At 36.2% G+C, this 71,462-nt stretch overlaps 5 protein-coding genes across 5 annotated transcripts in view; 1 reads left to right on the top strand and 4 right to left on the bottom strand.

The window, feature by feature from the left end:
- Window positions 1–24,166: 24,166 nt before the first annotated feature.
- On the bottom strand, window positions 24,167–28,953 carry LOC148275348 (ribosome biogenesis factor Nop53-like). Its single transcript, XM_088235815.1, has 2 exons — window positions 28,775–28,953; window positions 24,167–24,653 (listed from the first exon to the last, which is right to left on the bottom strand). The coding sequence occupies exons 1-2, from the start codon at window positions 28,912–28,914 to the stop codon at window positions 24,434–24,436; spliced, it is 360 nt and encodes a 119-aa protein (XP_088091941.1). The 5' UTR covers window positions 28,915–28,953; the 3' UTR covers window positions 24,167–24,433.
- A 2,419-nt stretch (window positions 28,954–31,372) lies between these two features.
- On the top strand, window positions 31,373–55,206 carry LOC148275346 (transmembrane emp24 domain-containing protein 5-like). The gene is made up of 5 exons (XM_088235813.1): window positions 31,373–31,506; window positions 47,451–47,591; window positions 49,523–49,699; window positions 52,627–52,893; window positions 53,183–55,206. Exons 1-5 carry the CDS (start codon window positions 31,501–31,503, stop codon window positions 53,261–53,263), a joined length of 672 nt encoding a protein of 223 aa, XP_088091939.1. The 5' UTR covers window positions 31,373–31,500; the 3' UTR covers window positions 53,264–55,206.
- On the bottom strand, window positions 37,630–42,426 carry LOC148275347 (uncharacterized). Its single transcript, XM_088235814.1, has 3 exons — window positions 42,314–42,426; window positions 39,854–40,044; window positions 37,630–38,576 (listed from the first exon to the last, which is right to left on the bottom strand). The coding sequence occupies exons 1-3, from the start codon at window positions 42,424–42,426 to the stop codon at window positions 37,663–37,665; spliced, it is 1,218 nt and encodes a 405-aa protein (XP_088091940.1). The 3' UTR covers window positions 37,630–37,662.
- A 2,736-nt stretch (window positions 55,207–57,942) lies between the features above and the next one.
- LOC148275345 (uncharacterized) lies at window positions 57,943–59,273 on the bottom strand. The gene is made up of 2 exons (XM_088235816.1): window positions 58,752–59,273; window positions 57,943–58,710 (listed from the first exon to the last, which is right to left on the bottom strand). Exons 1-2 carry the CDS (start codon window positions 59,271–59,273, stop codon window positions 57,943–57,945), a joined length of 1,290 nt encoding a protein of 429 aa, XP_088091942.1.
- Window positions 59,274–70,942: 11,669 nt separating this feature from the next.
- LOC148275344 (uncharacterized) overlaps window positions 70,943–71,462 on the bottom strand; it is a 23,910-nt gene continuing 23,390 nt past the window's right edge. The window contains exon 15 of the mRNA XM_088235817.1: window positions 70,943–71,462. This exon is cut by the window's right edge and continues 289 nt beyond it. The gene's annotated coding sequence lies outside the window, so the exon portion shown is untranslated.

The following is a 71,462-nucleotide window of genomic DNA, read 5'->3' as shown; positions in this document are numbered from 1 at the left end:
TGTTTAAATTTGTAAAATAACATCGTGTTATGGTGATTAAATAAGGAAATGAAACTCCTGTTTAGGTGATTAAGAGAGAAAAAAACATCGTCTTTCGGTGATTGAGGAGGAAAAAAAACATCATCTTTCGATGATTAAATGCGGTAAAAAGAGGTCATCATTGGGTGTTTAAATTTGTAAAATAACATCGTTTTATGGTGACCAAATAAGTAAATGCAACTCGTGTTTTGGTTATTAAAAGAGTCAGTAAGCATCGTCCTTTGGTGAATAAATGCGTAAATAATAACCGTCTAAAGGTGATTAAATGCGTACATAAACATCGTCTTTTCGTGATTAAAGTTGTAAATAAAAACCGTCTTTCGTTGAGTTAATGCGTAAATAAACAACGTCTTTCGGTAGGTAAATGCGTAAATAAACACTGTCGTAAGGAGATTAAATGCGTAAATAAACACCGACTTTTGGTGATTAAAGTCGAAATTAAACACCGTCTTTCCGTAAATTAATGCATAAACAAACACCGTCTTTTGGTCAATTAACTCGTAAAAAAACGTCCTCTAAAGGCGATTAAATTTGTAAAATAAAATCGTGTTATGGTGATTAAATAAGGAAATGAAACGCCTGTTTAGGTGATTAAAAGAGAAAAAAACATCGTCTTTCGGTGATTTAGACAGAAAAAAAACCTCATCTTTCGATGATTAAATGCGGTAAAAAAAGGTCATCATTAGGTGTTTAAATTTGTAAAATAACATCGTGTTATGGTGACTAAATAAGGAAATGCAACTCGTGTTTTGGTTATTAAAAGAGTCAATGAGCATCGTCCTTTGGTAAATAAATGCGTAAATAATAATAACCGCCCTAAGGTGATTTAATGCGTCACTAAACACCGTGTTTTGGTGATTAAAGTCGAAATAAAACACCGTCTTTCCGTTAATTAATGCATAAACAAACACCGTCTTTTGGCCAATAAACACGTAAAAAAAAACGTCCTCTAAAGGCGATTAAATTTGTAAAACAACATCGTGTTATGGTGATTAAATAAGGAAATGAAACGCCTGTTTAGGTGATTAAGAGAGAAAAAAACATCGTCTTTCGGTGATTTAGACAGAAAAAAAACCTCATCTTTTGATGATTAAATGCGGTAAAAAAGGGTCATCATTAGGTGTTTAAATTTGTAAAATAACATCGTGTTATGGTGACTAAATAAGGAAATGCAACTCGTGTTTTGGTTATTAAAGAGTCAATGAACATCGTCCTTTGGTAAATAAATGCGTAAATAATAATAACCGTCTTAAGGTGATTTAATGCGTCAATAAACACCGTGTTTTGGTGATTAAAGTCGAAATAAAACACCGTCTTTCCGTTAATTAATGCATAAACAAACACCGTCTTTTGGCCAATAAACACGTAAAAAAAAACGTCCTCTAAAGGCGATTAAATTTGTAAAACAACATCGTGTTATGGTGATTAAATAAGGAAATGAAACTCCTGTTTCGGTGATTAAGAGAGAAAAAAACATCGTCTTTTGGTGATTTAGACAGAAAAAAAACATCATCTTTCGATGATTAAATGCGGTAAAAAAAGGTCATCATTAGGTGTTTAAATTTGTAAAATAACATCGTGTTATGGTGATTAAATAAGGAAATGAAACTCCTGTTTAGGTGATTAAGAGAGAAAAAAACATCGTCTTTCGGTGATTGAGGAGGAAAAAAAACATCATCTTTCGATGATTAAATGCGGTAAAAAGAGGTCATCATTGGGTGTTTAAATTTGTAAAATAACATCGTTTTATGGTGACCAAATAAGTAAATGCAACTCGTGTTTTGGTTATTAAAAGAGTCAGTAAGCATCGTCCTTTGGTGAATAAATGCGTAAATAATAACCGTCTAAAGGTGATTAAATGCGTACATAAACATCGTCTTTTCGTGATTAAAGTTGTAAATAAAAACCGTCTTTCGTTGAGTTAATGCGTAAATAAACAACGTCTTTCGGTAGGTAAATGCGTAAATAAACACTGTCGTAAGGAGATTAAATGCGTAAATAAACACCGACTTTTGGTGATTAAAGTCGAAATTAAACACCGTCTTTCCGTAAATTAATGCATAAACAAACACCGTCTTTTGGTCAATTAACTCGTAAAAAAACGTCCTCTAAAGGCGATTAAATTTGTAAAATAAAATCGTGTTATGGTGATTAAATAAGGAAATGAAACGCCTGTTTAGGTGATTAAAAGAGAAAAAAACATCGTCTTTCGGTGATTTAGACAGAAAAAAAACCTCATCTTTCGATGATTAAATGCGGTAAAAAAAGGTCATCATTAGGTGTTTAAATTTGTAAAATAACATCGTGTTATGGTGACTAAATAAGGAAATGCAACTCGTGTTTTGGTTATTAAAAGAGTCAATGAGCATCGTCCTTTGGTAAATAAATGCGTAAATAATAATAACCGCCCTAAGGTGATTTAATGCGTCACTAAACACCGTGTTTTGGTGATTAAAGTCGAAATAAAACACCGTCTTTCCGTTAATTAATGCATAAACAAACACCGTCTTTTGGCCAATAAACACGTAAAAAAAAACGTCCTCTAAAGGCGATTAAATTTGTAAAACAACATCGTGTTATGGTGATTAAATAAGGAAATGAAACGCCTGTTTAGGTGATTAAGAGAGAAAAAAACATCGTCTTTCGGTGATTTAGACAGAAAAAAAACCTCATCTTTTGATGATTAAATGCGGTAAAAAAGGGTCATCATTAGGTGTTTAAATTTGTAAAATAACATCGTGTTATGGTGACTAAATAAGGAAATGCAACTCGTGTTTTGGTTATTAAAAGAGTCAATGAACATCGTCCTTTGGTAAATAAATGCGTAAATAATAATAACCGTCTTAAGGTGATTTAATGCGTCAATAAACACCGTGTTTTGGTGATTAAAGTCGAAATAAAACACCGTCTTTCCGTTAATTAATGCATAAACAAACACCGTCTTTTGGTCAATAAACTCGTAAAAAAACGTCCTCTAAAGGCGATTAAATTTGTAAAACAACATCGTGTTATGGTGATTAAATAAGGAAATGAAACTCCTGTTTAGGTGATTAAGAGAGAAAAAAACATCGTCTTTCGGTGATTAAGAAGGAAAAAAAACATCATCTTTCGATGATTAAATGCGGTAAAAAAAGGTCATCATTAGGTGTTTAAATTTGTAAAATAACATCGTGTTATGGTGACTAAATAAGGAAATGCAACTCGTGTTTTGGTTATTAAAAGAGTCAGTTAGCATCGTCCTTTGGTGAATAAATGCGTAAATAATAACCGTCTTAAGGTGATTAAATGCGTAAATAAACAGCGTCTATTATTAAATAAATAGGTAAATAATCACCGTCTTCAGGTGATTAAAGTCGTAAAAAAACATCGTCTTTTGGTGATTAAAGTTGTAAATAAAACCGTCTTTCGGTAAACTAATGCATAAACAAACACCGTCTTTTGGTGAATAAACTCGTTAAAAAACGTCGTCTTAGGGCGATTAAATTTGTAAAATTACATCGTGTTATGGTGACAAATTCAGTAAATGCAACTCGTGTTTCGGTTATTAAAAGAGTCAGTTAGCATCGTCCTTTGGTAAATAAATGCGTAAATAATAATAACCGCCCTAAGGTGATTTAATGCGTCACTAAACACCGTGTTTTGGTGATTAAAGTCGAAATAAAACACCGTCTTTCCGTTAATTAATGCATAAACAAACACCGTCTTTTGGCCAATAAACACGTAAAAAAAAACGTCCTCTAAAGGCGATTAAATTTGTAAAACAACATCGTGTTATGGTGATTAAATAAGGAAATGAAACGCCTGTTTAGGTGATTAAGAGAGAAAAAAACATCGTCTTTCGGTGATTTAGACAGAAAAAAAACATCATCTTTCGATGATTAAATGCGGTAAAAAAAGGTCATCATTAGGTGTTTAAATTTGTAAAATAACATCGTGTTATGGTGATTAAATGAGGAAATGAAACTCCTGTTTTGGTGATTAAGAGAGAAAAAAACATCGTCTTTCGGTGATTTAATGTGTTAAGAAAACGCCGTCTTTGGGTGATTAAATATGTAAAATAACATCGTGTTATGGTGACCAAATAAGTAAATGCAACTCGTGTTTTGGTTTTTAAAAGAGTCATTAAGCATCGTCCTTTGGTGAAAAATGCGTAAATAATAACCGTCTTAAGGTGATTAAATGCGTAAATAAACATCGTCTTTTGGTGATTAAAGTTGTAAATAAAAACCGTATTTCGGTGAGTTAATGCGTAAATAAACAACGTCTTTCGGTAGGTTTATGCGTAAATAAACACTGTCGTAGGGAGATTAAATGCGTAATAAAACACCGTCTTTCGGTTAATTAATGCATTATCAAACACCGTTTTTTGGTGAATAAACTCGTAGAAAAACGTCGTCTTAGGGCGATTAAATTTGTAAAATAACATCGTGTTATGGTGATTAAATAAGGAAATTAAACTCCTAATTAGGTGATGAAGAGAGAAAAAAACATCGTCTTTCGGTGATTTAATGTGTTAAAAAAACGTCGTCTTTGGGTGATTAAATATGTAAAATAACATCGTGTTATGGTGACCAAATAAGTAAATGCAACTCGTGTTTTGGTTATTAAAAGAGTCATTAAGCATCGTCCTTTGGTGAAAAATGCGTAAATAATAACCGTCTTAAGATGATTTAATGCGTAAATAAACATCGACTTTTGGTGATTTAAGTTGTAAATAAAAACCGACTTTCGGTAAGTTAATGCGTAAATAAACAAAGTCTTTCGGTCGGTAAATGCGTTAATAAACACTGTAGTAGGGAGATTAAATGCGTAAATAAACACCGACTTTTGGTGATTAAAGTCGTAATAAAACACCGTCTTTCGGTAAATTAATGCATTATCAAACACCGCTTTTTGGTGAAAAACTCGTAAAAAAACGTCGTCTTAGGGCGATTAAATTCGTGAAATAATATCGTGTTATGGTGATAAAATAAGGAAATGAAACTCCTGTTTTGGTGATTAAGAGAGTATAAAACATCGCCTTTCGGTGATTTAGACATAAAAAAACATCGTTTTTCGGTGATTAAATGCGGTAAAAAGGTCATTATAAGGTGTTTAAATATGTAAAATAACATCGTGTTATGGTGATTAAATAAGGATATAAAATCTCCTGTTTTAGTGATTAAGAGAGAAAAAAACATCGTCTTTCGGTGATTTAATGTGTTAAAAAAACGTCATCTTTGGGTGATTAAATATGTAAAATACCATCGTGTTATGGTGACCAAATAAGTAATTGCAACTCGTGTTTTGGTTATTAAAGGAGTCAGTTAGCATCGTCCTTTGGTGAATAAATGCGTAAATAATAACCGTCTTCAGGTGATTAAATGCGTAAATAAACAGCGTCTATTATTAAATAAATAGGTAAATAATCACCGTCTTCAGGTGATTAAAGTCGTAAAAAAACATCGTCTTTTGGTGATTAAAGTTGTAAATAAAAACCGTCTTTCGGTAAACTAATGCATAAACAAACACCGTCTTTTGGTGAATAAACTCGTTAAAAAACGTCGTCTTAGGGCGATTAAATTTGTAAAATTACATCGTGTTATGGTGACAAATTCAGTAAATGCAACTCGTGTTTCGGTTATTAAAAGAGTCAGTTAGCATCGTCCTTTGGTGAATAAATGCGTAAATAATAACCGTCTTAAGGTGATTTAATGCGTCAATAAACACCGTGTTTTGGTGATTAAAGTCGAAATAAAACACCGTCTTTCCGTAAATTAATGCATAAACAAACACCGTCTTTTGGTCAATAAAATCGTAAAAAAACGTCCTCTAAAGGCGATTAAATTTGTAAAAAACAATGTGTTATGGTGATTAAATAAGGAAATGAAACTAATGTTGAGGTGATTAAGAGAGAAAAAAACATCGTCTTTCGGTGATTTAGACAGAAAAAAAACATCATCTTTCGATGATTAAATGCGGTAAAAAAAGGTCATCATTAGGTGTTTAAATTTGTAAAATAACATCGTGTTATGGTGATTAAATGAGGAAATGAAACTCCTGTTTTGGTGATTAAGAGAGAAAAAAACATCGTCTTTCGGTGATTTAATGTGTTAAGAAAACGCCGTCTTTGGGTGATTAAATATGTAAAATAACATCGTGTTATGGTGACCAAATAAGTAAATGCAACTCGTGTTTTGGTTTTTAAAAGAGTCATTAAGCATCGTCCTTTGGTGAAAAATGCGTAAATAATAACCGTCTTAAGGTGATTAAATGCGTAAATAAACATCGTCTTTTGGTGATTAAAGTTGTAAATAAAAACCGTATTTCGGTGAGTTAATGCGTAAATAAACAACGTCTTTCGGTAGGTTTATGCGTAAATAAACACTGTCGTAGGGAGATTAAACGCGTAATAAAACACCGTCTTTCGGTTAATTAATGCATTATCAAACACCGTTTTTTGGTGAATAAACTCGTAGAAAAACGTCGTCTTAGGGCGATTAAATTTGTAAAATAACATCGTGTTATGGTGATTAAATAAGGAAATTAAACTCCTAATTAGGTGATGAAGAGAGAAAAAAACATCGTCTTTCGGTGATTTAATGTGTTTAAAAAACGTCATCTTTGGGTGATTAAATATGTAAAATACCATCGTGTTATGGTGACCAAATAAGTAATTGCAACTCGTGTTTTGGTTATTAAAGGAGTCAGTTAGCATCGTCCTTTGGTGAATAAATGCGTAAATAATAACCGTCTTCAGGTGATAAAGTCGTTACTAAAATAACGTCTTTCGGTGTGTCAATGCGTAAACAAACACCGTATTTTGGTGAATAAACTCGTAAAAAACAACGTTTTTGAGCGATTAAATTTGTAAAATAACATCGTGTTATGGTGACCAAATAAGTAAATGCAACTCGTGTTTTGGTGATTAAAAGAGAAAATAAACATCATCTTTCGGTGATTTAGACTGAAAAAAAGCATCTTCTTTTGGTGATTAAATGCGGTAAAAAAAAGTCTTTATTAGGTGTTAAAATATGTAAAATAACATCGTGTCATGGTGATTAAAAAAGTGAATGCAACTCGTGTTTTGATATTTAAAAGAGAAAATAAACAACGTCTTATGGTGAATAAAAAGGTAAATAATCGCCGTCTTAAGGCGATTAAAGTCGGAAATAAACACCGTATTTTGGTGAATTAATGCGTAAACAAACACCGTCTTTTGGGGAATAAACCCGTAAAAAGCGTCGTCGTTGAGCGATTAAATTTGTAAAGTAACATCTTCTTATGGTGTCCAAACAAGTTAATGCAACTTGTGTTTTGGTGATATAAAGAGAAAATAAACAGCGTCTTTTGGTGAATAAATAGAAAAATAAACATCGTGTTATGTTGACCAAATTAATAAATGCAACTCGTGTTTTGGTTATTAAAAGATACAGTAAGCATCGTCCTTTGGTGAATAAATGCGTAAATAAAAACCGTCTTAAGTTGATTAAATGCGTTAATAAACACCGTCTTTTGGTGATTAACGTCGTAAATAAACACCGTCTTTCAATGAGTAAATGCGTAAACAAACACCGTATTTTGGTGATAAAAGTCGTAACAAAACGTCGTCTTTGAGCGATTAAATTTGTAAAAAAACATCGTGTTATGGTGACCAAATAAGTAAATGCACTTCGTGTTTCGGTTATTAAAAGAGTCAGTTAGCATCGTCCTTTGGTGAATAAATGCGTAAATAATAACCGTCTTAAGGTGATTAAATGCGTAAATAAACACCGTCTATTATTAAATAAATAGGTAAAAAATCACCGTCTTCAGGTGATTAAAGTCGTAAATAAACACCGTCTTTCTTAAATAAGGAATTGAAACTCCTGTTTCGGTGATTAAGAGAGAAAAAAACATCGTCTTTTGGTGATTTAGACAGAAAAAAAACATCATCTTTCGATGATTAAATGCGGTAAAAAAAGGTCATCATTAGGTGTTTAAATTTGTAAAATAACATCGTGTTATGGTGATTAAATAAGGAAATGAAACTCCTGTTTAGGTGATTAAGAGAGAAAAAAACATCGTCTTTCGGTGATTGAGGAGGAAAAAAAACATCATCTTTCGATGATTAAATGCGGTAAAAAGAGGTCATCATTGGGTGTTTAAATTTGTAAAATAACATCATTTTATGGTGACCAAATAAGTAAATGCAACTCGTGTTTTGGTTATTAAAAGAGTCAGTAAGCATCGTCCTTTGGTGAATAAATGCGTAAATAATAACCGTCTAAAGGTGATTAAATGCGTACATAAACATCGTCTTTTCGTGATTAAAGTTGTAAATAAAGACCGTCTTTCGTTGAGTTAATGCGTAAATAAACAACGTCTTTCGGTAGGTAAATGCGTAAATAAACACTGTCGTAAGGAGATTAAATGCGTAAATAAACACCGACTTTTGGTGATTAAAGTCGAAATTAAACACCGTCTTTCCGTAAATTAATGCATAAACAAACACCGTCTTTTGGTCAATTAACTCGTAAAAAAACGTCCTCTAAAGGCGATTAAATTTGTAAAATAAAATCGTGTTATGGTGATTAAATAAGGAAATGAAACGCCTGTTTAGGTGATTAAGAGAGAAAAAAACATCGTCTTTCGGTGATTTAGACAGAAAAAAAACCTCATCTTTCGATGATTAAATGCGGTAAAAAAAGGTCATCATTAGGTGTTTAAATTTGTAAAATAACATCGTGTTATGGTGACTAAATAAGGAAATGCAACTCGTGTTTTGGTTATTAAAAGAGTCAATGAGCATCGTCCTTTGGTAAATAAATGCGTAAATAATAATAACCGCCCTAAGGTGATTTAATGCGTCACTAAACACCGTGTTTTGGTGATTAAAGTCGAAATAAAACACCGTCTTTCCGTTAATTAATGCATAAACAAACACCGTCTTTTGGCCAATAAACACGTAAAAAAAAACGTCCTCTAAAGGCGATTAAATTTGTAAAACAACATCGTGTTATGGTGATTAAATAAGGAAATGAAACGCCTGTTTAGGTGATTAAGAGAGAAAAAAACATCGTCTTTCGGTGATTTAGACAGAAAAAAAACCTCATCTTTTGATGATTAAATGCGGTAAAAAAGGGTCATCATTAGGTGTTTAAATTTGTAAAATAACATCGTGTTATGGTGACTAAATAAGGAAATGCAACTCGTGTTTTGGTTATTAAAAGAGTCAATGAGCATCGTCCTTTGGTAAATAAATGCGTAAATAATAATAACCGTCTTAAGGTGATTTAATGCGTCAATAAACACCGTGTTTTGGTGATTAAAGTCGAAATAAAACACCGTCTTTCCGTTAATTAATGCATAAACAAACACCGTCTTTTGGTCAATAAACTCGTAAAAAAACGTCCTCTAAAGGCGATTAAATTTGTAAAACAACATCGTGTTATGGTGATTAAATAAGGAAATGAAACTCCTGTTTAGGTGATTAAGAGAGAAAAAAACATCGTCTTTCGGTGATTTAGACAGAATAAAAACATCATCTTTCGATGATTAAATGCAGTAAAAGAAGGTCATCATTAGGTGTTTAAATTTGAAAAATAACATCGTGTTATGGTGATTAAATAAGGAAATGAAACTATTGTTTTGGTGATTAAGAGAGAAAAAAACATCATCTTTCGGTGATTTAATGTGTCAAAAAACGTCGTCTTTGGGTGATTTAATGTGTAAAATAACATCGTTTTATGGTGACCAAATAAGTAAATGCAACTCGTGTTTTGGTTATTAAAAGAGTCAGTAAGCATCGTCCTTTGGTGAATAAATGCGTAAATAATAACCGTCTAAAGGTGATTAAATGCGTACATAAACATCGTCTTTTCGTGATTAAAGTTGTAAATAAAAACCGTCTTTCGTTGAGTTAATGCGTAAATAAACAACGTCTTTCGGTAGGTAAATGCGTAAATAAACACTGTCGTAAGGAGATTAAATGCGTATATAAACACCGACTTTTGGTGATTAAAGTCGAAATTAAACACCATCTTTCCGTAAATTAATGCATAAACAAACACCGTCTTTTGGTCAATTAACTCGTAAAAAAACGTCCTCTAAAGGCGATTAAATTTGTAAAATAACATCGTGTTATGGTGATGAAATAAGGAAATGAAACTCCTGTTAAGGTGATTAAGACAGAAAAAAACATCGTCTTTCGGTGATTTAATGTGTAAATAATAATAACCGTCTTAAGGTGATTTAATGCGTCAATAAACACCGTGTTTTGGTGATTAAAGTCGAAATAAAACACCGTCTTTCCGTTAATTAATGCATAAACAAACACCGTCTTTTGGTCAATAAACTCGTAAAAAAACGTCCTCTCAAGGCGATTAAATTTGTAAAATAACATCGTGTTATGGTGATTAAATAAGGAAATGAAACGCCTGTTTAGGTGATTAAGAGAGAAAAAAACATCGTCTTTCGGTGATTTAGACAGAAAAAAAACATAATCTTTCGATGATTAAATGCGGTAAAAAAAGGTCATCATTAGGTGTTTAAATTTGTAAAATAACATCGTGTTATGGTGATTAAATAAGGAAATGAAACTCCTGTTTAGGTGATTAAGAGAGAAAAAAACATCGTCTTTCGGTGATTTAGACAGAAAAAAAACCTCATCTTTTGATGATTAAATGCGGTAAAAAAGGGTCATCATTAGGTGTTTAAATTTGTAAAATAACATCGTGTTATGGTGACCAAATAAGTAAATGCAACTCGTGTTTCGGTTATTAAAAGAGTCAATGAGCATCGTCCTTTGGTAAATAAATGCGTAAATAATAATAACCGTCTGAAGGTGATTTAATGCGTCAATAAACACCGTGTTTTGGTGATTAAAGTCGAAATAAAACACCGTCTTTCCGTAAATTAATGCATAAACAAACACCGTCTTTTGGTCAATAAAATCGTAAAAAAACGTCCTCTAAAGGCGATTAAATTTGTAAAAAACAATGTGTTATGGTGATTAAATAAGGAAATGAAACTAATGTTGAGGTGATTAAGAGAGAAAAAAACATCGTCTTTCGGTGATTTAGACAGAAAAAAAACATCATCTTTCGATGATTAAATGCGGTAAAAAAAGGTCATCATTAGGTGTTTAAATTTGTAAAATAACATCGTGTTATGGTGATTAAATGAGGAAATGAAACTCCTGTTTTGGTGATTAAGAGAGAAAAAAACATCGTCTTTCGGTGATTTAATGTGTTAAAAAAACGTCATCTTTGGGTGATTAAATATGTAAAATACCATCGTGTTATGGTGACCAAATAAGTAATTGCAACTCGTGTTTTGGTTATTAAAGGAGTCAGTTAGCATCGTCCTTTGGTGAATAAATGCGTAAATAATAACCGTCTTCAGGTGATAAAGTCGTTACTAAAATAACGTCTTTCGGTGTGTCAATGCGTAAACAAACACCGTATTTTGGTGAATAAACTCGTAAAAAACAACGTTTTTGAGCGATTAAATTTGTAAAATAACATCGTGTTATGGTGACCAAATAAGTAAATGCAACTCGTGTTTTGGTGATTAAAAGAGAAAATAAACATCATCTTTCGGTGATTTAGACTGAAAAAAAGCATCTTCTTTTGGTGATTAAATGCGGTAAAAAAAAGTCTTTATTAGGTGTTAAAATATGTAAAATAACATCGTGTCATGGTGATTAAAAAAGTGAATGCAACTCGTGTTTTGATATTTAAAAGAGAAAATAAACAACGTCTTATGGTGAATAAAAAGGTAAATAATCGCCGTCTTAAGGCGATTAAAGTCGGAAATAAACACCGTATTTTGGTGAATTAATGCGTAAACAAACACCGTCTTTTGGGGAATAAACCCGTAAAAAGCGTCGTCTTTGAGCGATTAAATTTGTAAAGTAACATCTTCTTATGGTGTCCAAACAAGTTAATGCAACTTGTGTTTTGGTGATATAAAGAGAAAATAAACAGCGTCTTTTGGTGAATAAATAGAAAAATAAACATCGTGTTATGTTGACCAAATTAATAAATGCAACTCGTGTTTTGGTTATTAAAAGAGACAGTAAGCATCGTCCTTTGGTGAATAAATGCGTAAATAATAACCGTCTTAAGGTGATTTAATGCGTCAATAAACACCGTCTTTCGGTAAATTAATGCATCATCAAACACCGCTTTTTGGTGAAAAAACTCGTAAAAAAGCGTCGTCTTAAGGCGATTAAATTTGTAAAATAACATCGTGTTATGGTCATTAAATAAGGAAATGAAACTTCTGTTTTGGTGATTAAGAGAGAAAAAAACGTCGTCTTTGGGTGATTAAATTTGTAAAATAACATCGTGTTATGGTGATTAAATAAGGAAATGAAACTCCTGTTTTGGTGATTAAGAGAGAAAAAAACGTCGTCTTTGGGTGATTAAATATGTAAAATAACATCGTGTTATGGTGACCAATTAAGTAAATGCAACTCGTGTTTCGGTTATTAAAAGAGTCAGTTAGCATCGTCCTTTGGTGAATAAATGCGTAAATAATAACCGTCTTGAGGTGATTTAATGCGTCAATAAACACCGTGTTTTGGTGATTAAAGTCGAAATAAAACACCGTCTTTCTGTAAATTAATGCATAAACAAACACCGTCTTTTGGTCAATAAACTCGTAAAAAAACGTCCTCTCAAGGCGATTAAATTTGTAAAATAACATCGTGTTATGGTGATTAAATAAGGAAATGAAACGCCTGTTTAGGTGATTAAGAGAGAAAAAAACATCGTCTTTCGGTGATTTAGACAGAAAAAAAACATAATCTTTCGATGATTAAATGCGGTAAAAAAAGGTCATCATTAGGTGTTTAAATTTGTAAAATAACATCGTGTTATGGTGATTAAATAAGGAAATGAAACTCCTGTTTAGGTGATTAAGAGAGAAAAAAACATCGTCTTTGGGTGATTTAGAAGGAAAAAAAACATCATCTTTCGATGATTAAATGCGGTAAAAAAAGGTCATCATTAGGTGTTTAAATTTGTAAAATAACATCGTGTTATGGTGACTAAATAAGGAAATGCAACTCGTGTTTTGGTTATTAAAAGAGTCAATAAGCATCGTCCTTTGGTGAATAAATGCGTAAATAATAACCGTCTTAAGGTGATTTAATGCGTCAATAAACACCGTCTTTCGGTAAATTAATGCATCATCAAACACCGCTTTTTGGTGAAAAAACTCGTAAAAAAGCGTCGTCTTAAGGCGATTAAATTTGTAAAATAACATCGTGTTATGGTCATTAAATAAGGAAATGAAACTCCTGTTTTGGTGATTAAGAGAGAAAAAAACGTCGTCTTTGGGTGATTAAATTTGTAAAATAACATCGTGTTATGGTGATTAAATAAGGAAATGAAACTCCTGTTTTGGTGATTAAGAGAGAAAAAAACGTCGTCTTTGGGTGATTAAATATGTAAAATAACATCGTGTTATGGTGACCAATTAAGTAAATGCAACTCGTGTTTCGGTTATTAAAAGAGTCAGTTAGCATCGTCCTTTGGTGAATAAATGCGTAAATAATAACCGTCTTGAGGTGATTTAATGCGTCAATAAACACCGTGTTTTGGTGATTAAAGTCGAAATAAAACACCGTCTTTCCGTAAATTAATGCATAAACAAACACCGTCTTTTGGTCAATAAACTCGTAAAAAAACGTCCTCTCAAGGCGATTAAATTTGTAAAATAACATCGTGTTATGGTGATTAAATAAGGAAATGAAACGCCTGTTTAGGTGATTAAGAGAGAAAAAAACATCGTCTTTCGGTGATTTAGACAGAAAAAAAACATAATCTTTCGATGATTAAATGCGGTAAAAAAAGGTCATCATTAGGTGTTTAAATTTGTAAAATAACATCGTGTTATGGTGATTAAATAAGGAAATGAAACTCCTGTTTAGGTGATTAAGAGAGAAAAAAACATCGTCTTTGGGTGATTTAGAAGGAAAAAAAACATCATCTTTCGATGATTAAATGCGGTAAAAAAAGGTCATCATTAGGTGTTTAAATTTGTAAAATAACATCGTGTTATGGTGACTAAATAAGGAAATGCAACTCGTGTTTTGGTTATTAAAAGAGTCAATAAGCATCGTCCTTTGGTGAATAAATGCGTAAATAATAACCGTCTTAAGGTGATTTAATGCGTCAATAAACACCGTCTTTCGGTAAATTAATGCATCATCAAACACCGCTTTTTGGTGAAAAAACTCGTAAAAAAGCGTCGTCTTAAGGCGATTAAATTTGTAAAATAACATCGTGTTATGGTCATTAAATAAGGAAATGAAACTCCTGTTTTGGTGATTAAGAGAGAAAAAAACGTCGTCTTTGGGTGATTAAATTTGTAAAATAACATCGTGTTATGGTGATTAAATAAGGAAATGAAACTCCTGTTTTGGTGATTAAGAGAGAAAAAAACGTCGTCTTTGGGTGATTAAATATGTAAAATAACATCGTGTTATGGTGACCAATTAAGTAAATGCAACTCGTGTTTCGGTTATTAAAAGAGTCAGTTAGCATCGTCCTTTGGTGAATAAATGCGTAAATAATAACCGTCTTGAGGTGATTTAATGCGTCAATAAACACCGTGTTTTGGTGATTAAAGTCGAAATAAAACACCGTCTTTCCGTAAATTAATGCATAAACAAACACCGTCTTTTGGTCAATAAACTCGTAAAAAAACGTCCTCTCAAGGCGATTAAATTTGTAAAATAACATCGTGTTATGGTGATTAAATAAGGAAATGAAACTCCTGTTTAGGTGATTAAGAGAGAAAAAAACATCGTCTTTCGGTGATTTAGACAGAATAAAAACATCATCTTTCGATGATTAAATGCAGTAAAAAAAGGTTGATATAGACCGAAAGTACCGCTGTGCCAAATCCATCAATTCTATAATTTCTTGTTTAAAAATAATTTTTGTAAACGCGTCTATATTTTAATAAATACCGTTAGATTATTTTGGAACCAACAAGGACCCGAATTGCGCCTTTCGCAAGGGTCGCTGAAGGTAATAAAAGTCCGTTCGCCCAGGCAATCGGGAGCCTATTGTTCTTGCCGAGAAGGTACCCCAAGAACCAGCCACATGTCAATATTTGTGAAGCTCAGGACACTTTTAAAAACGCGTATAATAATAGTTTAAAATAATATTTATATTTTGAAATCCAAATCACTTTATTTCCATGAATAACATATTTATATTTTACAATTTTACATGAAAATTATAACAGCAACCATCACGCCGTTTCCCCGTAAAAGTAGGTAGAGAGGATGGAACGCCACGTCACTCTATCTCAACCAATAGACTTCGCTTCTTCTACCTTCATACCTATTCTCGTGCACGCTCGCCGATTATTCCGATTCTTATCATAAGTTAATTATAAGACTAGGTTAATTTAATATTTAAGTAGTAGAATAAGTTTTAAGAACACCATTTGGCGGGAAAGACGGGATTCGGCGGGAAAAGAAGACCGCCCCGACCGAAGCGTGCGCCCGCCAATGAGAGCGACGAGACCAACCGGGAAGGGGGGACGTCGAAAAGATGATAAAAACCGTGACGCCCGCTTCCCGGACTCTCTTCCTACGGAATCTCTTTCGACGGAGACTCTCTTCCTTGTTAGACTCTCTTCCACTTAAACTCTCTTCTACGGACTCTCTTCTACTGCATCAGTTGACCTCAAGGGTCACGGGCGGGTGCCTTGCCATCCCCGTGGCCCAGTCAGCAGCCCAGTCAGCAGCCCAGTCAGCAACCCAGTCAGCAGCCCAGTCAGCAGCCCAGTCAGCAACCCAGTCAGCAGCCCAGTCAGCAACCCAGTCAGCAGCCCAGTCAGCAGCCACTAGAAAAGCCACCGCGCTGGCTAACCAGCCCTGACGCCGTAGCCCCAACGCTGCCGCCTACGACGCAAACCACGCGCTCACGTCGCCGCACCACGGTGACGCAGCCCACGCGCCCACGCGCCAACGCGCCCACGCCGCTGCGCTCATGACGAGCCGCCCACGTCGTGCGTCCCTCCACGCACCCGACGTCACTTCTCATGCCCCGCCATGGGACAGGAAGCCACGCCGCCGCTCATGACGAGCCGTCCTCGCGGCACATCTCACCGCAGCTGGACGCCACCGTCCCAGCTACCCCTGTCGCCGCAGCCAGATGCTGCCTTCCCCTACGATGCACCACGCCGCCGCCCCCATCGCGTCCTGTGCCCACGCCGCACGCCAAGGACCCACGCCGCCTTCGCGTCACCACGCCGCGCGCCGCATCAGGGCGTAAGGTTAATTTTAAGGTTATTGTTTAAGTAGGTTAAGGCTACTTCTAAGTTAGGTTAGATTTTGTTTATAATTTAATTTAAATACATTTAATTTCCATAATTTATCTTATTTCCTTTCTTACCCCTCCACATTGACATAATTAAACTGAATGCAACTTTAATCTTATTGTTATTCTTTACGGATAACTGGCGCCCGACTAAACCAAACGTCTCTAATCTCTCTTAATTAATAATGATTTTTTAACGTTAATTTTTATTTCATTTTATAAATTTTTAATTACTTTTTCGAGGTTGTCAAGGTCATCATTAGGTGTTTAAATTTGAAAAATAACATCGTGTTATGGTGATTAAATAAGGAAATGAAACTATTGTTTTGGTGATTAAGAGAGAAAAAAACATCATCTTTCGGTGATTTAATGTGTCAAAAAACGTCGTCTTTGGGTGATTTAATGTGTAAAATAACATCGTTTTATGGTGACCAAATAAGTAAATGCAACTCGTGTTTTGGTTATTAAAAGAGTCAGTAAGCATCGTCCTTTGGTGAATAAATGCGTAAATAATAATCGTCTAAAGGTGATTAAATGCGTACATAAACATCGTCTTTTGGTGATTAAAGTTGTAAATAAAAACCGTCTTTCGTTGAGTTAATGCGTAAATAAACAACGTCTTTCGGTAGGTAAATGCGTAAATAAACACTGTCGTAAGGAGATTAAATGCGTAAATAAACACCGACTTTTGGTGATTAAAGTCGTAATAAAACATCGTCTTTGGGTGATTTAGAAGGAAAAAAAACATCATCTTTCGATGATTAAATGCGGTAAAAAAAGGTCATCATTAGGTGTTTAAATTTGTAAAATAACATCGTGTTATGGTGATTAAATAAGGAAATGAAACTCCTGTTTAGGTGATTAAGACAGAAAAAAACATCGTCTTTCGGTGATTTACACAGAAAAAAAACATCATCTTTCGATGATTAAATGCGGTAAAAAAAGGTCATCATTAGGAGTTTAAATTTGTAAAATAACATCGTGTTATGGTGATTAAATGAGGTAATGAAACTCCTGTTTAGGTGATTAAGAGAGAAAAAAACATCGTCTTTCGGTGATTTAGAAGGAAAAAAATACATCATCTTTCGATGATTAAATGCGGTAAAAAAAGGTCATCATTAGGTGTTTAAATTTGTAAAATAACATCGTGTTATGGTGACTAAATAAGGAAATGCAACTCGTGTTTTGGTTATTAAAAGAGTCAATAAGCATCGTCCTTTGGTGAATAAATGCGTAAATAATAACCGTCTTAAGGTGATTTAATGCGTAAATAAACATCGTCCTTTGGTGATTAAAGTTGTAAATAAAACACCGTCTTTCGGTAAATTAATGCATCATCAAACACCGCTTTTTGGTGAAAAAACTCGTAAAAAAACGTCGTCTTAAGGCGATTAAATTTGTAAAATAACATCGTGTTATGGTGATTAAATAAGGAAATGAAACTCCTGTTTTGGTGATTAAGAGAGAAAAAACGTCGTCTTTGGGTGATTAAATATGTAAAATAACATCGTGTTATGGTGACCAATTAAGTAAATGCAACTCGTGTTTCGGTTATTAAAAGAGTCAGTTAGCATCGTCCTTTGGTGAATAAATGCGTAAATAATAACCGTCTTGAGGTGATTTAATGCGTCAATAAACACCGTGTTTTGGTGATTAAAGTCGAAATAAAACACCGTCTTTCTGTAAATTAATGCATAAACAAACACCGTCTTTTGGTCAATAAACTCGTAAAAAAACGTCCTCTCAAGGCGATTAAATTTGTAAAATAACATCGTGTTATGGTGATTAAATAAGGAAATGAAACTCCTGTTTAGGTGATTAAGAGAGAAAAAAACATCGTCTTTCGGTGATTTAGACAGAATAAAAACATCATCTTTCGATGATTAAATGCGGTAAAAAAAGGTCATCATTAGGTGTTTAAATTTGTAAAATAACATCGTGTTATGGTGATTAAATAAGGAAATGAAACTCCTAATAAGGTGATTAAGAGAGAAAAAAACATCGTCTTTCGGTGATTTAATGTGTTAAAAAAACGTCGTCTTTGGGTGATTAAATATGTAAAATAACATCTTGTTATGGTGACCAAATAAGTAAATGCAACTCGTGTTTTGGTTATTAAAAGAGTCACTAAGCATCGTCCTTTGGTGAAAAATGCGTAAATAATAACCGTTTAAAGGTGATTAAATGCGTAAATAAACACGTCTTTTATTAAATAAATAGGTAAATAATCACCGTTTTCAGGTGATTTAAGTCGTAAATAAACATCGTCTTTTGGTGATTAAAGTTGTAAATAAAAACCGTCTTTCGGTGGGTTAATGCGTAAATAAACAACGTCTTTCGGTCGGTAAATGCGTTAATAAACACTGTCGTAGGGAGATTAAATGCGTAAATAAACACCGACTTTTGGTGATTAAAGTCGTAATAAAACATCGTCTTTCGGTGATTTAGACAGAAAAAAAACATCATCTTTCGATGATTTAATGCGGTAAACAAAGGTCATCATTAGGTGTGTAAATTTGTAAAATAACATCGTGTTATGGTGATTAAATAAGGAAATGAAACCCCTGTTTAGGTGATTAAGAGAGAAAAAAACATCGTCTTTCGGTGATTTAGAAGGAAAAAAAACATCATCTTTCGATGACTAAATGCGGTAAAAAAAGGTCATCATTAGGTGTTTAAATTTGTAAAATAATATCGTGTTATGGTGACCAAAAAAGTAAATGCAACTCGTGTTTTGGTTATTAAAAGAGTCATTAAGCATCGTCCTTTGGTGAAAAATGCGTAAATAATAACCGTCTTAAGGTGATTTAATGCGTCAATAAACACCGTGTTTTGGTGATTAAAGTCGAAATAAAACACCGTCTTTCCGTAAATTAATGCATAAACAAACACCGTCTTTTGGTCAATAAACTCGTAAAAAATCGTCCTCTAAAGGCGATTAAATTTGTAAAACAACATCGTGTTATGGTGATTAAATAAGGAAATGAAACGCCTGTTTAGGTGATTAAGAGAGAAAAAAACATCGTCTTTCGGTGATTTAGACAGAAAAAAAACATAATCTTTCGATGATTAAATGCGGTAAAAAAAGGTCATCATTAGGTGTTTAAATTTGTAAAATAACATCGTGTTATGGTGATTAAATAAGGAAATGAAACGCCTGTTTAGGTGATTAAGAGAGAATAAAACATCGTCTTTCGGTGATTTAGACAGAAAAAAAACATAATCTTTCGATGATTAAATGCGGTAAAAAAAGGTCATCATTAGGTGTTTAAATTTGTAAAATAACATCGTGTTATGGTGACTAAATAAGGAAATGCAACTCGTGTTTTGGTTATTAAAAGAGTCAATAAGCATCGTCCTTTGGTAAATAAATGCGTAAATAATAACCGTCTTAAGGTGATTTAATGCGTCAATAAACACCGTCTTTCGGTAAATTAATGCATCATCAAACACCGCTTTTTGGTGAAAAAACTCGTAAAAAAACGTCGTCTTAAGGCGATTAAATTTGTAAAATAACATCGTGTTATGGTCATTAAATAAGGAAATGAAACTCCTGTTTTGGTGATTAAGAGAGAAAAAAACGTCGTCTTTGGGTGATTAAATTTGTAAAATAACATCGTGTTATGGTGAATAAGGAAATGAAACTCCTGTTTTGGTGATTAAGAGAGAAAAAACGTCGTCTTTGGGTGATTAAATTTGTAAAATAACATCGTGTTATGGTGATTAAATAAGGAAATGAAACTCCTGTTTTGGTGATTAAGAGAGAAAAAAACGTCGTCTTTGGGTGATTAAATATGTAAAATAACATCGTGTTATGGTGACCAATTAAGTAAATGCAACTCGTGTTTCGGTTATTAAAAGAGTCAGTTAGCATCGTCCTTTGGTGAATAAATGCGTAAATAATAACCGTCTTAAGGTGATTTAATGCGTCAATAAACACCGTGTTTTGGTGATTAAAGTCGAAATAAAACACCGTCTTTCCGTAAATTAATGCATAAACAAACACCGTCTTTTGGTCAATAAACTCGTAAAAAATCGTCCTCTAAAGGCGATTAAATTTGTAAAACAACATCGTGTTATGGTGATTAAATAAGGAAATGAAACGCCTGTTTAGGTGATTAAGAGAGAAAAAAACATCGTCTTTCGGTGATTTAGACAGAAAAAAAACATAATCTTTCGATGATTAAATGCGGTAAAAAAAGGTCATCATTAGTGTTTAAATTTGTAAAATAACATCGTGTTATGGTGATTAAATAAGGAAATGAAACGCCTGTTTAGGTGATTAAGAGAGAATAAAACATCGTCTTTCGGTGATTTAGACAGAAAAAAAACATAATCTTTCGATGATTAAATGCGGTAAAAAAGGTCATCATTAGGTGTTTAAATTTGTAAAATAACATCGTGTTATGGTGACTAAATAAGGAAATGCAACTCGTGTTTTGGTTATTAAAAGAGTCAATAAGCATCGTCCTTTGGTAAATAAATGCGTAAATAATAACCGTCTTAAGGTGATTTAATGCGTCAATAAACACCGTCTTTCGGTAAATTAATGCATCATCAAACACCGCTTTTTGGTGAAAAAACTCGTAAAAAAACGTCGTCTTAAGGCGATTAAATTTGTAAAATAACATCGTGTTATGGTCATTAAATAAGGAAATGAAACTCCTGTTTTGGTGATTAAGAGAGAAAAAACGTCGTCTTTGGGTGATTAAATTTGTAAAATAACATCGTGTTATGGTGATTAAATAAGGAAATGAAACTCCTGTTTTGGTGATTAAGAGAGAAAAAAACGTCGTCTTTGGGTGATTAAATTTGTAAAATAACATCGTGTTATGGTGATTAAATAAGGAAATGAAACTCCTGTTTTGGTGATTAAGAGAGAAAAAAACGTCGTCTTTGGGTGATTAAATATGTAAAATAACATCGTGTTATGGTGACCAATTAAGTAAATGCAACTCGTGTTTCGGTTATTAAAAGAGTCAGTTAGCATCGTCCTTTGGTGAATAAATGCGTAAATAATAACCGTCTTGAGGTGATTTAATGCGTCAATAAACACCGTGTTTTGGTGATTAAAGTCGAAATAAAACACCGTCTTTCCGTAAATTAATGCATAAACAAACACCGTCTTTTGGTCAATAAACTCGTAAAAAAACGTCCTCTCAAGGCGATTAAATTTGTAAAATAACATCGTGTTATGGTGATTAAATAAGGAAATGAAACTCCTGTTTAGGTGATTAAGAGAGAAAAAAACATCGTCTTTCGGTGATTTAGACAGAATAAAAACATCATCTTTCGATGAATAAATGCGGTAAAAAAGGTCATCATTAGGTGTTTAAATTTGTAAAATAACATCGTGTTATGGTGATTAAATAAGGAAATGAAACTCCTAATTAGGTGATTAAGAGAGAAAAAAACATCGTCTTTCGGTGATTTAATGTGTTAAAAAAACGTCGTCTTTGGGTGATTAAATATGTAAAATAACATCGTGTTATGGTGACCAAATAAGTAAATGCAACTCGTGTTTTGGTTATTAAAAGAGTCACTAAGCATCGTCCTTTGGTGAAAAATGCGTAAATAATAACCGTTTTAAGGTGATTAAATGCGTAAATAAACACGTCTTTTATTAAATAAATAGGTAAATAATCACCGTTTTCAGGTGATTTAAGTCGTAAATAAACATCGTCTTTTAGTGATTAAAGTTGTAAATAAAAACCGTCTTTCGGTGGGTTAATGCGTAAATAAACAACGTCTTTCGGTCGGTAAATGCGTAAATAAACACCGTCGTAGGGAGATTAAATGCGTAAATTAACACCGACTTTTGGTGATTAAAGTCGTAATAAAACACCGTGTTTCGGTTAATTAATGCATAAACAAACACCGTCTTTTGGTGAATAAACTCGTCAAAAAACGTTGTCTTAGGGCGATTAAATTTGTGAAATGAATTTCGTGTTAAGGTAATTAAGAGAGAAAAAAACGTCGTCTTTGGGTGATTCAATATGTAAAATAACATCGTGTTATGGTGATTAAATAAGGAAATGAAACTCCTGTTTTGGTGATTAAGAGAGAAAAAAACGTCGTCTTTGGGTGATTAAATACGTAAAATAACATCGTGTTATGGTGACCAATTAAGTAAATGCAACTCGTGTTTCGGTTATTAAAAGAGTCAGTTAGCATCGTCCTTTGGTGAATAAATGCGTAAATAATAACCGTCTTAAGGTGATTAAATGCGTAAATAAACATCGTCTTTTGGTGATTAAAGTTGTAAATAAAACACCGTCTTTCGGTTAATTAATGCATCATCAAACACTGCTTTTTGGTGAAAAAACTCGTAAAAAAACGTCGTCTTAAGGCGATTAAATTTGTAAAATAACATCGTGTTACCTTTTGTCAAATAAGTACCCGGAAATTCTCATTTTAAATTTTCCCTCTGAGAATATTTAAAAAAAAAAAAATTCCCAGGTTGGCACAACTGTCAGCCACTATTCTGTGAATTTTTATTGCTATGTGTCATTTAGTTTGGTTACGGCGTCATTAGGAACAAGTCAACCTTTTGTGTGCGTTGCGATTTTTACTATGGATAAAAATATCGAACAAAGAGTTTGTGTGAAATTTTGTGTTTCAAACGAAATTTCTTGTGCCAAAACGTTGGAAATGTTGAAAAAAACATTTGGTGATTCAACCATGTCGAAAACTCAAGTTTACGATTGGTATAAATCGTTCAAAGAGTTTTGCCACGTTCAGGACGGCCTTCGACCTCTTCAACTGAAGAAAACGTCGACAAAATAAAGGAAATGGTGCTCAAAAATCGTCATTATAGTTTGCGAGAGATAGCCCAAGAAATGAACATGTCTCATGAGACCGCTCGTCATATTTTGGTTGATGTTTTGGGTATGCGGAAAGTCGCAGCGCGATTGGTGCCAAAAGATCTGAATTTTCTTCAAAAAGTGAATCGCAGTAAGGTGGCTGATGACATGCTTAAACGCGTAAATTCCGATCCAACGTTCATCAAACGCATCATAACTGGTGACGAGACATGGGTTTTCGAGTACGACATGCAAACAAGTCAACAATCATCAGAATGGCGCACCAAAAATGAGCCGAAACCGAAAAAACCGCGCCGAAGCAAATCGAAAATCAAGGTGATGCTGACCGTTTTCTTCGATATTCGTGGTGTTGTTCATTCGGAATTTTTACCGGAGGGCCAAACCGTCAATAAAGAATATTATCTTGGCGTTATGAGGCGTTTGAGAGAGAATGTTCGTCGCAAAAGACCAGATTTGTGGCGGAACAACAGTTGGATTTTGCACCACGATAATGCACCAGCGCACAAAGCGATCATTGTGAGCGATCATTGTGAACGAGTTTTTGAACAAAAATTCAACAAATATCATCGAACAACCACCGTACTCTCCAGATATGGCCCCGTGTGACTTTTTCCTGTTTCCAAAACTCAAATTACCACTTCGTGGAACCCGTTTTGAGAGCATTGAAGACATCAAAACTAATTCGCAACGAGAACTGAAGGCCATCCCGGAATATAGCTTTAAAAAGTGTTTCGATGATTGGATTGTTCGTTGGAAGAAGTGTATTGCCTCAGAAGGGGCCTATTTTGAAGGGGATATAAAAAATTTAGATGATTGATAAGTTGTTTGTGTTTTATTTCAAATTTCCGGATACTTATTTGACAGTGTAGTATGGTGACCAATTAAGTAAATGCAACTCGTGTTTCGGTTATTAAAAGAGTCAGTTAGCATCGTCCTTTGGTGAATAAATGCGTAAATAATAACCGTCTTAAGGTGATTAGTGATTTCTTTATAAGATTTTTTTATTTATATATTTTTTTTTTTTTTTTGCACCACAGCAGGCCAGGAGGCCCAATTGCAGTGGTGAATTACATCACAGAACACCCAGGCTTGAGAAAAATCACATTTAATTTTTGTGTTCTCACCGGGAATCGAACCCGGAACCTTCCGTCTGTGAGTCAAGCGTCTTGACCACTACACCACGGAGGCCGCCAATTATATTATATCACTCTACGGTTAAAACCAATATGCGCCCTTTCGCTATATGATTCGTCGTCAAACAGACTACCAACATGAGCAGAAAAAAGCAGAGACGGGCATCTCAATCACCTGTGACGTGTTGACGAGGGCCTGCAGACACTTCGGCTGCTCGGGCAGCGCCAGCCTCTTTCTTTGCTTCGCGGTGAGCCCCCTGTCGACTCTGTCCTTGGAGCGAGTGCTGCGGACGGAGGGCGCCGTGTCCACGACGAAAAGTTCCGAGTCGGCTTTCTCCGCGAACGGAGTCCTGAAAACACAGTTGAAGATTGCGCCATTAGCACCTTCGAGGTTGTGCCGGCGACAGCCGTCAGAATCGTGTCTCTCATTTGGGAGTCAGTCCAAAAGATGACTATAGCTCGTCAAATTAAAGTAATTATAAAAAACATAATAATGGTTAACATATTACAACAGAGATGAAGAACATTTAAGAGAAGGTAATATAGAAGTCTAGGCATCTACAGGGCTTATGACCTATCAATGAGATAATGACAGATCATTTCCTCGATTGCAATTTTAAATCCAAAATAAACCACCCGACAAGTATCGGCGCAGCAGCTGATGGTACCACGACAGAAAAACTACTATGGTGACAGAACAATGGGTAGTGTAGTACCAAAACTGTACAATTTAATACCAGCCAAAAATCGTGAAGAAAAAAACCTAATTTCATTTTAAAAAAATAGTCAAAAAATTATTAAACAGCAAGTGAAACTTGAGTTTAATAATTCATATTTTATTCTTTAATTATTATTAAACTATGTACTTACTTATAAATTTTAAAAAAATATGTAATGTAACCCGCAGACAAGCTTCGGCTTTGCGGGAACAAAAATACAATTATGTATGTTACTTATTTGTTAAAATGAATAAAACTTTTAAAAAAAATATAAAAAAATGGCTGGTTTAAGTGGCCACGTTACACACTGTGTAACATTCACCATTCTGCCCATATTTGAATATGTATATATTTTTTATTTTTTATTTTTTGTTTTTTTACAATAAACATAAATGATAAAACAGAGAATCAAAAAAATAAAGCATAATTACATAGCAATGAAATACATATAAATAGTAAAAATAGCAAACAAAAAATCCCACAAAGGAATGGCCTGTTCGCGGGTATACAAGAAAATGTTAATGAATTTTTGCTCCTATAATAAATAATGGACAGTTATAATATTTTTGTATAACATAAGAAAGAAAAAATAAGATATTCTGTAAAAGATAATATGTTTTTTTTTAATAGTAATTAAAAACAAAAATAAAAAATATTAAAAAAACACAAAAATATTCCTTATTATTAAAGGGCAACAAAATAAATCCTAGAAAAAAAGAGTTCATATCTTTAGTTTGAATCCAGGATGGTGCATGTTTTTTAAAAGAAAGAAAATTTTGAAAGTTTGTAATCAATAAAATATTATCAGTAAAAAAAGAATTAAAAATTTTTGGGCCTATATTATATTTATTTTATATTCCTTTAATTCTTTCATCTGTTGATGTTTGTGAAGTTAAAGAGCCGAAACCTTTATTTATGCAGGTGAGATTCATCTAATTGATTTTCTTCACCTACATAATAGGCAACGCCTGAACCAGCCATTGACAGATCATAAGCCCTGTAGATGCCTAGACTTCTGTATTACCTTATCTAAAATGTTCTTTATCTCTGTTGTAATATGTTAATATAGACAGCTCCCCAGGAAGTTAAATCCAGCCCTTGTCTAGAAAAATTTGGACAAACTCAAAATATTGTTGATAAATCCACCTGGTCCATGAAGAAGTATAGAAATTGAAAAAATAACATTTTCAGGCGTTGCCTAGTATGTAGGTGAAATAATTCAATTAGATGAATCTCACCCGCATAAATAAAGGTTTCAGCTCTTTAACTTCACAAACATCAACAGATGAAATAATTGAAGGAATATAGATGTTCAAATATGCGCAGAATGGTGAATGTTACACAGTGTGTGTAAAGTGGCCACTTAAACCAGCCATTGACAGGTCATAAGCCCTGTAGATGCCTAGACTTCTATATTACCTTCTCTTAAATGTTCTTCATCTCTGTTGTAATATGTTAATATAAACAGCTCCATAGGGGAGTTAAATCCAGTCCACAAAAATTTGGACAAACTGAAAATATTATTGATAATAATGGTTTATTAACAAAAATTACAATTTATTTATCTACTACATACACAATTATGTAATAGATTTCTCTGCATCATGTCTAGTCTGCCTAACTAGGTACAGCCTGTTTTAAGGCAGACATTTTTATGCAAAAATAAACAATAACATGACTACCTACTATAGTCCTTAAAATTTAGCTTGATTAAAATGACAGCTGTCAAACTAATGCCTCTAGTGATGGGAAATTATTGATCACCGATCATGTATCGAACATGAGACTCTGTTTCCGAAAATTGATATAAAAACGCAAAAACAAGCCTATTATAGTGTGTTTAAGACAATTATTTACAAAAAAATGAGACATTTTTTCAATAATTTTTTTTCATGAGTAACAACAAATGAATTATTTTTTAATCGATCGATTTACGTTGATCAATTTGTCCCATTTGTAACATTTTTGCAAAATGATGTAACCTTGTAAGAACGTCATTAATTATAGATAACTTATATAGCGCCATTTTCGTAATAAAATACCTCAAGGGCGCTTTACATGGTGATTCTATTGTTAAGTTAATTTAATTGAAGCTTTTAAATTTGTAATTTAATTAAAATAGTTTATTTTGTTGTCACGTGCTACGGATTTATTCAAATGATTTAGAGAACAAGTGGGTTTTAAGTTTTTTCCGAAACATCACTTCACTTTCACAGCCTCGCACCTCTGCTGGGAGAGCATTCCATGCCATAGGGCCTGCGACCGCAAATGCGCGTTCACCAAATTTAGTGCGCTGTTTGCGTAGAGGTATAATAACTTTTCCTCTCGCCGTAGACGTGGCTGATCTAAGCGTGAGACGCCTGTCAGCTAGTTCATCTGGAATGCATAGTTCCCTTAGATATTCCGGAGCCGAGTTGTGCAGTGACTTATACATAAGCCAACAGAGTTTGTATTCGACCCTCTGTGGAAAACGTAGCCAGTGTAGCTCCCGAAGTAGTGGAGTGATATGACTGAACTTAGAGATTCCGAAAATAAGTCTCGCTGCGGCATTCAATACAGATTGTAGGCGAGTCATTTTGTTCATTGGTAGACCTGCATAGATACCATTACAATAATCGACTCTAGACACTACAAACGCATTTATTAATTGACGGGCGGCATCAACCGGCAAATTTTTGCGTATGCATTTAATTTGTCTCAGCTGGGAGAAGCATGAACTTATCGTTCTACTAATTTGAGCGTTATTAATTCGATTTATTTTTCTTTATTTTTAGTTTTAAACCTGATTTTATATATTTATGTTGATTTATATGTCAAGCATTGTATTTAAAAATATAATTAACACGCCAGATACAAATGATTTTTCGTGTATCAATACAAATCATCACTCCTTAGACGTTACTACAAAGTTGTGTCTTCACATTTAAATTTATTTCAAAAGAGAGGGAAAACATATTTGAGAAGGGAATATGGAAGTCTACGAATTTACAGGGCTTATAACCCGTCATTGTCCCTTCTCAAAAATGTTTTCACTCTCTGTTGTAATAAATTTGAGTATGAATAACTTCCTAGGGAGGAAATCCAGCCAGTCTGCAAGCATTTGGACATACTCAAACATTGTTGAATTAAATACCTGGTAAAAGAAGAAGTATAAAAATTGGAAAATTGTTTTCAAGCGTTGCCTAGTGGGTGATTTGGTTCAGCCGGATGAATCTCACCCACATAACAAAGGTTTCAGCTCCTTTACTTCACAAAAGTCAACAGATGGAAGAGTTGAGGAAATGTGGATGTTCAAACATGGGCAGAATGGTGAATGTTACACGGTGTGTAAAGTTGCCACTTAAACCAGCCAATGCCAGGTCGTAAGCCCTGTAAATGCCTAGACTTCCATATTCCCTACTCAAAGATGTTTCCCTCTCTGTTGAAATAAATTTAAATACAAATAACTTCCTAAGGAGGAAATCAAGCCAATCTGCAAGCATTTGGACAGACTCAAACATTGTTATGTCTTCATTTTTGGTGACAACTGTCATTTTTAATCAAGCTATCTTTTAAGGACTATAGTATTAAACATTATTTATTTTTCTTAGAATGCATATTATTTAATATTTAAACGCGTTAGTTACGCCCATATCATACCGTGTTTGACTATTTTAGGCCATTAATAATAAACATGTCAACACATCAAACTTATTTCACAAAATCGCCGAGCCTGCAAGTAAATATAACCTAAAAACTGTGACATTTCTTACCCAAGACGTTCTTCGAGCCGCTTGTCTTCGAGGAAGTCCTCGACGTCCTGGATGTCGACATTCTTTCGCCAGTTAATCTTGTTTTTTTTGGAGACATGTCTCCTTTTTCTGGTCGACGCGGTATTTTCTGAGGCGACCATTCTGACAGTTCACTGCACGTGTACGTCAAAAATAAAAGAGGAAAATAATATGCCACAAGAGAAAAATGGTAGTCAAGTGGTGCTATTAGAAAAAACATTCGCATAAAAATGGGGTACATAGCCATAATATTTTTGTTTAAATTTATTTTTCATTAGCATTTTACAATATACATGATATGATTGTTGTAGCTGACGTCATACTCTTTTTATTAATGTATGTTTAATAAAAATACCCCGTTCCGCCAGCATGTTTGTAGGTATCCTTTTTCTAACTAATATTATAAATACGAAAATGATTTTCTTAGTTTGTTGGATACTCTTTTATGCCTCTTAAGTCACTTTTTTAACTGCAGATGGTGCGAACATATATAAAAAAAACCACCTGGCACTCCTGGTCTGCGGATGCTATGTATCAAGCTGTTTATGCAGTATACGTTGAGAAATAGGATACCTGGCGGCGTCTAATCAGTACGAAGTGCCATTGTAGGGTCCATAGTCCATAGTCGATGACACACACGTGTTAAATTAGTTCACCTAAAGAGACTTATGACCGACGATGCAATGTCATCATTTTCAATCGAATCCTATTCATTCGTAAAATGCAACCGTATTTCACATGAAATCGGAGGGCATCGCCCTGGAGTATATTCACATCATCCCTACTATCAAGAAATGAACTACAAAGGAACATCGTCTATAAAAAGACCATAGGACGCAGCCAACGTCAGTCAGCTCGTTCAGCCTACCCAACAAAGTCAGTCAGTCAGTTCAGTTCACGCTCGACGACATCACACAGTTCCAGCATGTAGTTCAAGTTACTTCTCAACCCATAATCGACGAAACATTCGTCTGACATAATTCATTATTTATTCGCCATGTAATAAATAAACATCAAACAGCAATCTCGTGTCTTCTCTGTCAATTTTTAACTGGGGTAGGAACTCCAAACAAACCCTCAACTACTAAATCCTACACCATCATCAACACTTGAGAGGTATGTTCGGAAAAGACGGGAAAATCCAGAAGCTCCGCACCGTTTTTACAAATGAACAAGAGTTTGAGCTTGTAAACTACCTGAAAAATATGCAAAAACATCTCTTCGGAATGACTATGAACGAATTTCATCAACTAGTAATATAGCTGATATCAGCTAGCAGAAAACAATATTTACGTACATAACTTCAACAAAACTTTGGGAATGGCGAGAGAAGACTGGATTAAAAGCTTTTTGAAGCGTCACCCTGATTTAAGTCTGAAAAAACACCTTGATTTAAATCTGAGAGCACGCGCTATGGGTTTCAACAGGGTAGCAGTATTGAATTTTTTAAATCTGCTTAGTGAGATTCTGGAAAAACACAAAATAAATGCTACCAGCAATTCTTTTACCACCTCAATTTATAAGCGCAATTAAAAAAAATGTAATAAAAAGGGAAAAATATCAAGAATGCGAAAGAAGAAAGAATAAAATAAACACTAATATTAAAACTGAAAAAAACCAAAGGAATAACCTAAGTAAAAAAAATGAAAATAATCGTAACCGGATCTGACGAAAATTCAGTTAATGAAGGCCGGTGTTCTTGTAGCGTTTGCAAAAATTGGGCGCACACGTTGTGTGCGGATTTATTCTCGATTCTCGTTTGTGAACTGTCCCAATAATTAATATATTATTAGCAGAGATCACTGATGAGAAATGCACAATGTCGTTATTTAGTTTATCGATACTATTACTGATTACCTATCGTTTCCATTATTCCTTTGACCCATCCTTATGGTACCTACATAACATCAAGATAGAAGATATTCAAAATTAGAAGATTCGGATTTAGAACAAAAACCAAACAACATTTTTGACTTCACATAAAATCGGATTAAAAGTGGTTGGATTCGTCGCGCGTCGTTAAAAACATTGTAACATTTTATAGTTCTTTTTGCCATCCAGTGCCAGAATTTGAAGAACATTCAGATCATATTAAAGGTAGGTATCCATTCCAAGTTCCTATCCTTTCTCAAATATTTCCAAATCACTAAACTGAATGAAATTTGATTTTCAGTTACAGTCCGCCTTTTCGTTAACACATCTGCAATAAAACATGCAAAAAATATAATTATATTGTATCATCTAATAGGGACGAGTACCCCTTTTTGTCCCGGGTCCATTTTCCATTGTGCCCCGGGGGGTGAGCCAGAATGGGGAATTTCCAGTTTTTTTATACATTATTTTTTATAGTAATTATGTATTTAGGTAAGTAAAACACTTATTTTATCGTAGATAAATAAGTGAATAAACGTTCAAATCGACAAATAATGATGTTATTCATTTCAAACTGTCACAAATTGCAATAGAACCGTAGCTACCCCGTTCCGCCCCGGGTTCCTATACATTCGTTTATGCATTGGTATAAACGTCAAATAATCTAGCTAGCAATTTTGATACACAATCGCCTTAAAGAGTTTGACGTTTGTTTTTCGTACCAGCGGCGGAAGCTAACAACAAAAGCAAAATTTATTCAAATTGATGATTATCGAATCAATTGTATATCCGGTCGAGTTTGTATGAAGGAAATTTGAGTTTTCTTTCAATCAAAAATGAAGGTAAGTCTCTGTAAATTAACCGGTACTATTTATAATGTAAAAATTTTTAGCAATCAATTATTTATCAACGAATGTCTCGAACACATAGATGAATTTCTGTATCCGGGAAGCAAAGTGATTCAGAGATGGAGTAGGGAAATATGTCGAAAGGAGATTGGCAGATTGGTGGATGTTACGCAGTGTGTAAAGTGGCCACATAAACCAGCCGATTTACATTATATTACATTACATATTACTTTTTTTTTTTTTGCACCACAACAGGCCAGGAGGCCTAATTACAGTGGCAAATTACATCACAGAGCACCCAGGCTTGAGAAAAATCACATTTTAATTTTTGTGTTCTCACCGGGAATCGAACCCGGAACCTTCCGTGCGTGAGTCAAGCGTCTTGACCACTACACCACGGAGGCCGCCGATACAACAACAACAACAACAACAAACCATCACGCCGTTTCTCCGCAGGGGTAGGCAGAGAGGATAGTATGCCATATCACTCTGTCTTTGCGAACAGACCTCGCTCCCTCTACATACATACATTCCTACTCTTGACATGTCCATCATCGTTTTGATGGACGCGATTGTGCCCTGTCTTCCTCGTTTTCTGCATCCATCAACATTCGCATCGTAAATCCTTTTAGCCATTCTTTCGCTGTCCATTCGCTCTACATGTCCAAACCGGCGCAGCACCCCTTTTTTGGTTCTGTCGATAATGCGTGTCTTAGCCCTACACAGTTCGCGGATCTCGACATTTGTGCACCTATCATACATCGTTTTACCACACATTCGCCTGAGGGATCGCATTTTGACAGCATTTAACCTACTTTCATCATAATTTTTTCAATTCCATACTTCGCTCCCATACATTAGATTTGGCACTAGGACTCCATTGTGGACTGCTAGTTTTGCCTTCTGCGATAAACATTTGTTTGCCAAAGTAGATTTCAGTGCACCGTGCACCGTTCACCCTGCTCCCGGCACTCACCCTCCTTTCCATCCCCAGTAAACATACTTCCCAGATACACAAATTCTTCTACCTGATTCAGAATATCTCCGTTCACACTGATCTCACATTTAGTTATATTTTCATCCCTTTCAAAAGATAGGTCATGAGCCCTGTTAATGCCTAGACTTCCACATTCCCTTCCAAAAATGTTTTCCCTCTCTGTTGCAACAAATTTAGATGTAAATGAAATATTTTGTCCATTGGGATCTCCGAAAATGACAAAATATCGAGATTTCTGAGATAAATATATAAAACATTAGTGTGAAGGTTTTCACGTTCACTGTTATCAATGTGTTTCTTTTTTGGGTGAAACCGTGTGTGTTGGATTTGTTCCGACGTTTAGGCTACCATTGCAGGAGCCATCTTCAGGATAAACTGAGTGTTTTGTAGAAAAAAGTGTGTGTTTAAGTACTAGTAATTTGTACCGTGTCGCAGTCGGCAGTGGGCACATTTCTATTCAATTTTGTAGTATGTAGTTCTGGGAGCCATGTTGAGTTTAATTTAAGCCTGTCGTCTTTGTTTATGTTATTTGGGTGTCTGTGTATTTCAGTTGCCATATTTATTATTCGTGAATATGGCTTCTGCAATGGTAGCCGAAACGTCGGAACAAATCCAACACACACGGTATCACCCAAAAAAGAAACATATTGAGATAAAACATTCATTTGAGAGAAAGAGATGTCATCTAATTAGATCCTAAGCGAGAAACATATCAATTTTAAAAAGATGAAAAGAGACGGTGATTATCCGGCAATCATTTCCTAACCTCAACTGTATGTTTATTTATTTATTTTATATACAGGCTAATCCGATTAAAACCTGTTATTTGATGAAACATTTGTACAAGAAACTGAACAAAAAGAACATAAAACTATGTAGCAAAGACAAACAAGGGCAATTAAATAATGCTATACAATATATCAGCAACACAAATTAGCTGTATTGTCCCATTTGCATCAACCGCCTTTGGTAAAAAGCAATACAATGTAATTGCTCCAAAAATATTTAATGATTTATTGCCAAATATAAAAGACTCAAAATGTAAAACAAATTTTAAAATAAAAATAACTGCACACATAGTGTAGCGAGAGATTTTTTTGAAAAATATATGTCAATCAAAAAACGTAGTACTTTATATAATTGGTACACATATTATTTATATTTTTATGTATTTCATTGCTTTATATTTGTTTTATTATATATTATACCATATTATTTATGTTTAAGAAACATGTATTCTTGGCACATATATACTTTATATTTGTATAATAATGATTTTAAATTTCTTACTTTTGATTAGCTTGGCATTTATAATTAAGTAGTTTTAGTTTTTCTTTTTTTACGTTATTGTTTTATTAGTATAGGACTACTTACGCTCTAAAGATAGAAAATCTCCATCTTAGAACAGGCTGTGCCATGTTAGATGGAGACTATCATAAACAGAGAACACTCCGTTTTCATTAATTGGTTTAATATATGTTATACATGTTAACAGATGGAAGAGTTGAGGAAATGTGGATGTCCAAATATAGGCAGAATGGTGAATGTTACACAGTGTGTTAGTGGCCACTTAAGCCAGCCAATGACAGGTCATAAGCCCTGTAAATGCATAGACTCCCATATTCCCTTCTCAAAAATATTTCCCCTCTCTGTTGCAACAAATCTAAATATGAACAACTTCCTAGGGAGAAAATCCAGCCAGTCTGCAAGCATTTGGACATTTATTTATTTATTTTAAAGAAACAAATTGTCGACAATGATATGATAACATTTTTAAAAATACGGTTTAAAGACAGACTAGCGAAGTTTCTAAATAAGAATCATACATATTATTAAATTGTGTTACAACAAAAGGGTGTGTTTATGTGTATTTGTATGAGAGTAAGTGTAGATGTGTGTTTGTGTGTATTTGTGTGGGAGTAAGTGTTCAGGTGTGTGTAAGTGTGAGCTTCATTAAACAGTAAGTGGGATCGTATCGCAGCCAGAAATAATGAGTCTTAATTTATTTTTAAGTAAATTAAGGGGCATGTATAATATATTTTAAGAATTTCCAAACCTTTTAAAAAACCAAATACATTAAAAACTTTATGCAACACTTTTGTACGCAGTAATTTGGAGTTTGCATCCGTCGTGTGGAGCCCACAATTCATAACAAACACAGAAAGGATTGAAAATGTTTAACGAAAATGTTTAAAATACCTAGATTATAAAAACAATAAAACGCTTTGCACTTACAGCCAATCTGCCAAACAAAATGGATTTTATACCCTTCAAAAAAAACTGTATCTGAAATATGCTATTTACATAAATTATTAAATAATAAAGTAGACTCTTTTAACCCACTCTTTAAAATTAATCTCAATGTCCCCTTTCGCGTGACAAGAAATAGGTATTTATTCCATCTGCCAGTCTGTAGCACTAACTATGCACAACACTCTTTCCTCTATCGTTCTTGTTCTAACTATAATGCTTTTTTTTCATCTATTGATATATTTTACAAACCCCTTAAATTATTTAAAAATAAATTAAGACTCATTATTTCTGACTGCGATACGATCCCACTTCCTATTTAATGATGCACCCTCCTGAACACTTACTCCCACACTAATACACATAAACACACATCTACACTTACAAATACACATAAACACACACTTTTGTTGTAATACAATTTTATAATATGTATTTTATTTAACATATTACAACAGAGATGAAGAACATTTAAGAGAAGGTAATATAAAAGTCTAGGCATCCACAGGGCTTATGACCTGTCAATGGCTGGTTTAAGTGGCCACTTTACACACTGTGTTCACATTCACCATTCTGCCTTTATTTAAACATCTATATTCCTTCAATTCTTTCATCTGTTGATGTTTGTGAAGTTAAAGAGCTGAAACCTTTATTCATGCGGGTGAGATTCATCCAATTGAATTATTTCACCTACATACTAGACTAGGCAACGCCTGAAAATATTAATTTTTCAATTTCTATACTTCTTCATGGACCAGGTAATTTATCAACAATATTTTGAGTTTGTCCAAATTTTTGTAGACAAGAACTGGATTCAACTCCCTGGGGAGCTGCTTATATTAACATATTACAACAGAGATGAAGAACATTTAAGAGAAGGTAATATAGAAGTCTAGGCATCTACAGGGCTAGTTCTTGTCTACAAAAATTTGGACAAACTCAAAATATTGTTTTATTTTATTTGGGAAATCAACAGTTCTACATACATATTTTTAGTAAACAAACAGATATAGTGTATAAACTCAGAACTCCACAGATTTCCACATAGTATACAAAGTGAGTAAAGAAAATATATTACATATCGAATAAAAACATACAATTTATACATATAAAAATGTTATATCAAGTACTCAATAATCAAATATTTTTAAAATATTTATTTTAAGAACATTAAGTTACTGTAAATTTGGCGGGATCAGGATAAGAATGCTTGAAGAGATGTACAGAATTCATAATATTTTGTATGTTTTATTTTCTTCTTTACTGTTAAAAATATTTATACAAAAAACATTTAAAATAAAAAAATAAATCTTCATAATTTCACAAAAAGCTGGCAAATTTAATAAATAAAACTTTCTAAAATGTGGTCGGATATTCTTACATTATTTTTGAATGGTAAAAAGTAAAATTGGTTTTTGTAAAACAATTTTTAATTTACTCACAGAAAATGACTCAATCTTGCAGTTTTTAAGATTTACATTGAATTTATGAAAACCTTGACGCAAGATTTCACTATGTTTTCCAATTAAATCACACAAAGCTCCATTACGTTTGCGTCTTACAAATGACATAACAATATTCGTTAAATCTTCGAGATCACACAAAGCTCCATTACGTTTGCGTCTTACAAATGACATAACAATATTCGTTAAATCTTCGAGATCACACAAAGCTCCATTACGTTTGCGTCTTACAAATGACATAACAATATTCGTTAAATCTTCGAGATCACACAAAGCTCCATTACGTTTGCGTCTTACAAATGACATAACAATATTCGTTAAATCTTCGAGATCACACAAAGCTCCATTACGTTTAGGTCTTACAAATGACATAACAATATTCGTTAAATCTTCGAGATCACACAAAGCTCCATTACGTTTGCGTCTTACAAATGACATAACAAAATTCGTTAAATCTTTGGCAAAAATTCGGATTTATGGGCCAGTTTGAACAAAACATCCCGTTACCTCGTTTAAAACCATGTTCTTGCCATTTACTTAATTTTTTTCTACTTTCTTGGATAATGTTTTTCAATGTAGTATGTAGCGACAACCCTAGACGTGGGCAAAATTGTCAAAACACTAGCTAAGAAATCTAAGACAACTTTGCCCACTTAAATATCTATTGTGTTTGTTCAAATAGATATACAGAAATACGTTCTATAGCGTCTTTATTATGTATGCAATGAAATATATAAAACTTACTCGCCTCCTTTCAACACAAACTCCGCAACAACAAAAGTTTTGACAACTTTTGTAAATACACACAAACAGACCTTTAAGTTTAACTTCAAATTTCAAGTGGTCAACCGAAGCTGGCGGTAAACTAAATATTTAGTTTTGCCCTGGAGCTATTTAAATATACAACATTATTTTGGTACGTGTATTTGTACATACACAAATCTGGATTTCTCCCAAGGGGGAGTAGGCATATATTTTTATTTATATCCCTACAGAGATGTTTAATCGTTTAGATAGAATCGTTTAGTAACATATATACAAAAATCAAAAATGTTATCTGTGTGGATATTCGCTAATAAGCGGAATGGGGAATGTTGTAGTACCTACTTAAAGTGGCCACTTAACCCAGCCAACGACAGGTCATAAGCCCTGTAAACGCTCGAATATCCATAATCCTGAATTTGAAAAAATTCTACCTCATCTCTGTAGGGATATAAATAAAAATATTTAAATATACTTACCAAGTGTAATTTTTATGATACCAGTAATTTTTCTTACTTTAAAAATGGATTTTGTTAAGCATTTCGGCAGTGGGAAAAATTGGCATGGCTGGGCGAAATTGTCATGTTTGACGGTATGAAAACCATGGAATCCTCATTATAATATTTATTTAATTCTTTGCGTACATTTCATGTTCCCTTTTTAAAATGTTTACAAAGCTTATAATGTCACTCGTGTAAGGAGTTTGTACACGTGTGTCTTCCAAAACTGCGTTCCTTTCTGTATGAGGTCCTCGCAGTATATCGGGTCGTATTCCACCATCCTGACATTGAAAGTTCTGGTGATCCTGAAGTCCGCGTCTGCGACGCAAAACAGCGCCTTTCTCCTGTCCGCGAAGCGCATCGCGAGCTGCAATTTCGCGTAGTACCTCGGGCTCGCGTTCCCCGCCGGGTCGAAGTACTTCTCGACGGAGCCTTCGCCGATCGGGCACTTGATCTCGATCGCGAACTCGTCGGATATCGCGCGAGGGCTCACGGCGAATACCGGAAGGCCCCCCGAGAGCAAGACTCCGGATCTGCGAATCCTCTGGCCCCCGCAGATTCCCTCCCTCAGCTCGGCGATGATCTCGCGCTCGATGAGTGCGTTTCTGTTGTATTTTTTCCTCTGTATGCACTTGGTGTCGAGGATGCATTCGGCGAGCGCCTTCGCGTCGGTTTCGCACCCCGCGACTTCGTATATTTTGGACGCGGAGATCCGCGCGGCTCGCAACGCTTTCCACATGTCGGAGCTGGCTTGTCGCTTCGTTTCGTTTTCGGCCGCGACGCATGTGCTCGGGTCCATCTTCGACGCAGCGTACTTTACGAATGCTTCTACATCTGATTTCGGGCAGTTTTCTAACAATTTTTTAATAGACAGTTCTTCGACCGGGTCCGTTAGAACGTATTCGCTCATGTATTCGTCCTTTTGCCTAATTTTTTTCGCGATCCTCGGCATTTCCTCGGCCTGACGCATGCGTTTCGATATGTCGATATCGTCAGACAGCTTCCAATAATTTTCTATGCCGGATTTTTCATCCGCTTCCCGGCTTCGCTCGTGAAGCCATGTCAAAAACACCTCTGCGTGGTTGCAAAAACCTAAGAGAAAAAAAATAATTAAAAGTATGAAAAGAGACGGTGATTATCAGGCGATCGTTTCCTATATTATTTATTGTTTCAGCATTTACTTTGTGGAAAAACATTTTAAATGTATTTAAATTGAAACACTTAGTAATTTTGTGGTCCTTAAAATTTAGCTTGATTTAAATGACAGCTGCCAAACTAATGTCAATAGTGATGGGAAATTACTGATCACTGACCATGTACCGATCAAATCGATTTTATCAGTTTTTCATGCAAACAATCACAAACATAAGGGACATCGATACAAGATCTGGACTGTTTATTTAGTGCTCGTTTAAATGGAACATCGATTATACCATTTAGTATGCCGATCATATATATAGAGTCAATATTAGTTCCACGTTTTTGTAGACTAGAAATATTTAACATTGACTCTATTTCAGCATAAGAATAATTATCTCTCTCTAGTCCAAGCGTCCAAGCTATTTTTCGAAGCAAGCGATGTTGAACTGATTCAATGTGATTTATGCGATTGACATAGAATGGAGACCAGACCACTATTCTAGGAGGCATATTCTAGAAGAGGGCGAACAGTCGAGCAATAAAGAGTTTTGATTGTACGGACATTAGTAAAATCAGAGGATATTCTGTTAATGAAGCCGAGTAATTTAAGTGATTTATTTACTGTATTATCTATATGCTCGTTGTATGTCAGTTTATAGTCCAAAACAACTCCTGAGGGACTTAACTACATCAATTTTGGAGTTTTCTAATAGGTACTCGAAGGAAATCGGTTGTTTTGTTCTATGAAATGATATTATTTTGCATTTTTAAATATTTAGTTCTAATTTATTGACTTTACACCATCGGTTAAAAGAGTTAATGTCTGATTGAAGAAGACAACAGTCTTGTTAAGTTTGAATTATTTTGAGAATTTTGCTGTCGTCCGCGAAGAGCCAAAAACGAGAGTAAGAGAATGATTTAGCAACATCATTAATAAACTAATTGAAAAGCAGGGGTGCCAAATGAGCACCCTGAGGTACACCCGATGTAATGTTGATAAATAGTTATTTATCCGAACATTTTGTTGGACTTGACTACATCAATTTTGGAGTTTTGTATTAGGTACTCGAAGGAAATGGGTTGTTTTGTTCTGTGAAATGTCATTATTTAGCATTTTTGAATATTTAGTTCTAATCTATTGATTTTACACCTTCGGTTAAAAGAGTTAATGTCTGATTTAATTACTATGAAGCGGTTTTGGCAAAAGCGTCAGAACTGTTCGAGGATACCTTTCCGGCACGTGTCGCACTTGCACAGGTAGATGGTCTTGTCCGCGCCGTTGTAGTGCAGCGTGACGCAGAACGTCCGGATGCGCCCGCGCCGTCCGGGGATGACGATCCCCTTGACGCTGTGCACCGACCCGGACTGCTGCACCTGGACGTAGCTCACCGACGACCGCTTGTAGTCCTGCCGTAGCTGCCTGCAAAACGGAGCGAACGGATGACGAAAGAAACGTGAACGTCGGTACCGAGGATTGTTTACAACAATAATTATTTAAACAGTGCGGTTTTCTCGAATAAAAAATATAGCATCAGTCAACATATACATCAACTCTTGTAAAGAAAATAAATGATCTATAGTCTTTAAAATAAAGCTCGATTAGAATGACATTTGTCAGAAAAAGTGACGACATAACTTTGTAGTAACGTCTAAGGAATGAGGAATTCCAGCCTAACTCGGAATTAATTTTTTAAAATGTTTTCGTGTACACGTGAATATTTTAAAATTTTGGAGTAGGATGAAATATCTCAAAAACGCACGCAAAATTAAATAAAAAATGTTAAAAATAGTATTCATTTTAAAATCGTAAATAATGACGTCACTCCTTATATCTACGTTTAGTATTTCCGCTTTAAAGCCCCCGCACCTTGTAAGGAACGTTTTGACCATAGAAAAAAAAGAGTATAATTTGTACAATTTGACATTTCAACCAGAGATTATGTCAACTTTCTAGGTTTTTCTAAATGGAAACGTTCGTAAAAACAACCATGACATAGAAATGAGTGAATGAATGAATTACGATCAACTAAATGAAGTAATCAAAGCAATATTCCATAGATTCTTGTCAGTTGTGTTATTGGCTGGAGAAATACAACTTACCGCGGTCAGTGAAAGTAAGAACGCCAACCGTTTCATGACGCCACTACTAAAAAGTGACACACTGATTACAGTCATTTGGCGCGGTATTTGATAAATGTAACTTAAAAAAATCACATCTTTGTAAATAACGTTGCTAATAAATATTGCTTAGTAAAATTTACTTAGTTAACTAGTACGCTAATAGAAAATAAGTAAATTACACGAACAGTGGAATTCCTCATTATTTATATTGACACAGGAAAAATCATTCGTATCTGGCGTGTTAATTATTTTTTTTAATACAATGCTTGACATATAAATTAACATAATTATATAAAATCAGCTTTAAAACTAAAATAAACCTAAATATGGGAATATAGAATTCTAGGCATTTACAGGGCTTATGACCTGTCATTGGCTGGTTTAAGTGGCCACTTTACACACTGTAACATTCACCATTCCGCCTATATTTGAACATCCGCATTTCTCAAATTTTTCCGTCTATTTTTTTTTTCGCGAAACTAAAAAATGTAAGAATCGAAACACCGATGTTCAAACATAGGCAGAACATGAATATTCCTCAGTGCGGACGGCGGTCGCTCGCGCTGGCCAATGGTAGGTCATAAGACCTGTAAATAGTTGTAATACGTTGAGCTTCATCTCTGAAGAAAAATGATTTGATTCTGCCATATTGATTGGCCCGCAGCGTGTACAAAAAATGACAATATTACTCTAAGCTAGTACGCAGAAAGGACGATCTTTTAACGAACGCAGAATTAGGAAATCATACGATTTTGCCATTTTAAAATGAATGTTTTTTTTAATCGGACAATAATAAAAAAAAACAAAAACACATAAATTAGAAAAGAACAATATATTTTAAAGGTATTTCTGTTAATAAATATACTTAAAAGTTTTATGTAACTAAAATATAATTACTTTTAGACCGGCAGATTACGCCATTTCAAGTTTAGACTAAACTTAGGTATCTGGGATCTCAATAAAGACTTAGTATTGAACAAAAATTTGTTTTGATAATTTAAAGATAATACATTTAACATAAAAGTGGCCACGGCCAAATTTTAATTTATTGTTTTTGAAAAAAATACAAGCATTTTAAATCACATACATTTTTGTGACATTTTCATTAATTTATACTTCAAATTATGCCATCAGTAATACTTTAAAAAAAAATCGAATTTAGTTAGTCTTTTTTTACAGAATTGTATTCTCTTTCTGAAAAAAGAAGATAATTCTGGTTGTAATATTTAATTAAAAACAATATCTTATTGACGCCATTGCGTAATCTGCCGTTCTAAAAGTAATTATATTTTAGTTACATAAAACTTTTAAGTATATTTTTTAACAGAAAAAATACCTGTAAAACACGTTGTTTATATTTAATTTATGTTTTTTTGTTTTTTTATTATTGCCTGATTTAAAAAAAAATCGTTTAAAAATGGCAAAATCGTATGATTTCCTAATTCTGCGTTCGTTTTTCCCGACTACAGCCTTAAGGATATAATTATTTATATACTGGAGTCTAATATAGAGTTTTGATTTCATTTTGAAGACAGATTTAATGGCGAAATACGGAAATACATTCCTACCTTGCGACGCGTCCAATGTTCTTGCTTTTTTGTGCCAAGAATGTTTTCAATGTTTTTCCAGTAATTTTGGGCAAATTTTCCGAAGTTCCCGCCCAAAAGCCGCAGTCTGTCATCTTCAAATGTTAAAAATGTCTTAAAAATAATCAAAATTTATTTAAATTCAATAAAAAGTCAAGTATGTAAAATTTCAGTCAACGCGGTCAAAACTTAATATTAGTATTGTCAAATGATTTGAAATTTGTAACCATTTTTGGAATATTTTTGCTAGTGATGTGATCATTCGACTGGAATCACTTCGATTCTTATAATAATTAAATTTAAAAAATAAAATGCTTTTTTTTTCTTCAGAATACGGTTTTGAAATTTAACATACTTAAAAAAAAAAAAACAATTTATATCATTTCGTCATTTGAATTTTAACAAAAAGGTTTCTAACTTTTTACTAAGCTCTTTATTGTACCATTTTTAATACAATTTACAAGTTTTAAGCAAATATATTATTTTCATACTTACGCACCCATACAAACGCACCCTCTCCCTCTTTCATTCCCACACGCACATGTATCCTCTCCCTCATTCATTCACGCATACACACATTCACATACACATGAATACAAACGTCACACAAATACAATTACTAAACTTCTTTTCTTATATATTATGTGTCATTATATTTACAGTGGATTTTTTTAATTGGCTTTAGTATTGTTAAAATTTTTCTAATTATTTTGTTTATGTAATAGCTGTAAAAATCCCAAATAAAATAAAATGAAATAAATAAATAAATAAATAATCGATTTATTTATTAATATTTTTTCTCTACAAAGTATAATTAATAATAAAAATAATGTGACCTCACTGGGCTTACTCGTGCCGAGGACACTTAACAATATACTTTTTTCAAAAAATATTTTTACATTTGAGAATAAGCAAAAAAGACTTACAGAGATAATTAAGAAAATGTTCAAACATTTTTAAACACTACGTATTTATGTTTATAATTAATATATGTACAGCATTATTATTTATGTTACAAAACGCACAATGAAAATAACAAAACCCCAACATGAGCCATACACTCGTGGAGTGGACCAGTTGATTCAATATTGGTTTGGGCGAATGAGACAATCCAATTTACTTCTACCTAGCTCCACTAAACATTTTTTTATAGCCTTTTTGAACATTTTCTCGTTACCAATTGTTTTAATAGATAGTGGAAGTAGGTATTTATGTTATTTATTGACAGTTAAGAACTTCACTCTCATCTGACAGATCATTTATGTTTTTTTTTAACTCTTCTACATATTTACTTGTCTTTTTATTACATTTGATTTATCTTCTTTAATAATCATAATAAATTAATCAATTAGGTCTCCCTGTGTCAGAAATAAAATATACTTTCCTGGGCGAGTGACATACGTTCGGTAAGACGTCATAGTTGAAGATAAATTCTCCCGAGCAATCGCGAAGATACACTACAGACCCTTTATTATCAATTTTTAATGTAGCAATGTTTGCTTTAATTGCGTTTATAAAAAATGTAAATCGTTCTGAGATGCCCACTTTTTTTTCTAAAAAGACTATTTAAAATATGAAAGAGAAATTAGTCGATTCTGAAGTTGAATTGAATTCTGACGTAACTATCAGTTTTGAAACCGAACGGCTAGATTCAGAGACAATGTGTCTCGGTTTTAAAACTTTGATTGGAAAAATATAATAATTTTATATTTAAAAATATATATATATATATATATATATATATATATATATATATATATATATATATATATATATATATATATATACATATATATTTTTCCCACATTTTTCCTATCTTTTTGAAAGCACGTATCGAAATGTCGATAAAGCCGGCTTTGTAATACTTCGGTAGAAACATTATCATCATCATTCCCTTTCCGCACCTAATGGTGCATATGGCACTGTATTGGTATACCAATCGCAGCGTATCTTGATCATTTTTGTTACATGACGATAAGATGATCAGTCTTACACCTCAGGTACCAGTCCAGAGACTATGAAATATTCTGATGTGAAAACACCCTTTTAACTAAATATTTCATATTAACCATTTCGGGAATCGAACCCGACACCTCTTACATGGCAGGCAAACGCGCTGACCATTACACCACGAGGCCGACGAAGATAGCGTTTGTAATTGGGGCCGTGCGTTGCTATCTGAGCGCTCTCGCGGCCGTAGAAAACAGTACAGGGTGTATTTAGTACGTAAATATGCGCTATTAAAGCGTTTTCTACGGTCGCTAGAGCGTTTGTAATACCATCCTTGGTGAGTAATTTAAATCGAAGGTTACTGCCTAGCAGGACACCAATCAATAGCCTCTTTTGTTAATTTATAAATTGTTAAATAATAAAATTAATTGCTCTAGAATGTTAGGTTTACAAAAAAAATATTCCACGTAGACCAACTCTCAGAGTGATAATTCGCGACCCGTTTATAGAGACACGATTGCATAGAACAAAAACGTAGCAATTTTTTATTTGGTTTTTGGTTTAACAACAAACGTTTAGCGGACGGTTTCGTCACTGCGCTTGAGATTCTCGACCTGAGTACCTACTGCCCTTTGTGTTGCTTTAAAACTGTAGCTAACTTCGTGAACCCTAAAACAGTTTTTATCCGTATGGGCGTCTTTATAAGCGGGTCGCAAATTATTACTCAGAAGCATTTGGCCCTATGCTATTTAATTTTATTTTGATCATTCTTTACACATGTCACACGTAGTTATGCATAGGACACCGCACAGACAAACCAATAAGGGTCTTTTCGCGTTTTTTATTATCATTATTTTCAAATAAGAAAAAAAAACGACTATAACTGTATAAGTATTTTTTTCACGCGACGTCAGATAAATTTTCTACAGGGGTTTAAAATATGCATGTTTTAAATTATCGGAACAATGATTACCCCCACCACCGCGCGGCCGCATTGTCCTTGTAGGAACACGTACGGACGTGACCTTGTGACAATAGCGATTTGCTTGACGTGAATGTCTCTGCCGAAAATGGCGACAGAAAAAAGCATTATTTAAATTAAGTTCGTTCTTTAACAATTCCAGTACACCGTGGTATAAAATGAATTCGCTCGGCGTTAGCGCCGTCGTGTATTAATTTTCGCAGCGCTCGCGCGTGAACTGCGGCTGAATTTTCGTATTGTCCCAGTGTTCTGTCCCGCGCGGTCGAGGCTGTTTGCGGAGCTGGGACAAAGCAATATTGTCATCTGTTGTATTGTCCACAACATGTAAATGACCCTTTATCTTCGATTGAAAAATCGAATTTTCTATACGAAAATGTATACATCTGTATGAAAATTTCAAGTATCTTCGTTGGTAATCTGTAATTGAACACGTTTCAATACATATTTTTCTGGAAATTCGATTTTATTTTATATTTTATTCTACGAAAATAATTCTGTTACTTTTCCGTTGTAATACAGGCCCTTATTCTTGTTATTTAAGAACAAAAACAGGCCTTGGACTGACACCTGAAGCGTAAGACCGATCAACTTACCTTCCGTGAAATAAAATCGATCCAGATACGCTGCAGTTGGAGTACCAATGCACCGCTGGGTGATGACTCCTTAAGATGTTTTCATTTTTATGTTCCCTTCCAAAAAAACGTTTTTTTTTCCGCCTCTTTGAGATAATATTTTAACTGTTGAAATTAAACCAAATTCAGAAAAAAAAACAGTTATTGGGATATTAGGTTATTGATAAGTTACCGATTAAAAAAAATATGGTTTTCACATCTCTATTGATTTCAAATATGGCTGTTAAATTATTAATTCATTATTTTATCCGGGGCTAATTGAACTCATTTTTTTATTTATTTATGTATTTCACAGATTTAAAATGTACAGAGTTTCTTTGTTTCAGGTCCCGACTAGCTAGGAAATTCCTGTGTTTAGGAAGGACCTTATTTTTTACATGTGTTTTTTTTTATTTAATTTCATTTAATTCATGCTTAATAAATTCAAAGAATAACATTAGAAAAAAATCAATATAAATATAAATTAGAAAATATGCAAGTAATAATAATAAAAATTGAATCATAAAAATAAATTAGAAAATATTTATTTATTTATTTTGTTCATTAACGCCCAAAAGGCATTTACAAAGAATAAAAATGAAAAATATGCTAACATACCAAATAATAAACAGAATATACAGAAAAAGTTTGTGAAATTAGTTAAAAAGGATATGATAAAAAGTTTTACAAAGTAAAAAAAAAACAATAATAACAAAGGTATGCAAGAAAAAACAGTAAGCATATAAACAAAAAATGCAAAGATATAAGCTTATGAAATAAATTCTGTAAAGCAAACAATAAATAAAGTGTTACGGTAAGCAAGAAAGACATTTTTAAGTTAAATTAATAAACAAGCGAACATATATTATCACGAAAAAATAAGAAATTAAATCGGTAATTAAATTAACCTTTGTAGTGGGGAGACATTTATCTTCACTAGGTTCTATTCTATTAACAAATAAGAGTATGTAGGCGTTAGAAAGTTACCACTCTAAAAAATAATTTAGTCATTATATTTTTTCCATTTGTTTTACTATCTTCCCGAGTGTATGTATCGAGACGTTATAGGAGCCGGCTTTGTAGTCGATCGGTAGATACATACAGACGATCGTTAAGCGTACCGTCTGGGTGATTTCCAAAAGTCATACAAAATTCATGTTCAAGCGAGGCATTTTTTGCTTGAAATGGGATTTATTGGAGTTTATAATCGCTTTGAAGTGAGCACTTTTTATTACAGAAGCCTTTTGTAAATGTTGATGACGTAAGGAACGCGGAGTAATGTTTGCGGTCATTCCATTGGCTTGTTTCAATCACATGATGTGGATACCGAGGTAAGATACAGATAGTACAGAAGTACCGTCTCGATATATACAGGTGAAAATAGCATTCATAATCGAGGCACTGATTTCAATGTGTAGTCTCAATAGACTAGATTTGTTTGGGAAAAGTGAAAGTGCGCCGACAACTAACTATAATTTAAATAGATTTAAGCATATCAGCTTTAAGCTGCTCGTTTAAAATTAATAATAATAATTAAAAAAGTGTAATTTCGTCAATCAGTGTAATTACATTACAGGCTTTGGTGAGTCTCCTATGGCTGCTGCCCCTGGTCGCTGGTCACTTCCAAAGGGAGTTCACCATCAGCGTCGCCGCGGGGACTTCTGACTGCTTCTACCAGCACGCCGCCAAGGGAGAACTCATAGACATAGAATACCAGGTCCGTAAGTTGTCTTTTCCGTGTCGACATTTCTGTGTGGTTTTGTTAGTCAGTGTTAGGGGAGCTCCTAAACCAGTTGGACGTGACAAAAGAAACGATCAGTCAACTTTGAACCCAGTCATCGAAAGGGTTAAGAGTTTCAAGTACTTGGGAGTACATGTTACGGAAAATGGCAGCTTTTATTTATTTATTTGACACTTTATATATATATATACAATAAATATACATATAAGGGCGGGCATATTGCCTTAAGGCAATTTTTTCCTACCTACCCAAACCGTTCAGTTTGAGAAAATTATAAATACATGGACATATTGAATCTTACAATTTTATACAAATATTAAAAGCAAAGATTAACAAAAATAAATATATATATATAAAAAAATAACACTATACTATGAAGAGAGGAGAGGGGATGGGAAGGAAAGAAGAAGAAGCTTTCAAACGGAGCTGGTTGCTTTCTTCGGTCGACGCGCTAGATTTCAGGTAAACTCACTCGGAGTGTATATATATATATGTCATCGATCTGCGGACGTTGTATCCACGTCTCTTCGGGACAAGGGAATTTCAGGTACACGGTGCATAAGCTTGAAATTGCCCCCTTCTTGTTATTTGCGTGTGAAGAACACGATTAACTTGCGAATTAGAGAAAAAAAAAGTAAAATACAATGAAATAGTAGAATGCCAAAGTGGATTCCCTGCAACACTCCTGCCTCAAGCGTCATCTTGATCATATTGATTGAACATTTGTCATATGAGTATAGAATAAATCAACATGTCTTACTAAAGGTATCTGAAATCAAGGATCTACGTATCGTATTTGATCATATACCTCATATTAATGAAATTACTAATAGATCAATGAAATCGTTAGGTTACGTTTTAAGAACAGCCAAAGATTTCAAGTCAATTTTATCTTTCAAAACTTTGTATGCATCACTTGTCAGGAGCATACTTGAATCCAATTCAAGCATCTAGAGCCCATTTTACGGAGTTCACTCGATAAAACTTGAGAGAGTGCAGAGAAAATTTTAACGTTTTATCAACTACAAGCTATCTATTCCTATTGAATCTTTAAACTATGAATTCTTAATGAACACACTTGATTTGGAAAGTTTATCCAGAAGACGGAAACAGAGTGATTTCATGTTTCTCTTTAACATGATTCAATTCCGAATACCTGTTAGGACTACTAGACATAATGTCCCATTTCATATAGATATTGCTATGAATTCACCTATTCCAAGATTGCAGTCTAGGGAACCAGATCAGTTGTATTGACATTTTTCACATTAGCCAAATGAAGTTTAAACTTGCTATTAAAGAAATGGCTTAGGATTTTGACTGATGCTCAAGTATTTATGTTCATTTATAAAAAGAGGAAAATAAATGTATTAATAAATACATGTCAAGTATATCTATAATGAGCTCTTATCAGGAGACAGTTAGTATTATTCCTAGGGCATTCAATATACATTGCAACAATGCCAACAAATCAATGATTTTTGCTATTTCGAATATACCGCGTTATCTTTACTTTTAATCCCAGAATTATTATATAGAACACTGTATGTTAATTGTATTTATGTTTATGTTTATAAAAGGCATTTGTGCCGTGTATACACTAATAAATAAATAAAATATTCATTTCACGTTTGTCTTTGCTGTGTCTTGTGCTTAACTACTTGCGAATAAGCTAAGAACAAGTTAAATAAAATGAAACAGCTTTGGGCCAAAGTGTGTTCCCTGCGACATTCCTTTCTGTGTAATTTCATGTAACAAATTATGCGATTGGTTTGTCTATGCAGTGTCTGATGCACAACTGCATATGCAAAGGTAAAAAATGAAAGAATGAGCAAAATGAAATGAAACAGCGCAGGGCCAAAGTGCGTTCCCTGCGGCGTGCCTCTATTGTAAAAATCTGTCCGCAGGTGATAGACGGGCGCCTGGGCTCGCTGGACGTCGGCTTCCTGCTTCTGGCCCCTGGGGGGCGCGCGCTGCAGGCGCCCGGCCGCCGCCAGTCCGGCACCTACCGGGGCGAGGCCCCCGACACGGGCGACTACAGCTTCTGCTTCGATAACACGCACAGCTCCTTCAACTACAAGACGGTGAGTAGGCATCACATTGGCTGGATATTTTGTCCTTCATTTTTACGGCTGTCTTCGGCTGATTTGATTGAATTCACACTGAGGCACATTCATCAAGAACAAGATGACGGTAAAATTGGAAGGGAATATTCAATAGCTTCACCTATTTACTATTTGACTATCGATACTTGTAATAATGTATCTGTACCCCAGAGGCAGATGGATGCGAATCCAGAATTCGATGAAATGACATTTCAATTTTCGTATCCAGTTTATGATCATGTCCATTAATTTTGAAGAAATGTAAGTCTTATAATGAATGAACCAATGTAAAAATGAAAATACAGATAAATGCTACAAATGATTAGAAACCACTTAGAGAAAGGAGATTCTTTAGGCTCTTGTTGAACATTCGACGTTTGGATTTGCATCCGTCTGCCTCTGAGGTACAAATATTTTCCATTGTGGATGCTGAAAGTATTAGGCATTAACAGCGCTGTATAGAGTAAAATATTTTTGAAAGTCGTCATCCCCTTTTCGCACTTAATGTTGCATTTACATTTTACATTTTTTTAAATTTTTTTTTTTGCACCACAACAGGCCAGGAGGCCTAATTACAGTGGTGAATTACATCACAGAGCACCCAGGCTTGAGAAAAATCACATTTTAATTTTTGTGTTCTCACCGGGAATCGAACCCGGAACCTTCCGTGTGTGAGTCAAGCGTCTTGACCACTACACCACGGAGGCCGCCAAGGGCACTGCATTGGTACACCAATCGCAGCGTATCTTGATAATTTCTGTTGCATGAATGTGAGTCCAGGGACTATGAAATGTTCTCGTGTAAAAACACCGTTTTAAACAAATGTTTCATGTCAACTATGTCGGGGATCGAACCGGAGACCTCTCGCATGGTAGGCAAACGCTGACCGCTACTCCGCGATGCCGACAGAAAGTAGTGTCATTATATGCATAATGGGTGCTTTTTAAAAAGGTTTGTTTTTCAATATGGTCACACTGTGAAAGCTGACTGTCAATTGGGTAGCTGATGGCCGTTTTTTGTTCAGTGTTGTTTGCCATTTCACCGTGAAAAGATCAACACCCAAGCAGCGTTTACAAACTGTGGAAATTTCTTGCCAAAATGAGTGTTCTGGTAAACAAATCTGTCATAGGAGGCAAAACTAGCAGTTCACAATGGAGTTCCGGCGGCGACCCTAATGTATGGAGCGAAGTGTGGAAAAGGAAGAATATTTTTTTTTCAATTTTATTTATTTATTCATATATATGTACAATACAAAATGGAATATCTTAATTCATACATATAGAAATAATTAAAATAATTAGGTAAAATTAGTTATGTATAAAAAAAAAACACATTAGTATATATAATATCCAAAAAATAATATGTTAAATAAGTAAGAGAATCTTGTAACGAAAAACTCCCTCAGAGACGTGAAAAATGTCAATGTCCAAAGTGATATTGTTCAACATGGAGATAGCCCTTCCAACAGGCATAACCATTGGCAGGTTGGTCCTGTATATTGGAATGTGAAACAGTCTATGCTGACGCTGTCTAAGGTAATTATCCGGAACATAAAAGCTAATGCTCCGCATAATTTCAGGGTTGTCAATAATTCCGCGCAACAATCGAAAGAAGTGCGTAGTTAAATACACATTCCTTCTGGTCTTAAAACTGCTGTAACCGAGCACACCCTGGAGGAACTCAGTGGGATAAAGCCATGGATAATATCCGCACTCCCTCATGTAGAGAAACCGAAGAAATTTCTTCTGAACCCTCTCCACCATAAGAGAGTACTTCAACTCACGCGGTCCCCAAATCATCGAGCCACCCTCGAGTCCACTTCGCACCGACGAGTTATAAAGAATTCTCAGTACTCGTGTTCTACCAAAAACCCTGGCAGTACGCGAGACGAATCCTAACATCTTCAACGAACTACTACAAACTGTTTCGATCTGACCACGAAATGTCAGGGAACTCACAAAAGTGATGCCTAGATCTTTAACCTTCGCAATCCGCATGATCTCATGAATCTCAGAATCTTCTGGTCATTCATTCTATAGCGGAAGAAAAGCGTTTTGTGGGCCCTGGTGAGACATAACTGAGTATTTTGAAATATTGAAAAATAATTTATTTCGTCTTCCCCATTCAGATACGTTTATTATATCCGCTTGGAGAGTACGAAAATCATCCAAAGTTTTAACCCTCGAAATTAGCTTCAAGTCATCTGCGAATTATAAAAAACGCGATTTGACTACAACTTTTTAATATCATTCATAAAAATAGACAACAGTAATGGACCCAGGTTGGACCCCTGGGGAACACTTGAGTAAGTATTGAAACATTTTGATGCAAACAGCAAAAGCCATGTGAAACGTATTGATTTTAGCATTCCATCCGAGAAACCGATCTCACTCAGCTTGTTCTCAGCCAACACGATCGACTGTATCAAAGGCTTTGGCAAAGTCATTATATGAACAGTCAACCTGATCAATAATGATGAAAGTAGGTTGAATGCTGTCGAAATGCGATCTCTCAGGCGAAGTGTGGTAAAACAATGTTTGATAGGTGCACAAATGTCACAAATCCGTGAACCATCTAAGGCTGAGACGTGCATTGTCGGCAGAATCTAGAAAGGGGTGGTGCGTTGGTTGGACGGCGAAAGAAAGGCCGAAAGGATCTGCGATGCGAATGTTGATGGATGCAGAAAACGAGGAAGATCGAGAAAGACGTGGCACGATCGAGTCCATCAAATACTTGAAGGTGGACATGTCAAGAGCAGTGCATGAGAAGATGTATGAATGTAGAGGAAGCAAGGCATTCTATCCTCTCTGCCCAACTCTACGGGAAAACGGCGTGATGGTTTGGAAAATTTTCTTTCAAAGGACGTGAAACCTTTATCATTTCTAAAGATTCTCGAAAACTCCCAGGTGTATTTCGACGTGATGATCTCGTCGTCCGCCGACAACTCCTCGGAGGACTCCGGCGAGGACCGGGACGAGGCGGCCGAGTGGCACGCGCGCATGGCGCGGCTGGCGGAGCACCTGCGCGCGCTGCTCGCGCACGCGCGCCGCCTGCAGGACGCCAGCGCGGCGGCCAACGCGCGCGACGCGCACCGCGCCGAGGGCGCGCGCGCGCGCGTGGGCGCCTGCGCGCTGGGCCACACGCTCGCCATGCTCGCCGTGGGCGCGCTGCAGGTAACGGCGAACCATCGAAGTCTGTATTAACATATTGTATTTAGGAGTCCCATCCCATGCTTTGGCATCCCTCAAGGTACCATTCTAGGTCCGATATTATTTATGTTAATTAAATGTTCAATTTACCACTTAAGGGTGAAATCATTTCTTACGCTGATTTTCAATTAAAAAAACTTGGACTAAGATTTAAAATAAAATAAAATGTAATTTGGACAGAAAAGTAGCACTCTGTTTTTTGAATAAATATCATCGCCTCGTTTCGCTGGTAACATATTTATTTTTGTTCCAGGTTTTCCTCGTAAGAAGCTTATTCGACGAGAGATCGCGCTTGCACGGTTTGATGAAGAAAATCTCCTTAGGAAAATCATAAACAAACTTCTCCAAGTCGAGTCCTTCAATTCCCCCGACGTCGACGGCCGCCCGGGTGAAAGCTTCCCCGTCCTGACCAGCGCGAGACAGCTCCTCACCGTTCTGAATCCTGGTTTAATATTTAAGCCATGTCACGCAATGACATGGCTTAAATATTAAATCTGGAAGAGGTGCGGTCGCTATGGACGCCACACTTGTTGCCATATGTTTGAGTTCTCCGCGCCCGCACTGCGCCACAAAACGCTCGCCACTATGGCCACGCACTAAGAGGATAGGCAGTCAGTAAAAAGTCCTAAATTCCATAAAAAATAATTTATCAAAAAAGACAAACGATGGAGACATGCCAATGGTAGTGTGTGCCATATCTATAGTGTATAAAAAAAAAACACTGCTTTAGTGCCATAATCCAGGAAGAAAATACGTGAATACGTTTGTATAAAGAAAAGCCAGATCGCTTTCCTCTTAACATTTCACAATGGATCCTTATTTCAAATGCTTTAAGAGTCGACGCCCTTAACTTCGTATTAGCCAATTCCAAATCTTGTCCAAGATATTTTTTCTCGAGAGATGAAGCTGTTTAGAAGCCGGGCCATTTAAAGGGCTTATGACCATTAACTGGTTCAAATGGCCACTTTATTCATCATCATCATCGCCCCTTTTCTGGGCATCCCACAGGGAACTACATTAGTACACCGATTACTGCGCATCTTGACCGATTTTTGTCATATGAAGAGAAGATGATCAGTCTTACGCTTCACACGCCAGGACTATGAAATATTCTAGTGTAAAAACACCCTTTTTTAATAAATAAATATTTTATGTCAACAGTGTCGGGAATCAAAACCTTTATCACGTAGGTGAGATTCATCCACGGTGCAACATTCACCATTCAGCCTATGTTTGAACATCTGCATTTCTCCGATTTTTCTGTCTGTTTTTTTTCCGCAAAAGTCAAAACATGGAAGAATCGAAATACCGATGTTCAAACATAGGCAGAACATGAATATTCCACAGTGCGTACGGTGGTCGCTTGAGCTAGCCAACGGTGAGTCATAAGACCTGTAAATGCCTCGACTTCCGTATATCCTTCTCTAAAATAATGTTCTTCACCTTGTTGTAATACGTTAGGCTTTATCTCTGAAGAAAAATCATTTAATTCTGCAATATTGAATGGCCTGAAGTGTAAGTCTGATCATTTTATTCTGTCATACAAAAAATAATATAATTACTCTTAGCTAGTACGCAGAAATGACAATCTCTTAGGAAAAATAGTAATATGCTGAAAGATAGACGCATATGGCGTTATATCCTCTGCGTAGAGATGTCGCAATGGTTAGTCAATTAATTCATGTGAATAAATTGCTAGACTGGCAGTGCACAAGGGCGTTTCAGTCCCAACACTCGCGTGTGGATGTGAAACATTGTGGCAAAAAGCCGAGTGAATGCGGTTTCTCAGACGAATGTGTGGGAAATCAATGTATGACAGGGTTGCGAATGATGAAATCATCTGGCATCAGGCACCAGTGCCTCGATTATGATCGCTATGTTCATCTGTCGAGACGATATCGAGACGGTACTTCTGTACTATCTGTATCTTACCTCGGTATGTTCTACCAGCTTGTCATATCCACATCATATGATCGAAACAAGCCAATGGAATGACCCAACCAATTACTCCGCGTTCCTTACGTCATTAACATTTAAAATAGTTTTCATTTATATTTTAAATAGGCTTCTGTAATAAAAAGTGCCCACTTCAAAGCGATTATAAACTGCAATAAATCCCAATGCAAGCAAAAAAAGATCGCTTAAATATGATTTTTTTATGACTTTTAACCATTGCCAAAACGATATGCTTAACGATTGTCTGCATTTATCTACTGAGGTAGTACTGAGCGATTACAAGGCCGACTCTTGATACGTTCTCTCAGAAAGATAGTAAAACAGATGGAAAAAATATAATAACTAAATCATTTTTTTAGAGTGGTAACTTTCTAACGCCTAGATACTCTTATTTGTTAATAGGACAGAACCTAGCGACATCATTTTCACATCTAGGCGTTCGTTTTATTAAAGTGACAGTCATGTCGAAAATTAATTCGACTTCAAAATTGACATATTTCTCTCATAATTTTAATAGGTTTTTAAGAAAAAAAGTGCCAACCTCAAAACGATTTATATTTTTAATAAATCATAATTACAGGAAAAATTGCTCGGTGGAGCAAATTTTTGACACATTTAATGCGTAGATAAACGTATCGAGGGGTTCTAGACCCGTCGGTATAAACCGAATGTACTTGCATCAAAACATGATGGTGGGGGTATCGATAGTTTACCTTTAGTCGGTCGGGAAACTTTTATCTTCAACTATGACGTCATACTAAAGATATGTGTCCTATGACGTACGCTTCCCCTTGTTTCATATCGATGTACCTCTCCAAAACTTAAAGGTGGGGGGTCGGTAGTATATCTTTGTGATCTTAGCGATTGCTAGAGGGAATTTATCTTCAACTATACCGTCAAGGTGAAGATGGGACGTCTTTATCTTCCCATCATAATCGAGGCCCTGGTGATGTCCACAGGCTCTATCGAGGAATTGTCAAAACAAGGATAAAAGTAGGGCAAATGCTGTCGAAATGCATGTGGTCAAATCTGTACATTGTGTAAGGCTGAGACGAGAATTGTCGACAAAATCAATTGCATCAAATTGCACATTTATAATACTCATGGCCCACTGTTGCTTGTCAGAAAATTAAGTCATTCGGCCCACCCGGCCTTAGTCAATTGGCCCATCGGGCCTCATCTGACCAATAACGAACGGCAAATAAAATAGCCTAAGATTTATTGGGCAAGAAACAGCACACGTGGTACGCGATAAGCCATTTTCTGTCAGAGGCCTAAAAATTCGTAATATTAAGAATTAATTAGTTATCACACCACTCAATAAGCTTGTCGGATGACGAAAAAATAACAAATTTTTGGAAAAATTCGACTTTATTAATCAACATTAGCGTGGGCTGATGATGCATGAAATTTATTTTTTTTAGACGTCAAAGTGAAAGGGGTCTAAAAAGTTGCATTTTGGATCACATTGAACGTAAAAATTATTTAAAAAAATATTCCATGCATAGAATTAAAAATAGTCCAGAAACCGCATACGCACATCAAACAGAAGCCGACTAAACTACCCATAAATGAGTAGGTTTACGTTTTGACCCGTTAGTTTCTTTGTCGTCGCTCAGTACGCAACTCTTTTTTTTTTTTTTTTTTTAAAAAAGAAATATTTGCGTTCTTATGATTTACCCAAATATTTAATTTTGAGGGCCATTTTCAACGAGTTGTACATAACTCACTATTAGAAAATGGAATCAAGTTGGGGTAGAGTGGGATTCGAACCACGGACCTTTGGTCCGTGAGTCCGAGACACTAGCCACGGGACCACAACCCGATCCAACTCCTGATTCGAATTCAACTATGCCGTGTTGTGTCCTTTTAAAGTGTAGAAATACTGCTAGGATCTTAGAGAAACAGGATGCAATCACATTTCATGTGTAATTAGCAAATGAATGTGTATATAACAAATGCATTACTTAAATGTCAGATTGTCGAAGAAACAAAATGGAAAACGAAAACGTTAGTGTTGCCAGGGTAGTAATTTTTTTTACCTTAATTTGCTCATCTAATGAGAGAACTAATGAAAATTGGATCTCGGATTAAACAACTCTGTGGTGGACATTTGACCGACACTATCTTCAAAACATCAAATATTATTTAACATGATATAAAAATATCCATTTTATGTAAAATAAAATTTGTTTTATATTTTAAGTTCAAAGTTCATTAATTAAATTACTCTTATTAAATGACCCTTTACTTATCTACTCTGTTGTGTCAATCAATGTTCCCGCGTGCACAATAAAATTTTAGAGAAATTAACAGATTGCTTTTTTTTTTTTTTACTTTACATTTGTGTTATGATTATATTTTTCACATCGTGCAACATAACGCGGCGACATCACGAATGCGCGCGGCGAAAGTAGGGCATAGTGGGGAATTATTGGACACAGTCCGATGTATTCAGATATGATTCTAAAAAAGAGGAAAGAGGAAAGGAGGAGAGATTAAGGAAGAGAAAGGATCTGTTTCTGGACTATTCTTAATTCTATGATTCCATACTACTTTTGGCTCTCAATTGAGGTTTGAAGTTTATAACTGTCAGAATGTTTTGTTAATTATCTTTATTGATAATTTTTTTTTTTTTTTAGTAAAGATTTATAATTTGTCGGTACCCAGCGCCAACCGTTTATTCCGGCGATTTCATCGATCTCCCCGAGTCGGTTCGCTACGAACGTTGAATGCTTCAACTTCAACCGTGCTCGAGTCCGTCCAGAATATAGTTCTTTTAATTTTCATACGGCTTTCCCTCTTTATACTCGTCGCTAAAGCTAGGGTTTCCTAGGACAGCGGTGCCCGTATTTTAACGGCCGTAGTGAACGGTGATGCGGTAGATGGCCGTCGTAACGGTGACTAGAGTGTGGTTTCCTAGGAAAACGGTGTTATCAACACCATTTAACACCGTTTCCCTAGGAAACCACTCTTAAGTCGACGTTACGACGGCTGTCCACCGCATCACCGTTCACTACGGCCGTTAAGATGCGGGCACCGCTGTCCTAGGAAACCCTAGCTTAACCGCGCGGCGAGTAGCGCCGCCTGAAGCTCGAGGCGCGGTATCGATAAAGGCTCTAGCGGCGCTACTTTACATTTGCTCATAATGAAGCTAGTGCCCGCCCTGTGCACAAAATATGCCACCGCACAGCAGGCTTGTTCCGAGGCATCTCTGAAGACGTGCATTGTTATTTCCTCCGCCTTCCTGTTGATACAACACCTCGGTATTGCGCAGTTACTTTCGGCTAGTAACTGCCGCCATTCGCGCCATCTCTGCACGTGTTCTGGTTTCAAAGCCTCGTCCCATTGTATGTTCGACCGCCACACGGCTTGTAACAGTATTTTAGCCCTCACTGTTATGCATCCAATAAATCCCGTTGGATCGAAGACCCTCATGGCGGCTCCCAACATCCGCCTCTTTGTAGGCCATTCAGGTTCGTCACCGCCCTCTTGGTTATACTTGAATACTAAATAGTCTGCGTGCGGGTCCCACCGCACGCCTAGTACTCTTTCCGTAGTGGCGGCCTCGCCAATGATGATAGCCGTCTTGGCTCGATCCTCGTCGCGGACCGAGCACAATGCCTCGGCGTTGTTTGACGCCCATCCCGTCATTTCAAAGCCCCCCGTCAGCAGGAGGGCCGTGACGTCTTTCACCAATTTTGCAGCCTCCGCAGTCGAGTCCACGGCGTCCAGATAATCGTCCATGTACATTTTCTCATGTACCGCCCGCGCTGCCTCCGGGAATGATTCAGCATTCGCCGCTGGGCGCTGCTCGGAGAACACCTGGCTCCGAACATCATGGATGTGAAAGCGAAGGTCCTCACTGCTTCGTTCGGTTTTCGACGCCACAAAAACAATTGTGACATCGCGTCATCAGGTGTCATCTTTATGCGGAGAAACATCTCCTTTATATCGGCGGCAATAGCTACGCCACCCTCTCGGAACCTCTGTATGTTCCCAACTAGTGACGTGAGCAAGTCCGGTCCCGTCAGTAAGTGGTCGTTGAGGCACACACCCCTGTGAGGGCTCGCCGCGTCGAACACGACCCGAATTTTCCCAACCTTGTTCGGATTGCATACCGAAAAATGAGGCAGGAACCATTTCCTTGTGTTTTTTCGCGCCTCTTCTTCCCTGGATAACTCAACGGCGTATCCCTTTTCCTTATACTCGTTGATTTTAGCCCGGTACGCAACTTCAAGTACCGGGTTCTTTTTTAATTTTCTTTCCAACGAGTAGAGGCGTTTTTCTGCCGCTTCTCGGTTGTAGGGGAGCGATGCGCTGTCTGAACTCCATAGCAGGCCCGTTTCCCACCGGCCTGCGGGAAGCTGCTTCGTGGAGTTACGCATTATATCCAGCGCTCTTTTTTCTGCGGCACATATCCGCGGCGCAGGCGTGATTTCGATCGAATCCACTTTGAAGTTAAATTTCACCAATTCACTTAGCGCGTCATCACGCGACGGTCCTTTAGCACTCACTAGGACCGTTTTCACTATTAATTAAATTAATTAATTATGGATAACTTATATAGCGCTATTTTCGTAATAAAATACCTCAAGGGCGCTTTACATGGTGATTCTATTGTTGAGTTAATTTAATTGAAGCTTTTAAATTTGTAATTTAATTAAAATAATTTATTTTGTTGTCACGTGCTACAGATTTATTCAAATGATTTAGAGAACAAGTGGGTTTTAAGTTTTTTCCGAAACATCACTTCACTTTCACAGCCTCGCACCTCTGCTGGGAGAGCATTCCATGCCGTAGGGCCTGCGACCGCAAATGCGCGTTCACCAAATTTAGTGCGCTGTTTGCGTAGAGGTATAATAACTTTTCCTCTCGCCGTAGACGTAGCTGATCTAAGCGTGAGACGCCTGTCAGCTAGTTCATCTGGAATGCATAGTTCCCTTAGATATTCCGGAGCCGAGTTGTGCAGTGACTTATACATAAGCCGACAGAGTTTGTATTCGACCCTCTGTGGAAAACGTAGCCAGTGTAGTTCCCGAAGTAGTGGAGTGATATGACTGAACTTAGATATTCCGAAAATAAGTCTCGCTGCGGCATTCAATACAGATTGTAGGCGAGTCATTTTGTTCATTGGTAGACCTGCATAGATACCATTACAATAATCGACTCTAGACACTACAAACGCATTTATTAATTGACGGGCGGCATCAACCGGCAAATTTTTGCGTAGGCATTTAATTTGTCTCAGCTGGGAGAAGCACGAACTTATCGTTCTACTAATTTGAGCGTCAAGAGATATGTCAGAATTGAGTAAAACTCCCAGTAGTTTAACGGTGGGTAAAGCGGTACTCCCTACATTAGGTAGAGCCGTATCCTGGATCAAATTCTGTCGTCTGGCTGAAGCCACCCACAGTTGTTCAGTTTTTGATGGGTTTAATGTTAGTCTGTTTTCAGCCATCCAGTTTCCTATTTTCTTGATGCATCCATCAATTAAATTGACAAGCACACTTCTCTATGCCATTAGAAACTGACTTATTTTCGTTATATTTTTCACCCGTAGGCGCACTCGCGTTATTATCGTTATGACTCACGTGTCGGCCAAACGCGACGCGGCCAAGCGGCGTATCACTTATGATGACGCCGTCACTTCGAAACTCCGCCCGGCCGTGCGGCACTATTAACTCGGCGTTATCGAGGCCTATAATCATCTTAGGTCTCACTGTCACTTCCCGCGCCGGGTTGTCGCAACTTTTAACTTTTCGTGTCTGCAGGTTGAGTGACTTAACTGTGTAGGCGATCGCTTCATAAGTGCCGGCGTCGCCTTTTATTATAACTTTTACCTCGCGGCGATTCCGGCTATACCCGTAACTTGTATACCGGCCTGTGGACCGCGCGCTCCGATCGCGTCGGCGACCTCTTCCTCCAGGAGTGTGATAGTTGAACCTTCGTCTAGTAACGCGTATGTATTTACTTGACCGTTCGGTCCACTGAGAGTCACAGGTAACACTTTGAGGGCGACCGAGCCCTCCTTCCGTGATACGTGTAAAGCTAGGGTTTCCTAGGACAGCGGTGCCCGTATTTTAACGGCCGTAGTGAACGGTGATGCAATGGACAGCCGTCGTAAAGGTGACTAGAGTGTGGTTTTCTAGGAAACCTCTAATCACCTTTACTCTCTAACCACTCTCTAATCACCTTTACGACGGCTGTCCACTGCATCACCGTTCACTACGGCCGTTAAAATACGGGCACCGCTGTCCTAGGAAACCCTAGCTTAACACATTCTCATCCGTCGACTGGGCGCGCGGCGTATGTAGTGTGCGATGGTGCCTTCCTCCGCACTCGTCTACGTTGCACCTCGTCGCCCGGCGTTTCGACGTTCGGCAGCGTTTCCCCGAGCACAGGAAACACAGTCTTAAATCGCGCACAAATGCCCACTTGTCTTTCACGCCAAGCCCCGATCACGCTCTGGTCATCTATCCCTTGTAGTCTGGTTCCTATACGCAGTATGCCGCTTCCATCAATAAACGGCGTGACAGCGCGTAGCCGTCCTCCGGGCGGTAGGGCCTCTCCCCGTTGTAGGCATTCTATTTCTTTGCCGAAGGCACGCCTCTATTGGAGGGCAGCTCATTTCTAACACATACCGAGATCCCTAAATCTAAACACTTAAGCTAGGGTTTCCTAGGACAGCGGTGCCCGTATTTTAACGGCCGTAGTGAACGGTGATGCAGTGGACAGCCACCGTAAAAGTGATTAGAGAGTGGTTTCCTAGGAAAACGGTGTTAAATGGTGTTGATAACACCGTTTTCCTAGAAAACCACACTCTAGTCACCTCTACGACGGCTGTCCACTGCATCATCGTTCACTACGGCCGTTAAAATACGGGCACCGCTGTCCTAGGAAACCCTAGCTTTAGTCTAGCGCAGTAGCGGTCCCTACAAGGGCCGCTTTCCGTCTTGACGTCCGTGACAATCACATTACAAATTCGAATACGTTTTAGAACTACCGAAATGCAAAAATTAACTATACGTCATCATACGAACTTATCGAGTGATGTAATAAATTATGTATTGTAACTTTATGATAGTAAATTGTAAATAACTGCCAAAGATAATGTCAAATAATTAAATAAAAGTTTTTAAATAAGTCTGTCTTTTTATTGTGATCTTCATATTTTTAAGGTGTTGTGATGAAGAACTTACTGGTTGGTACTTACCCTGACGCCATTAAGAGTTAGCTGACTGCTGCGTAAGCTTCGTGGTGCTTGTTTGAAATGCCAAATAAAATAAAAGTAAGAAGAACATTGAACCGGACCACATTCATCGGCAGGTCTGTGTGGTGTACGGAGGACGTGCGGTGAGGATTCGACGGCAAGGACACGGGTGAGCCGGTCCACTGAAGGTCAAACGAAGTAGCCTTCGATGGCATTATTTTACGAAGAGGGATTTAAGGCTGTAGTCTGGTAAAACCTCAGAGTAACAATGCGTAACCTAGAGAGAAACCCTATCACTATGTTTCATAAAACGCAAGCGATGTTGGTTAGCAACCAATTGATGGCCATTTTGTTTTCTTTGACAACATTAAAATAACGGTTCGATCGGATGCTTTTGTCGCCGTGCTTGGCTTTTTTTGTAAATAACTTGGATATTTACGTTATAATAAACAAAAATCCACTACGGCGAATTGCAGTATGTTTGCTTGCAGCAGTAGAAGCGTCAAAGATGTTTAAGGAGTCAGTTTTCACAGGGAATTGATTCCCAATATTTTCCCATGATTTACATCGATTTATGGCATTTATTGTCCCGACACGTGTATTATGTTGCTTAAAAACATTCCTTATATCAACATATTTACTTCAGATACTATTTTTTCTCAATTTAGGGGATAAATTTGTGAATTAAAGTATGTTTACTGTTGATAATGACAGTTGATTACGAGCAATATGTCGGGGCCGCACTAGGCATCCATATAAAGTTTGAGTCTTTATAGAGTAGAGGTGGATTCAAATTTGACTCGAAAATAGCGATGTTAACCTTGAAATTGCATCTAAAATGACGTGTCCAAATTTCAGGCCGCTACGACTCGGCGTCGGAGATGTGACGGACAAACAGACAAACTCAACACGGGACTTTGGTTCCACGGAGCTGGGATTTATGTCTCGATAAATGTTACATAAGTATATTGTGAATAAAATGAATAAATAAATAAAAAAATAAACACGTGTATTTCCAGTTTTTCAAAAGAAATATAGGCGAATTAATGAAAAATAAATTGGAATAACCCGGCAATAATAAATACATAAAAGTATTTGCAATGTAAATTAATATCCATTCGGCAATTCTCGACCCGAGTTTTGCTGAGAACTGTAGCCAACTTCATACCCAATAGTCATGGAATGGTTTTCCTACGTTTGGGCTCCTCTCTAGGTTACGCATTATTACTCCGAGTTTAAACCGGATGATTTTTACGAACAATATTTTGGGTACGGCCAAATTCGGTGCTTTTCATTTCACCGTGGAGGGGCATCCTTTCGAATAATTTGGGGATTGATAAAAAATTAATAAAAACACATTTCAAATGCGGCCGCGAGGCACGCCAAATAAAATATTTATTTATTTACAAGTTTAAATAAAATAAAAAACATGGTATTTTCTAAACATCGATACGTTACATGAAAACAGTCAATATCCTTCCTAGGCTGGGCGCACAAGCGAAGAGGGAGGGAAGGATACTCTCATACTTACGCGCTAGCTGTATACATATTGATTTTACTAACACACGCAGTGACGCATAATTAAATAGACATGTTTGATCGCGAAATCAGCGGCGTTATGAATCCTGTCGTTACTCTAACAGACCTTCGTCGTGATCAGATGTGAGGCCAGAATGATGTTACAACAGAGACGAAGAATATTATAGCAGTCTAGGCATTTACAGGGCTTATGATCTGTCATTGGGGCCCAAAACAGCAAACTTCCGAGTTTTGAGAATAGGTGTCTCGGAAGAATCTTGGCTGTGCGGTGGTTTGACTTTGTGAGGAGAGAAGTAATAAGAGAACGGACGCAGCAAACTCCGGTGACAGCTGTCATCAAGCGGAGGCGATACGGTTGGCTTGGCCATGAGCTGCGAAAGCCTTAACCACGCTCGCCTACTTTATAAGTTACTCTTTGTGGACACCATATGCTCCAACTAGGGAGCAGATATGTAATAATGAATGAAATGATCTGTCATTGGCTGGTTTTCGTGGCCGCTTTACACACTGTGCAACATTTACCGTTCTGCCTATGTTTGAAAATCCACGTTTCTTCAACACTTCATCTGTTGATTTTAGTGAAGTTTAGGAGCTGAAACCTTTATTGCTGCGAAGAGATTCATCACATACTAGGATGTTCAAACATAGGCAGAATGGTGAATGTTACAAAGTGGCCACTTGAACCGGCCAACGACGGGTCGTAAGCCCTGTCGCGATTTCCAGATTCTCTTCTCAAAAATGTTTTCCCTCTCTGTTGCAATAAATTCAGATCATTGATACATACATCCTTCGAACCCTGCATACAAATAATAACACTGACAGCCAGTGTCGTAGCTATAGTGATACATAAATACGTATATCTCCTTCTCACACTAACGTTTGCTTGTGTATCGTGATTTTCTGTCAATTTTGAAGACAAATGAAATTCTGATATATTTGTCAGTTTTGAAAACGAACGGCTAGATGCAGACATGATGTGGCTAGATGCTGCTAGATAATAAAAAATAAATTTTATTTTTATTTTTTTCTATCTTTCTGAGCGTACATATCGAGATCTCGACAAAGTATATCAGTTTAAATGTCATATAAAAATCACGTTCAAGCCGACACTTTTTGTTTTAATTGAGGTTTATTTCAAAATTTTACCGTTTTGGAGTGGCTGCTTTTTATCGCAGAAGCCTCTTTAATATATGAATGAGAATTATTTTAAATTTTAATCAAGTAAGGAACGCGGAGTAAAGTTTCGGATTCACGTATTGGTTGAATTCGATCGTACGACGTCAGAGACGACAAGTCGGTAGAGCGTACCGGGGTAGATAGCGATTGTATTATAGTCATATTTCACGCGCAGATCTGTATTCTTCACCCGCCTGGACACAGACATTCACCGCGGTGAGACGATAATGGCGGAATATGAAACGAACGCTTTTCGCAAACATGTTTAACACCAGACACGATAAGAAATCGCTATTAATTTAGTTAAATCTAAAATGTAAATTCACTAAGATACATTTATAATAATCATTATTTACACTTACATTTACAGCTTAAATATACACTTACATTAACAGCTTACATTTACAATTTACATCTATAGTAAGTAGTGATTGGGCCAATGTCAAATTCACAAATCCGCAATGTTTTGAGTATGTCCGAATGAATGCAGACAGGCTGGATTTACTCTCTGGGGAGTCGTAAGATGTAAATTTGTCACTACAGAGGGGGAAAATATTTTTGAGAAGGAAATATGGTCTCTTTATAGCCCACGTTACTTTCTTCTTCAAGTCTCCATGTCAGGAGCGAAGTTAATGTACTCCGGGACGTTGCTCTAATTTGGAATAACATTTCATGCGCAATACTGTTGGTCTTGTATTCAATATAAAATGATGGCTCGCTTCATCGGCTGTCGCCCTATATTTCAGGGGAAATCATTGCGCGTGTGCGTGTCATCGATCAATGGACTATGACCCCCGCAGTTCCGTCGACCGCCGACAGTAAGAGCTCCCACTCTTGGAAATAGGACTTCATGGCAATGAGAGGTATCAACATATTACAACAGAGATGAAGAACATTTTAGAGAATAGGCATCTACAGGGCTTATGAAGCCACTTTACACGCTGTGTAACATTCACCATTCTGACCATATTTAAACATCTATATTCCTTCAATTCTTCTATCTGTTGATGCTGTTGGACAAACTCAAAACATTGTTGATCCATGAAGAAGTATAAAAATTTTAGGCGTTGCCTAGTGTATGTAGGTGATATAATTCAATCAGACGAATCTCACCCGCATTAATAAAGGTTTCAGCTCTTTAACTTCAAAAATATCAACAGATGAAAGAATTGAAGGGATACAGATGTTCAGATACGGGCAGAATGGTGAATGTTACACAGTGAGTAAAGTGGCCACTTAAACATGCCAATGACAGGTCATAAGCCCTGTAGATGCCTAGACTTTTATATTACCTTCTCTAAAATGTTCTTCATCTTTGTTGTAATATGTTAATGTTAACAGCTCCCCGGGGAGTTGAATCCAGTCCTTGTCTGCAAAAGTTTGGACAATTTCAAAATGTATATATATAGCGCCATTTTTGTGAAAATCACTTCAAGGGCGCTGTACAATTAATAAATATCCCAGCACGTCTTGCAGCTACAGAGCGCATGGACGGTTGGGATTCTAGTTCCTCATTTTCAAATAATATCAATAAAAAATTATGACAGACAGGAGCTAGATTACAAGACGTCTTGCAGCTACAGAGCGCATAGACAGTTAGAAATTTAGTCCCCATTTACACATTTTAAAGATACTTAAAAAAAGTAATAATATGAATAGTAAAAAGGAGTGAGATTACAACACGTCTTGCAGCTACTAAGCGCATAGACGATTGTAATTCTAGACCCCGTTTACTTTAAAATATTGTTAATAAAAGGTATTATTATGATAAACTCAACAAACACATACCCAAATACACAACAATATTTTCCGATTCTAAAGTTTGCTCCCATACATAAGCGTCGGCGCCAGGACTCCATTGTGACCTGCTGATTTCGCCGACTGAAGCAGATTTGAAAATTTGACATAGGCCCCCGACTATAATAAATATTATATTGTATATTTTAGTCACAAATTTAATATCTCGAAGAGGATGGCCGCTCGAGATGGGCGTTTCGGTTATTTACGTCTTGTGTGGCTGCGATGTCACACTAGGCTACATACGATACAAGACTTGTTATATCTCTCTTATTTTTTCAAATAACAATTGAAAAATTATTTTCAAAGAGCAAACAACCGTTGGCGTCGTCGCTACGATACCTACCGAGCCCCCGTTGTAATCTACTCCATCGAGGCAGGACGCTCGAGGGCGACGAAAACCCCATAAAACGCCCGACCCTATCCGTGCCCCAAGGACCACGAAGACGCGACGGATGGACCGCATGGGCGCGGATGCGACAACGTTGGAAGCGAGGAGCCGGAGACAGCAGACTAGCAAGAGCGGAGGAGACTCCTGGGTTCCGCCGAGGCCCCCCCGGGGCTGTCGAGCTTATGATGATGAAGTTGTATTTTTAAAAAATCTTCAAATGGTCCTTTTCACACCGGATTCGGAAAGTAAAATTTGTATAATTGTGCTGGGTTTTAATACGGAAAATATTTACCCCCGCCAGAAAAAGGAAGACAGAGATGTTGTTCTATGGCCAGTGTGAAACAGATTTAGTCAGTTATTGACAGCAATGGGGGACGCACGCATGCAAGATGACCTACATATTTTTTATGTTATATTTATTTTGTTATGTTATGCAAAAGGAATTATTAAGCCATATGACTCCAAGTTTTTTTTTTTAATGTCTGAACGTTAGGATATTCTCGTCTCTTTATTTATTTATTTATTTTTTGCACCACACCAGGCCAGGAGGCCCAATTACAGTGGTGAATTACATCACAGAACACCCAGGCTTGAGAAAAATCACATTTGATTTTTGTGTTCTCGTCGGGAATCGAACCCGGAACCTTCCATGTGCGAGTCAAGCGTCTTGACTACTACACCACGGAGGCTGCATCTTTTGCTTGTGGTAACATGATGTCACATCACCGTGCGCAAAATAATTATTTGGCACTAAAAATTACTGTTAAACCGGTTTTTTTTACCAAGACAAAAACCCAATTGGATCGATTTTCTCGATGGCGAAATATTGACATTCATGTAGGCATTTATGAGACATATGACCTGTCATTGGCTGGTTTGCACACCGCGTCTTCAACTCCACGAAAATCAACAGACGGAAGAATTGAAGAAATAGCAATGTGAAAACATTGGCAGAAGGGCAAGCGTGGCATAAACAAGGCATTTACAGGTCGTAGCCCTGTAAATGCCTAGACATCTAAAAAAACATCACGCCGTTTCACCGTAAGGGTAGGCAGAGACGATAGAACGCCACATCACTCTATCTTTGCATACAGATCTCGCTTCCTCTACATCTTACACATCTTCTCATGCACGCGCGCCGATTATTCCAACTTTTGACACGCCCATCTTCGAGTATTTGTTGGATTTGGTCATGCCATGTCTTTCTCGATTCTCCTCTATTTCTGCATCCATCAACATTCGCATTGTAAATATTTAAAAAAAAGTTTTTTTCCCTAAAATGGATAGATATGAGAAAATAGATTCTTAGCCATTATTTAATACGTAAATTAAGTGATTCGGTCAGATAAATCTCACTAACGTACCGACGGAATACGGATGTTCAAACATAGGACACTTGCTGCGTACGCCCGAGGAGTCATAACCCGAGTCACCTCTTCTTCCCATCTGCGCGTCCCAGATGGCCGTTGAAGACGATCTTTAAATTTATTTGGCGGAACTAAGGGACGCGGGGCTGACGAGTGCCGGCGAGCGATGAAAAATTTGGATTTCCAACCGCATCAGAATGACGTGGCCAAACGCGCTAACCGCTATAGCGAGATATTAAATTTTCAGTAACAAAATAGAATATTATCATACAACTAATTTTGGCCATACTTACAAAAGTTCGAAATTATTATTAAATTATTCATAAACATCATTCCCTCTGGGCATCTAATGGTGCATAGAGCACTGCATCGGTTCACCGATCGCGGCGGATCTTGATAATTTTTATTACCCAACAGCAAGATGATCAGTCTTACGCTTCGCGCGCCAGTCCGGGGCCCGTGGAAAGTTTACATTTATTTTCTCTTCTCTTATTTTCAGTAAGTTCTGCCGATTGGTCCGTTGACGGTAAGTAAACAGATTGATTCATATGAACTATAGTGCTTAAAATACAGCTTGATTAAAATGACAGCTGCCAAACTAATGTGACTGGTGGTGGGGAAGTACTGAGCACTGACCATGTACCGATCAAATCCATTTTATCAGTTTTTTCATGCAAACATGAAACTCTGTTTCCGAAAAATGATATAAAAATGCAAAAACAAGCCTATTATAGTGTGTCTAAGACAATTATTCATAAAAGATTTACATTGATCAATTTGTCCCATCTCTAACCTTGTGCTAATAATTAGGTTTATTTTAGTTTTAAAGCTGATTTTATATAATTATGTTGATTTATATGTCAAGCATTGTATTAAAAAATAGAGATTCACCGGGCTGAACCGATTCGCCTTCATTTATACGTAGACGATACGATATTCTTTTGGAACAGGACTCGTCCGTTGTCCGCGTGCAGACAGCAATTTGTAGGATGAAAGATTGTCCCGAGACATTGCCACTGAGACGGACGGGCAGACTATCTCTCGCGGAACAATAATCGCCCCCATGACCTTGTGACGATAGCGATTTGCTGATCACCATTTCTTCATGTCACAGATGATCAAACTACGCTGGATTCGGTTTACCAATGCAGTGCCCTGTGCATCAATGGGAGTGGATCGAAGAATGATGAAGATGAAAGTAAAAAATAACCTTTTCCTCGAACAAACCAATTGCACTGTCAAGGCCCCGGATGCATATTTGTAAATATCCGATGCGGTAACCGCACAATTTGGCAATGTTACAAAATCGCCCCTGAGTAGCATAAACATTCTCATTTTCAATGTGTTCGGCAACAGCACAGTTTGCAAAATCACCCCTGAGTAGCGCCTGCTAACGTCACTCAACATAAACATTCTCATTTTCAATGTATTCGGCAACAGCACAGTTTGCAAAATCACCCCTGAGTAGCGCCTGCTAACGTCACTCAACATAAACATTCTCATTTTCAATGTGTTCGGCAACAGCACGATTTGCAAAATCGCCCCTGAGTAGCGCCTGCTAACGTCACTCAACATATTCTCGTTTTCATTGTGTCCGGCAGCGGCAGATTTCTCCTAAAAAAGAATTCGGTATCTCCATTCGACACGTCCGCTATTTATGAAGCCACTTTGGGTGGATTTTGACATATCCGAAACGCATCAGATATTTACAAACATGCGCCCAGGTTGCACAACGACGGCGCAACGCTACCTCGTATTTTTTTCCATTGAGGAAAAGAACCGCTGCTCCCAAAACTATAGTACATACATGGATCGATCAACTAATTTCGACCGGCTTTTTTTACAAGGATATTATATAAAATTATTTTAACATATTATATTATCGATTAGTACATTCGAAATTTATCGCTAGTTTTTTTACAAATCAGAATGCAATGAGGAATTAGCACTAATGAGTCCTATAAATCTTATACAAATTTGAGTTATGAGTGAGTGGCTTAATTAACATATGAACAAATATTGTCTAAGATGTCTGAATTATGACAGAGATTTGTCTAAGATGTCTGAGCTATGTCAGAGTTTTGTCTGAGATGCCCGAGTTGCGACAGAGTTGTATCCAAGATGTCCGAGCTTTATCCCGAGTCTTGTCTGAAATGCCCAATTTATGCACAAGTAAGGCAATTTTGCCTCAAATGCTCGAGATATAAGTAGGTTTTGTCTAAAATGTCTGAGCTATATCCGAGTCTTGTCTGAAATGCCCAATTTATGCGCAAGTAAGGCAGTTTTGCCTCAAATGCTTGAGATATAAGTAGGTTATGTCTAAAATGTCTGAGCTATATCTGAGTCTTGTTTGAATGGCCCAATTTATGCGTAAGTAAGGCAGTTTTGCCTCAAATGGTTGAGATATAAGTAGGTTTTGTCTAGAATGTCTGAGCTATGTCTGAGCTATATCTGAGTCTTGTTTGAAAAGCTCAATTTATGCAAAAGTATGACAGAGTTTTGTCTAAAACGGCTGAGATATAAGTAGGTTTTGTCTAATATGTCTGAGATATATCTGAGTCTTGTTTGAAAGGCCCAATTTATGAACAAGTATGACAGAGTTTTGTCTAAAACAGTTAAGATATAAGTAGGTTTGGCCTAAAATGTCTTAGCTATATCTGAGTCTTGTTTGAAAGGCCCAATTTATGCACAAGTATGACAGAGTATTGTCTAAAACGGTTGAGATATAAGTAGGTTTTGTCTAAAATGGTTGAGATATAAGTAGGTTTTGTCTAAAACGTCTTAGCTATATCTGAGTCTTGTTTGAAAGGCCCAATTTATGCACAAGTATGATAGAATTTTGTCTAAAACGGTTGAGATATAAGTAGGTTTTGTCTAAAATGGTTGAGATATAAGTAGGTTTTGTCTAAAACGTCTTAGCTATATCTGAGTCTTGTTTGAAAGGCCCAATTTATGCACAAGTATGACAGAGTATTGTCTAAAACGGTTGAGATATAAGTAGGTTTTGTCTAAAATGGTCGAGATATAAGTAGGTTTTGTCTAAAGTGTACAAGTTCTGATAAGTTTTGTCTGAGGTGTCTCAGGACGTGTTGCA

The sequence above is a fragment of the Micrasema longulum genome, unplaced genomic scaffold (genome assembly GCF_059751315.1).
Source record: "Micrasema longulum isolate JH-2025_06_02 unplaced genomic scaffold, ASM5975131v1 h1tg001452l, whole genome shotgun sequence".
Taxonomy (NCBI): Eukaryota; Metazoa; Arthropoda; class Insecta; order Trichoptera; family Brachycentridae; genus Micrasema; species Micrasema longulum.
The sequence above is the reverse complement of the archived record's forward strand: the minus strand, read 5'-3'. Positions and strand labels throughout refer to the sequence as shown.

Coding starts and splice junctions, on each gene's coding strand:
- LOC148275348 (XM_088235815.1), bottom strand. CDS start 28,914: ATGGTCGCCTCAGAAAATACCGCGTCGACCAGAAAAAGGAGACATGTC. Junction 24,654..28,774: donor CGGCTCGAAGAACGTCTTGG/GTAAGAAATGTC, acceptor CTGTGTTTTCAG/GACTCCGTTCGCGGAGAAAG.
- LOC148275346 (XM_088235813.1), top strand. Junction 47,592..49,522: donor TCATAGACATAGAATACCAG/GTCCGTAAGTTG, acceptor ATCTGTCCGCAG/GTGATAGACGGGCGCCTGGG. Junction 49,700..52,626: donor GCTCCTTCAACTACAAGACG/GTGAGTAGGCAT, acceptor GAAAACTCCCAG/GTGTATTTCGACGTGATGAT.
- LOC148275347 (XM_088235814.1), bottom strand. CDS start 42,426: ATGACAGACTGCGGCTTTTGGGCGGGAACTTCGGAAAATTTGCCCAAA. Junction 40,045..42,313: donor AACATTGGACGCGTCGCAAG/GTAGGAATGTAT, acceptor TCCGTTTTGCAG/GCAGCTACGGCAGGACTACA. Junction 38,577..39,853: donor GTGCGACACGTGCCGGAAAG/GTATCCTCGAAC, acceptor TTTTTCTCTTAG/GTTTTTGCAACCACGCAGAG.
- LOC148275345 (XM_088235816.1), bottom strand. CDS start 59,273: ATGCGTAACTCCACGAAGCAGCTTCCCGCAGGCCGGTGGGAAACGGGC. Junction 58,711..58,751: donor GTCGAAAACCGAACGAAGCA/GTGAGGACCTTC, acceptor GTTCGGAGCCAG/GTGTTCTCCGAGCAGCGCCC.